This window comes from Quercus robur, chromosome 6 (genome assembly GCF_932294415.1).
Source record: "Quercus robur chromosome 6, dhQueRobu3.1, whole genome shotgun sequence".
Lineage (NCBI taxonomy): Eukaryota > Viridiplantae > Streptophyta > Magnoliopsida > Fagales > Fagaceae > Quercus > Quercus robur.
Genome location: NC_065539.1, coordinates 53,312,723 through 53,367,158, shown reverse-complemented (window position 1 = coordinate 53,367,158; position 54,436 = coordinate 53,312,723). Strand labels below are relative to the sequence as shown.

General features: G+C 37.0%; 1 protein-coding gene and 1 long non-coding RNA gene across 3 annotated transcripts; both read left to right on the top strand.

The window, feature by feature from the left end:
* Positions 1-2,910: 2,910 nt before the first annotated feature.
* LOC126689490 (TMV resistance protein N-like) lies at positions 2,911-52,020 on the top strand. Of its 2 annotated transcripts, XM_050384702.1 has the most exons (16): positions 2,911-3,163; positions 3,255-3,275; positions 35,012-35,517; positions 41,619-42,738; positions 42,909-43,181; positions 43,293-44,051; positions 44,151-45,329; positions 45,739-45,882; positions 45,972-46,446; positions 46,582-46,791; positions 47,915-48,077; positions 48,173-48,250; positions 48,330-48,402; positions 49,394-49,428; positions 50,116-50,189; positions 51,623-52,020. In XM_050384702.1, exons 1-7 carry the CDS (start codon positions 2,975-2,977, stop codon positions 45,249-45,251), a joined length of 3,969 nt encoding a protein of 1,322 aa, XP_050240659.1. In that variant the 5' UTR covers positions 2,911-2,974; the 3' UTR covers positions 45,252-45,329; positions 45,739-45,882; positions 45,972-46,446; positions 46,582-46,791; positions 47,915-48,077; positions 48,173-48,250; positions 48,330-48,402; positions 49,394-49,428; positions 50,116-50,189; positions 51,623-52,020. The 2 variants fall into 2 exon arrangements, with proteins under 2 accessions (XP_050240659.1, XP_050240660.1); XM_050384703.1 differs by lacking the exons at positions 2,911-3,163; positions 3,255-3,275 and adding an exon at positions 34,505-34,916.
* LOC126689491 (uncharacterized) lies at positions 17,251-18,283 on the top strand. Its single transcript, XR_007644535.1, has 2 exons — positions 17,251-17,382; positions 17,488-18,283. It is a non-coding gene; the product is annotated as an uncharacterized LOC126689491 (long non-coding RNA).
* Positions 52,021-54,436: the final 2,416 nt, after the last annotated feature.

Sequence of the window (54,436 nt, the reverse complement as noted above, 5' to 3'; positions counted from 1 at the left end):
CTGTGTGCTGGTTTTTCTTAATGATATCGGTTTATCTTGTTAAATTTTTCTTGATAAGTAATTGTCTGATCGATGTGTGATGCTTTTTAAGGTTACTAGTCGCACACTCGTGCATTGCGCGTGATAATTTTTTTTAGGATGGTCTCATTAAATATTTTATTAATACTATAATTTTAGTTATTAACTATTGGTTTTTTATTAGTTTTTAAGTTAACAAAAACCTTAAATATACCTTTTTTTACCTTTACACACACACACACACACACACACACACACACATATATAGTGAATCTTTACACATACCTTTAAGAAAACTCTATATATTCCACTTTTTTAGATGCGTAAAATTATAGACTACTACTTCATAATTATAGTAGCTAATTAATTTTATATATATTTTTTAGTAATCTCATTTGTAACGCTTCTTACCATTATCATATATTTACTAACTGATGATTTGCATAACAAAGACAATAAATGAGAGGTAGTATTGTTCATTAGATTTTCGAAAGTAATGGTGTATGAAAATTATATATATATATAATAAATAAGGTTAAATGAAATGTCAAAAAATGGATTTTTAAATTTTCTAACTTTATTTCTTATATAATTTCTACTACTATCAGAGAACATCTCTTTTTTAGTTATGATTAATATGGTTTCCATAGTTAGAGTTTGATTAGTTTTAAATTTAAATTTAGTACTATGATTGTATTTAATTGTTGATTGTTGATTTAATTTTTTAAGTAAATTTATCAGTTTATGTTACTACACTATAAAGTTTTTAATGTTCTCTACACGGTAATCTCTATTTTATTTTTTACTTCTCCTTACAACCTCTTTGTTTTCCAATCAACGATTACTAATTGACGTTTGATTTTTTATTTTTCTTTATCTACTCTTTATTACTTTTTATTGGTTTTTTTCTATACCATCTCTCTCTCTCTCTCTCTCTCTCTCTCTCTCTCTCTCTCTCTCTCTCTCTCTCTCTCCATTGGCAACTTATCGTTTTCCAAAATTTGATGATGATTCTATGACATTAAATATGCATTATTATTATTATTATTTTTTAATTTAGTGTTTCTAACTTGATTTGTTTTATGTTTCATTCTTCCTTTGATGCATTGGGTGTGAGAATGAGTGTTTCCCTAGCATTACTCCACTTAATGTGGACAATTTTATTTATTTAATTTAGGCAAAATATTATATTTAAAATTTTTTAAAATAGTTTCTCAAAACTTTTTTAGGAAAGTAAAATCAATACATGACTTGTTATGATTGGTGAAACTCCACTTTTTCATTATGCACTTTTAACAAAACTCCACTTTTTTATTATGCACTTTTACAAAAAACTGAACCAAACTAACCCTTTAACTTATTAGAAGGAAAGCTGAAACCGCGTGGGACTATTGTTTGGAAAGATTGCACCACGAAAACTTCAAGGAAGAGGGATTTCTTACTTTTTAGTGCCTTTGTTTTTTTGTTTATTTGGTGGCATATTCAAACTGCTTTCTTTTTCTATGGAATAAAGAGGGTGAGTCTAAAACAAAAAGTCACTGTTTTGCAATTTCTACTTAACTTCTTAGGAAAACTGAAGGTGCGTAGGAATTTTTCTGCTTTAAAGGCTCTTTTTCAAGGCCTTCGTTCCTATTCCCCTTCCTAATGATTCTTCAGCTTTTATTTAGTAGTGGAAATGATTCGAAAATCATATTAGATATAACTTTACATTTTGCTAATCGAAGCTGTAAATGTAGTTTGACATATGGTGCTCAATTTATATCCTCATTGTGATAATGTGCCATAAATGTCAATAGTACACCATGAATATAATGGTGGGGAACTAACTGTGGTAGTTTTAGGAATTTTTTTTAGAGTGGTCACTAATAAATTTAAATTATATAAAATCTAATAAGAAGACAACTTGAATATATCTACGTCATAAAAAAATCACACAAATACATGAAATATTACAATTTTTTTATACTAACAAAGTAAAAGAAAAAAAAATAGACTAATAAAAGAGAAACGGAGCCTAGGGCGCCATTTGGTCACCATGTTTAAACACTAGTGTTCAGTGTTTAAACACTGAACACTAGTGTCCAAAAACAAAAACAAAAATGTGTTTGGTGTACCAGTTCTGTCCCTGTTGTTTGGAAAACATTGTTCAAAAACCAATGTTATAAAACCCAATTTTGAAATCAGCTCCGGATAGTTTTTAAATAATAAACACTAGTGCTTAGTGGCAATTCCGTAATTATCTCAAACAACAAACACTAGTGCTCTGGTCAGCTTTTTCATACTTTCGTTAGTTTTTTTTAAAATGTTTTGGCTCTCTCCTGATTTATGGGCCCACCATGTTCTCTCTCCTTATTTAAATATATTTATTTTGTACTTTGGTCAACTTTTTTTATCATTCAAAACACATATTTTATATTTTTTGAACACTGAAAAATATTGTTTAAACCATGATACTAAACATATTTTTTTTGTTTTATTCACACTAAAAATACGTTTTTCAACAACACTTTTTAAATCACAATTTTCACATTTTTAAACAATAATTTTTGAAAACTATGACCAAAGTACCAAACGGACCGGAGTTTCCTGAAAATTCAAAAAGCGTGGGACTGCTTCGTACATGAAAGGCTTTTTTTTTTCTTTTTTTTTCAAAGCGTTCACTTCCCCTTTCCTAATTGTTAACTTTTTTTTTTTTTACCTCTTCTAATCGATGGTTGAGATTAAAAATTCTTTTTACAATTATCAATCTCGACCACCCTTTGTTTCCTGGAAACTGAAAAAGCGTGAATCATGGAATAAATTCGTATATTGCATTGCGCGTTGTCAGGAAAAAGTAAGAAAACCATCATGTTCTGTCATTTATTTCCACTCTTTAGTTTCCTGGAAATTGCAAAAGCGTGGGACTGCTTACACACATGAAAGGCTCTTTTTTCAAAGCGTTCACACCCTTTCCCAAATGTTCTTGGATGGAAAGCGGAAGACCCGTGATACTTTTACATTGCTGTTGTCAAAGAAATGCCAAATGCCAACTCACAATTCCTTTACACACACCCACTCTCACTCTAATACTTTCTTCTACTTTACTCCAAATTTCCATTCCGGTTTGATCTCTCTGTCTGATTCAATTCACTCCTTTTATCAATTTAGCAATCAAACGCACTGATTCAGAGCATTTCAATCAAGTCTGAGCCTCACAGCACCGGGGCTCTTCTGGTGCAAGACTCAATCGTCAAAACCGTGATCTTACTGTCAAAAAGGTACAGTTCATTTTTTCCATTCGTTCACTCTCTCCCACTTCTTTTAATTCCCCCACTTTATCAAATCTCTGATCTTCTCAATCTCTGCTTATAGATCCCAATGGTTGTCCTGACCAACGAAGGAGCCTCCTCTTCTTCTTCCACTTGCCGATGGAAGTATGATGTTTTTTTGAGCTTTAGAGGTGATGATACCCGTACAGGTTTTACTACCTATTTATATAAGGCTCTGGAACAAAAAGGCATTAACACCTTTATGGACGATAAGCTTCCGAGGGGAGAAGAAATTTCTGCGGAACTTCTCAAAACAATCGAAGAGTCAATGATTTTAGTTATTGTGTTTTCTAAAAACTATGCAGAGTCCAAATGGTGTTTGGACGAACTTGTTAAGATTGTTGAGTGTTCGGAAAATGACCAAATGGTTCTACTTCAACCGATTTTTTATAATGTAGAACCAAGAGAAGTACGTAATCAATTGGGAAACTTTGGGATAGCGCTAGCTAACCATGAAAAGGAGTTCAAGGATAACATGGGGAAGATGCCGAGATGGAGGGAAGCCCTAAGTAAAGCAGCTAGTGTGTCTGGATGGCATTATGAGGAAGGGTACGTATCTTTTTTTTTTTTTTTTTTTTTTTTTGAAAAGGGTATGTATCTAATTGTTGATATAATGATTCATGCTTTTATACTTCTAATGGTTTACCAAAACTACTGCATGCAAAAGTATGAAAGTATTCTATTTTGATCATATCATTTGGTAGGAAGATAGTTAGACTACAAAGGTCAATCTTTGAAGTTGAAAAATTTTAGAGTCCGTTTGATAACATTGTCAAACATTGTTCTAGTAACGTTGATTATATTTTTTGAAAATACATGTGAATAAAAAAATATATAGAAATACGTGTAATATTGTTTAAACTAGGGGTGTCCACGAGTCGGTCTGAGTCGGGTTTGTATCTAAGCCGAGACCGACTCGATAGAATTGGGTTGAGAAAATCCTGACCTGTCGCCGACCGACGAGGGAGTCGGATCGACGCAGTCGGTTTTGCATCGGAAACACGGTCGGAACCGTTCACGGTGAAAAATCCAACCAAAATAGTTGATTTTAGGAGAAAAAATGCCAAATCCGACGGAGATCTAACCGGATCTGGTGAGATCTCGCTAGATCCGGTGAGATTTCACTAGATTTGGACGAAATATCACTAGATCTACTTGATAAGTCGCCGAAATATGAAAGTTTGTTGTCATAATTTGGAAATTTGAGGCCGGAATCTGGAAAATATCGTCGGATTCTGGAAATTTTTCGATGGAAATCTTAGTACATCGGTCGGATCGGGTTTTTTTCGGTTTTTGGGGAGGAAAATCGAGATCGACCCGCCGGAGTCGGTTTTTGGAACAAATGACCCGCCGCCGACCGGTGACTTGATTGGGTCGACCAGTTTTTGGGTCGGATCCGGTCGGAATCTTCGGGTGGGTCGGGTCTTTGGATTGGATGGACAGCCCTAGTTTAAACACTGAAAATTATTGTTTAAAATACCATGCCAAATAGCTTCTTAACCTTTCTAGTTAAGAGTTTCACCCATGTGTTTATATATATATATATATATATATATTTTTTTTTTCCCAAAATTTTTTTGATTATTTCTTTCCAACATTGGTAGTGGCAACGGTGGCTCTAATTTTTTTTTTTTTTTTAAGAAACTTAAATTATGCAAAATCTAATATAAAAAAAAAGGAACTTGAATATATTATCAAACAAACCAAAAAAGAAAAAAGAAAAAAAAAAACCACTCCAAAACGTGAAATTTTACAATTTTTTTTTTTACAAATTTTTTTATCTTAATAATCATCATTCTTAATACTATTAGCTTCATTATTATTTCTAAGATTAATTATTATTATTGTTAATGAAATAGAATACAATACACTTAGAGCCACGGGAATCCGAGTACACTACCATCAATTTAACAAACAATTAAAAAGCACAATTATGAAATTTATATATAAAATAATATAACATAAAGTTCACAATACTATTTTATAAGCTAGTGCCCATAACTACTACACGTACTGATTTTTTCCGTCATTGAACAACACGTGTGGTGATGGTCACTGATTTTTCAAAAACATCAATTAATAAAATATAATATACACTTACCTTACTTTACTAAACAAGAGTCAAAATCAAACTTTAAGTATGAAACTTACATTGAACACAGGCAGCATTACAGCATTAGTCATGTAAATGGTTATCAAGATCCCGATCCAAATCTTAGTATATTAAAATCCTACATCATTAAGACGTTTTAAATCTCTCTAGGATCTATACTAAAGTGGGATTTGTGTGGGATCCTGGTCCGGATCTTAGATTCTTATAAGATTGCAATCCAATAATAATACCAAAGATCTTGTGCTATTAAGGAAAATTCAAATTTTTTTTCTTGTTTATTTTCGGCCTCCAAATGGAGCCCAAAGGCCCTAAATTGATAAAAAAAAAAAAATAATAATAATAAATAGATCAACCTAGCAGCCCTTGTCTAGATTTATATTTAAAAAAAAAAAAAAAAAAAACACTTTTCACCTTACCCTAACGTAATTGACAAAATCACAAAAGATAGAAGAGTAGAGAAGAGAAGAAAGAGACTAGAGAGTGGAGGGCTAGTGCATGAAGGACTAGAGATTAGTAATGAAATTGAGTTTGATGATGTCAATGAAAGTGAAGTGAATGAACCTCCAAATGCAACATTAAGAGATTTTGATAATTATCCAATGGATGATGCGGGCCATGTGGTTTCTAACATTGTTGAGAATGTTGTTTATGATGATCAATCTTACTTTGAAAAACCCAGTCAAGATAACAAAAACTTTGGTCATGATGTTTGAGTGTGTTTGTGGTGTTGTTTGAATCATTATTATTTAGTTTATGTTATTTATGTGAAACATTATGCGTTGTTATCTGTTTTGTGTGGTTTAAAGTACTTTTGTTCTATGTTTCTATAAAAGTTAATTGTAAATTATAAATATAGGTATTTTTTTAGTTTTTTTAATTAGAAAGTAGGATTTTACGATCCTTGTCCCAATTCTACAATCTGATCCCCAAGCCCTCTCATTGATTTTGTGTGAGATCTCAATCCTAATAACCTTGGTCATATATGATAAACCAAGAATGTATTGACCTCTAGTGATGAATTAACCAATTAATTTAGTCAAGTTAATTATTTAATCCAATTAACATGCAATAGCGCGATAACATAAACAAATCACCAACTAAGTTAATATGCAGCGGAAAATAAAGTTGACACGGTGATTTGTTTACGAATGGGAAAAATCTCCAAGACAAAAACCTCATCGGGTGATTTTAAGGTCACCACTTCCGAGAATCCACTTATACCAACCTACAGTTGAACCTTTACCTCAATACCCAATTGGACTTGTTCTTTAGTGACAATCTCTCTTTTTAAAGCACTGTTCCCAGTACGTGACTAACCAATTCGATGCACGGATTCAAGTACGTGACTAACCACCAACTTAAGAAGAATGTTGGCTGCAAAGTTCTTCAGTTCATCATACGATGAAGATCACGAAACTCTTTGGGTACAAAACCCTGCGGCGTACAAACGCAATGGCTTCTTGAAGAGAAAGATGAACTGGGATACATGTCTCTGGTCACAATATGTTTGTGAAAAACTTTTGCATTGAGTTGCATCAATTGTGATGGCTCTTAAAATAATCCTTATATATGTTTAGGGTTGTGAGAAAAGAAAGCCTAAACATGTATCCACGGATTGGAGTGAAATCAGAAATAAAAAACTAATTTTCATAAATCTCGATAGATAGGTTATCTGTCGAGAGCTGTCGAGCATCGGGTTTAAATAGCCTTTTAAACCTCGATAGATACTAACTGTCGAGCTTTAAAATCTAGCACTTCTTCACTTAATTCTTGGACAGATTTGTATGGTTTTAACACTAGAACTTGAAACCTTATTTCTTGAAATATTAAACACATCTTAGATCTATCGAATTACAAGTGCGTTTTGTCAAAGGATTAGCCAATTTTACATTTACATATGTTCCTAACATGATTCACTTATGTCCTAACAATCTCCCCCTTTGGCAATCTGTGACAAAACCACAACAAACAAATGAACATATGATAGAAGTCATAAATCACTCAACTTATACTCACATATTGAATACAATAAAATTTATCTTAACACAAACTCTTGAAAAACTTTGCAAGAAGAGAGTTCATGGCAAGAAAGGTTTTGACAACCTGTATTTCTAAAACACTTTAAACAAAACTTATCACGGCATCTTAGTGTGAGACAGAAATAAAAGATTGCATACAATAAATAAGAAGCATATGCATAAAGAGAGAAAAGAAACAACACATGAAGAGATAGGTGAAAGAATGTAATAACAACCTCAATATATATATATATATATATATATATTGTACGGAACCGAGACCCCAAAGCCCATACCGGCATTAAGCCCAAGCCCGTACAGGCCCTGGGCCCAGGCCCATACCGGTTTTGGGTGCAGGCCCAGCGGAAAGGTCCAGTTACCTTACGTCCTTCTTGAAACTGCCTTAACGTGAATACAAGTTTTGGGGTCTGAGTTCCAACAGACGATCGGTTTAACTTTCCCGGGCAAGCAAATCGGCCGTGCCCGGGAAAGTCATGATATGCACGGGAAACAGAATTGCCGAACATAACCGGTCAAGCAGGAATCAAGTTCCAAGGTCATAAATGCTGCACCGCCCTCTCACCTAAACATCCACTTTAACCAAATAATATTGGACCTTTAGTAGCACTAACGGTGGCTGTAATCATAATCTCCCCACTAACCTTGGCTATAAATAGAAGAAATTGGGGAGAAGAAGGGGTTCAGAAAAACTGAGAGAAAACAGTCAAGTGAGAAAGAGAAAACTGAGTGTTGCTTTGAGTCTCTCTGCCGAGAACGACCCAAAGTAGGAAATCCTCAAACCCACTACAAATAAATTGTGAGCCCAAGTAATTTAGGGCCCAGTAGTCTCGTACTTGGTTCTTACATATAAATATATATATATATATATATATATCAAAAAGAATACTAGGTTTGCTATCACAACGTAAGAACAATGTATCTCAAAAGTAAAGAAAAGAAAAGATACAAAGAGTCCTCACTACATCCTTCAAAAAGAAAACACTCCCCCTAACAAATATATCTCCTATAACTAACTCTCCCCCTATGTACATGACTACTCTCATACTCAAAACTACTCCCCCTTTTTCTCACGAATGACAAATGGTAAGTCACTAAGAAGCAATCATCTTATCATCACTGGAAGAGCTAGCATCCTTGTCCTTATCAGTAGCACCATCAGAGTCACCATTGTCGTTCTTGTCCTCAGAAGTCTCTGGAGAAGGATAGAGAGACTCTACGAAGCCACCAAGGCGAGCCTGTCATCATTCAATACGACTGACACGAGTGTTTACCTGATACAACTTAGTATTGAGTGTATCAAGGCAAACATCCATGTGCTGAAGTTGCACCATGACCGCCTCGAGGGTCACACCACCCGCAGAAGTAGAAGGAAAGGATGTGGATGGAGTGGAAAAAACCCAGTGGAATCGACGTCTTGGTCTGTGGCCGCTTTGGTAAAAGCTGGGCCTTGCTCCGTCTAATGATAGCAGCATCTATGGCACACATTATTGAAAACAGAGGAGACTCAGGATCAGAGATAGACGAATGACGAAGAATCCTTGTGATAGCAGAAGAAAAAAGGAGCTTATTACGAGTCGCCGTATCCTTATAGACATCTATAAGGGAGAGTATGAAGTGAGAAGGAAAATCTATAGTAAGTCCCTCAATAAGGGATAACATAAATCAAGCACGAGGCTCAGTAATCGAATTATAGTGAGACAAGGGATGTAGAACAAATGTCATCACTATATTCAGGAACCTTGAATCTTTAGCAAAGCCTGAGCAAGGGGTGTTTTGACATTCACCCTAAGATGAATGTCACGAAGCTCCTTGGTTAGAAAACCCTATGGTGTACAAACGTAGCAACTTTTTGAAAAGAAAGATGAACTAGGGCATGTCTTCGGTCACAATATACTTGTGAAAAACTTTTGCATTGAGTTGCATAAACTGTGACGGCCCTTAAAATAATCATTATAAATGTTTAGGATTGTGAGAAAAGAAAGTCTAAACATGTATCCACAGATTGGAGTGAAATCAGATTTGAAAAACTGATTTTCATAAATCTCGATAGATAGGTTATCTGTTGAGAGCTGTCGAGGATCGGGCTTAAACAACCTTTTAAACCTCGATAGATATTAATTGTCGAGCTTTAAAATCCAGTACTTCTTCACTTGATTCTTGGATAGATTTGCATGACTTTAACACTAGAACTTGAAACCTTGTTCCTTGAAGTATTAAACATATCCTAGATCTACTCAATTACAAGTAAAGTGTGTTTTGTCAAAGAATTAGCCAATTCTACATTTACATATGTTCCTAACATGATCTACATATGTCCTAAATCTACTCAATTACAAGTAAAGTGCGTTTTGTCAAAGAATTAGCCAATTCTACATTTACATATGTTCCTAACATGATCTACATATGTCCTAACAATATATACATAGTCATGGAGAGAGAGAGAGAGAGAGAGAGAGAGAGAGAGATACAATTCACAAGTACAGCAGCTATGTGTGGAGGTAGTTGAGCTATAGGTAGAAGTTGTATATCTGATTCTCTTTGTTTAGGGTTTTTATTTTAATTGGCAAATTTTCCTTTAGCTTGTAATTGGTAAGTTTGTTGTTGGGCTTCCCCCCCTCCCCCAAAAAAGATTTAAGATCAGCAATTTTTAAATTTTGTTGTTGGCTTTGCTTTAAAAAAAATTAGATCAATAAATTTTATTGTTGGACTTTTTCTTTTTGTTTAAAAGGGAAAGAATACAATTAAGAGAGGCCAAATTTTTTCTCAAAAAAAAGAGAGGCCAAATTTAATTATATTGGGCTTACTTCAATTACGTAAAAAAATTTCGGGTGTTACAATTTTTTTAGGATACAAAATATTTTAAATATGCTACCACTAATAGTGGGTTTCCAATAAATATGATACCTCACAAGAGGTGAGTTTTCATGCAACTACTTGCTAAGATTCCGAAAGTAATCTACAAGGCATATATTTAAAGAGAAAAAAAAAAAGATTATGTTAATATTAAGAGAAATGATATATTTGAAATCTACATGTACTTTATTTAAAAACGTGTTAGTTGTATCTTATGACTCACAAAGCTAGATATCTTAAATTTTGTTCATCTACTAATCTAACTCATTATATGTTATGTTTTCTTGTGCTATGTGATTGGCAGTCGCACTGCATATAAATCTAAACATGACTTTATACAAGGAATTGTTAAAGAAATATCAAGTGCTACATTTAATCGGAGACCATTATATGATGCTGAAGACCTGGTTGGAATAAATTCTCGTGTAAAGGACATAAAGTCACTTTTAAATATTGAGTCAAATGAAGTTCGCATTTTAGGGATTCATGGACTTCCTGGAGTAGGTAAGACTACAATTGCAAACGTTGTTTATTGCATAATTGCTCATCAATTTGAAGGAAGCTGTTTTTTGGAGAAGGTTAGAGAAAACTCAGAAAAGTCTATAAATTGTGGCATGATACAACTACAAGAGAAACTTCTTTCTAAGATCTTACAAGATAACTATTTGAAGGTAGACAGTGAATTTGAAGGAACCAATTTGATAAAGGAGAGAATTTGTTGTAAAAAGGTTCTTTTAGTTCTCGATGATGTGGATAATTCAGAACAAATAAAAAAATTGCTTGGAAAATGTGACTGGTTTGCTTCAGGGAGTATAGTCATTATAACAACAAGAGACAAACATGTGCTAACCACTCTTCCAAAAGGTCATCTAATTTACAAGGTCAAAGAACTGTATCCATGTGAAGCTCGTGATCTTTTTAATATGCATGCCTTCCACACAAATGAGCCCAAGGAAGATTATTCAAAACTTGCAGAGCTGATTATATCTTATGCTAAAGGACTTCCACTAGCTCTAAAAGTAATGGGTTCTGCTTTGTGTGGAAAAAATACGGATGAATGGAGTAATGCATTTGAAATGTATAAGAACATTCAACATGAAAAAATTCAAGAGATACTCAAAATAAGTTTTATTGGATTGGATAAAAATGAAAAACATATTTTTCTTGATATTGCATGTTTCTTTAAGGGATTCAGCAAGGATTATGTTGTAAAGATATTAGATGCTTGCGACTTATATCCAAAATTTGGTATTGGAAAGCTTATTGATAAATGTCTCATAACCGATGAAGATGGCACATTGTGGATGCATGACTTGCTACAACAAATGGGTAGAGAAATAGCTCAAGAAGAATTTGAAAGGCTTGAAAATCACAGCAGAATATGGTGTCATGAGGATGCTTATAAATTATTAACTAGAAATAAGGTATAAGTTCTTTTGCTTAACCTTTTATTTTTCATTTATTTTTTCCTTTTCAATATTGAAGGAAAATAAATATATATATATATATATATATATATTGTTTAAAGTTTCTAAAATAATTATACTTTTGTCGGATTTTGTTATGAACTGCAACTAATTCTTTGTCTTATCTAGGGGTCGGATAAAATTCGAGGCATAATGTGGTGCGAACCTGAACCAATAACAGTATCATTAAAAGCTTCAGCTTTCGAAAAGATGGAAAATCTCAAATTTCTTATTGTTAAGAATGTACAAATTTCCCAAGAACTTGAATATCTTTCCAATGAATTAAGATTGTTTAAATGGTCAGGATATAATTTTTCCTTGCCATCCAAATTTTGTCCTAAAAACCTTGTTGGACTGGAGGTGTCGAATAGTTGCATTGGGTTAGAGAAATTATTCGAGCAGGTATGAGTTTATTATTTGTGAATCTTCATTTCCCTAAATGTTATTTTTAAAATTAGATGAAATGATTTTTTTTTTTTTGGTTTTTTTTTTAATTTTTTTTTTTATTTTTAGGGGTGCCATTACAAATATTTGAAAAGTATCAATTTGGAAAGGTGTCAATCCATCACAAGATTACCTGACTTATGCGCTCCAAACTTAGAGACATTGGAAATTTCTTATTGTGAAAATTTAATTGAGATTCATGACTCTATTGGACTTCTTGATAAGCTTGAACATTGGTTCCTCCGTCACTGCATGAAACTTCAGATTCTTCCGAGCACCCTCAAGTTGAATAAAAGTTTCCTTCTAGAGTGCTGCCCAAGGCTTGAGAAGTTTCCCAATGTTCACCCTGAAACGAAATGTTTAGGAGGTTTCACTCTGAATAATTGTAATATCAGAGAATGGCCTTTATCACTAAGATATCTCACCGAAGGGATTGACACATTACGGGTATGGGGATGTGAAAAACTTGGGAAGTTTTTGGATAGCACCAATAAATTGCAACCGCTTGAGGGAATAGATACCCCTATCAACTTCTTTAAAATTCTTCGTCCGGGATCTAGACCAGATCTGGAACTCCATTGCCATAGAGAAATTTTAATTGATTTAGATTTTTGTGTGAAGAATGATTTCTTCCCGGCATTGGGATATATACATATAGAGAACTCCAATATTGTTAGTATCCCCGAAGGCATTTTTAGATTATCTGGATTAGAAGTGATTGACATACGTTCTTGTTGGGAGCTTCGGGAAATTCAAATTCCAAGGCTTCCACAATCTATTAGACGTGTGATAATACAAGGATGCCCATCGTTGCTTCCACAATCATCAAGTAGATTATTGAATCAGGTGAGGTCTCTCTCTTTGATAATTAATTAGTAAAGATACAATTTTTTTGTTAACTTCTTTCACAAACTTCAATTTCTTGTTTTTGTTTAATGCAAGCAGTTTGGAAAAATTCTAGGGATTCTACCGAATAGAGTCAGTGAAGGTGCAAGAAGCGACATATTAATGGATCTCTTTGACGACTCTGAATCTGAATCTGACCCTGAATCTAAATCTGATTCTGAATTTGTGGATAGGTTTATTTTACTACCAGGAACTGAGATTCCAAAGTCGCTTAAATTCAACCATCAGAGTTTTGGAAATTCCGTATCATTCAAGGTTGGTCGCAAATTTCGAAAATTGGCAGTCTGTGTTGCTTCTCGTTCAGTGGATATACCGAGAGATTTTTATGTTAACGTTACCATCAATGGTTGGAAACATACGTTCAATCATCTATTCCTAGGATGTAGCTGCGAGGAACTGTGGTTATTTTCTAAATCTATAGAGGAGTGGGATGAACATAATCTATCTGAACAGAATCAGGTGGAGGTTGAGGTTTATTGTGCAATTGAGCCTTGTTATAAGGTTAGATGTGGAAATCACACTGATTTTATAAAATGGTTTGGGGTGAATGTAGAATGCATCTGCTGTCCTCAGAAATCAGATATTACTTACTTGCCGCTTCCGAGTGACACTGAGCTCCTTGCATTGTTACCTGGTCCAAATATGGATCATGAGGTTTCCAATACCGTAAATGATTTGGGGCTTTTGAAGGGCATTCATAACGATGGGTGCGATTTGAGTTTGTCACTACATGATTCAAATGAAAGAGAAAGTGAGCCTCCTCTGTTCCCTGATTTGACAAATGGGTTTGACTTCGGCTTTGCCCAGCCAAATTTGGAGTTAGGCTCAGGTGTTAGTAGTGGGTTTCATTTGGGTTCGTCTTCAATGGCCCATGCCAGTGTAAATGATGACTTTGATTTCTATATGGGTTCGTCTTCAATGGCCCATGACTGTGTAAATGATGACTCTGATTTCAATATGGGTCCACCACCAAAGAAAGCGAGGACATCTTGATCAGACTTCAAAGAATTATGCCTCTCTTTGTTTCCCTGATTCCCATCTGCTCCAACGCCAAGTTAGTCCCCTTCACTAGTAAGTATTACAACTCCAAACCCTCTCTCTTTTTGGTTGTTTGAATGGTAATGTTTTTAATATACAACTAGTCGCTAATCCGTGCTATGCACGGAAACCTACCTATTTATGTGGTAAACTAAAATGATCTTATAAAATTTTAAATTGATTAAGAAACTACATTATTGCATGAATTTGATAAAGAAGTCATTGTTTGAACGTGCAATGACTTACGAAAAATATTAAAGAATAGTTCATGACTATAAACCTATAACTATTGAAAAGAATCAAAAGATTAAGAGCTTAAAAATTATAAAAATATATGTGTGTGTGACTACACAACAGATAAATATAAGAGAAAAATTTGTTACACTCAAAATAATAATTCATGGTTATAATCATTGAAATTTTCCTGATAGTTTTAGATATTACAAAAATATAACTCAAAAAGTCAGATGTTAAAACTTCCAAAAGGCCAAAAAATATTAAGGAATCATAAAATTTACATCTTATAAATTATTGAAAGAAAACTATATATCTATATATATGATTTTATAACAGAGAAATATAAAAGAAAAATTGATTACCTTCAAAAGAATAATACATGGTATAGTTGTTGAAACCTGCTAAACATGTTCAAATATTGCAAAAACTAACACAAAAATTCAAATGTGAAAACTTCCAAAATGCCAAAAATATATGACTATTCAAAAGAGAAAAATAAGAAGAAGAAAAAAGTACATGAACCTATAAAGTAATAAGTTTTAAATTTTAATGGGTCTAAACTTTAAACAATGAAAAAAAATCACATGTTAGGTTGTGTTCCAAGCAACCTTGAAAGAAAAAGTAAAGGGGAAAAAAAAACCATGAAATACCATCAAGCAATAAGTTTTAATGGGTTTAAACTACAAACAATGAACAAAAATAATCATAAACAATCATAGGTGCGGGGTTTGGTTACCAAAATCAGATGGTTGTAAAACACAACCTTTCAACATTGATTTAGGGTTATGTAGAAGGCAACATAAATGATAGAAAATTGTTTTTACGTTGTCTGCTATGCCAACCATCTAAATATATTAATTCCAAAAAATATTAAATAAAATAATTCCTAGAATTATATGAGATAATTAAGAAGAACATCAAGCCCTTGCGTGGATGTTATTTGTGAACGACTGTCCATCACTGCAATTCATAGACTTTGTTGTTAATAAGATAATCAAGTTCAAAACTAAAAGCGATTAGGTGGCCTTTGTACTACAGGATTTGTTCTCGTTGAAGAATCAACTTGCTTCCTACCATGGCTTCAATTTGATATGTGTGTTTTTTTTGTGAAAATTTGAGTGAGTATGAAGGATTTCGACCTTGGCAGAAGTTTATATTTGTGAAAATTTTTGTTATAGAATTTTAGTAGAAATAGAATTTTCAAGCTTTTGAAACATATATCTAATAGAGTTTTATTTAAACTATACTATTGTAATACTTGATAAGATATAAAACCAAAAATAAAAAGAATATAAAAGAAAAAGAAAAAGACAAAGAAAGTAGTGATGACGTGGAAAATTGTGGAAGCTCCAAAAGCTTCGGTTTTATATTCACTGCGATTCATAGACAGGATTTGTTCTCGTTGAAGAATCAACTTGCTTCCTACTATGGCTTCAATTTGATATGTGTATTTTCTTTGTGAAAATTTGAGTGAGTATGAAGGATTTCGACCTTGGCAGAAGTTTATATTTGTGAAAATTTTTGTTATAGAATTTTAGTTGAAATAGAATTTTCAAGCTTTTGAAACATATATCTAATAGAGTTTTATTTAAACTATACTATTGTAATACTTGATAAGATATAAAACCAAAAATAAAAAGAATCTAAAAAAAAAAGAAAAAAAAGAAAGAAAGTAGTGATGTCGTGGAAAATTGTGAAAGCTCCAAAGGCTTCGGTTTTATATATATAGAATTTTCAAGCTTTTGAAACATATATCTAATAGAGTTTTATTTAAACTATACTATTGTAATACTTGATAAGATATAAAACCAAAAATAAAAAGAAAAAGAAAAAGAAAGTAGTGATGACGTGGAAAATTGTGAAAGCTCCAAAGACTTCGGTTTTATATATATATATATATATAGATGAGTGCTTGCTTTGTTTGTTGGACATATATACATAAATGAAGTGCTTTTATGGTTTTTTGCTTTTATTCAAGTTTTTGTTGTGTTTTGCATGCTTGAATATTCTATTGAGTAATAGCTTGCGGCCCTTGTAGTCATGTGGTATTTGTTTTCCTTAAAAGTGGTTTATATAGTAAAATGTGTGATTTTGGAGTGAAAGTTGCTACGCTGTTGAGATTGTAGCCTGCTATGTCTGTTTTATTAAGTAATCACAATAGAAAAATTCCAGGAGCGAATTTGCAGTTTAACAAAGAACAATTTGCTTATTCATTGAACTGTTGTGTGACTTAATTAAATTTTGTAGCTTGGAAACAATCAAGCATCAGAATTTCTGAGGACTTCATCAAATGATTGGTCTGCATGACAATGGACTTGCAACTGTAGCAAGTGATTCTATTCAATGCTTCTGGTCATCATTTCATAATTGGCTCGTATAACTACTTTGCTGGTTAGCCTCTACTCAATAATAGTTTGTGATCAACATGTAAATATTTCAAAATTGATTTTGATTTCAGAGTAAACTTGATTATCTTGTACTGCCAGGAACTGAGATTCCAAAGTCGTTCAAATTCAACCATCAGAGTTCTGGAAATTTGATATCATTTAGGTTGGTTGCTATAGATTTTGGAAATTCAACCATCGTAATTGGCCATCTGTATTGCTTTTCATTCAGCTGAAGCACATATGTGCAGAATTTTTCATGTTCACTTTTCCATCAATGGTTGTAAATAAAAAACCAATTATCTGAAGTACAGGAGAAAGCTATGAGGAACTGTGGTTATTTTCTAAATCTCTTGGGCAATTGAATAAACCAAATCTATCTGAACAGAATAAGGTTGAGGTTGAGACTGGGCTGAAGATGAAGCTTCTCTTAACTCTTGCTACCTTCATCATCCTTATTCAATCTCTTCATCTTCATTTTGCAAACAACACATAATTATGATGTAAAAGAATATCCCTAAAGACATAGCGGCACCATTCTCTACCAAGGTGTGCCTCCTTTAGTTACATATTTGGGTGCCTCTCTCTCTCTCTTCATTCATTAGGGAATCATGAATTTTAATGCAATTATAAATTATAAAATAAGTATTTAATTTTTTTTATTCATTTATTGTAATGTAGTTACCTGGCCTTGTTGCTGTGAAGTAATTGGTGGTGCCCAAGATATATTTCCACCTTGCAATTTGGTCTTCTTTTATTATGATATTTGTCTTTTATTGATCATATTTGTCTGCTTCTGGTGCATAATGTTTGCTTAGCTTAACATCAATCAAGTGCCAAGTAAGGTTACCTTCAATGTTTTGGAATGGCTTAAGACCTCTGTTGTTAAATAGTAAGGCCCAATTTCTTTCTGTCTTGATTTTATGTTTGGGTTATGTACCATATCCTTAGATGTTCAATTTTGTTTTTTGTTTTTCATTTCCCTTTTTTTGTTGCTTTGGTGAAGGCATATTAATATTGGAATGTACTAGAATCTATGATGGTTTTTATAACATATATTTGCTATGTATGCTGAATCCGTGTATTATAACTTTTTGACCGAAAAACGAAAATCTTGAGTTCAATTTGAATGAAGATTCAAGATGATATTGAGGTTTCCCTAAATAAATTATTTTTAAAAAAAAGAGATGATATTAAGGTTATATATAAAAGCTGGGTGAGCTGTAAATCAACTTGAAGGAATAGACTTAAATAAGATTCTTATTATTTCCAATCTTTAGGTTTGATATATGAATATGGAGGGAAGGTATAGAGAATCACTGTATTATGTCTGTAAGAACCAAGTACAAGAACTCTGGGCCTTAGATCCCTTGGGCTCACAATTTATTTGTAGTGGGTTTATGGATTTCCTACAATGGGTCGTTCTCGGCAGAGAGACTCAAAGCAACATTCAGTTGAAAAGCTCTCTCCTTGACTATTTTCTCTCCATCTTTCTGAACCCCTTCTTCTCCCAACTTTCCTCTATTTATAGCCAATGTTAGTGGGGAGACCATGATTATGTTCATCGTTAGTGCTATTGAAGGTCCAGTATTATCTGGTTAAAGTGGTTGTTTTAGGTGAGAGGGCGGTGCAGCATTTATGATCTTGGAACTTGGCTCCCTTTTCACCGATTGTGTTCGGCGACTCACGTTCCCGTGCATATCATGACCTTCCCGGGTATTGACTCACGCGCTATACCGGGAAATGTTAACCGGTCAACCCCGAGAGCCTGATAACCAAAACTTGTTTTTTGGCCCTAAGGCAGTTTTAAGAAGGGCATAAGGTAACGGGAACTATCTGCCGGGCCTGCGTCCAAGGCTGGTATGGGCTTGGGCCCGAGGCCTAGATGGGTCTGGGCCCAAGGCCTGTATGGGCTTTGGGAGCTCGGTGCCGTACAATAGCCCCCCCTTGATTCATACTCGGTTGCCGAGGAGAATCAAGGAGCTGCCTGGGCTTCTTGACCTCGGGAATCTTTTAGTCTGGGACTTCTGGCTGTCATTTCTCATTAATAGCCATCTCAAAAGACGCGCCGTTCCGCGGCGCCAGGCGCAGACGTCATTATTGCCTGACGGTTCGTGAACCGAAGCGGTGCGCAAATCAGTTACGCCTGGCATTTGCTGGGTCGCTCGCTTGCTGTGCCCATTTATTGTTTGATCAAGCGTTTCTTCTCTCCTCATTTCTTCTGGCTCTATAAATAGTTCTTCTCCAAACGTCACTCCACTTTTCCTTTGCCTCTGATTTTTAGCGCCTACTCTCTGCCGACCACATTTCTGTGTGCTTGCTTGCTCAACGCTCTTTTCCTCCTTAGAACCCAACGTAAGTCTCTTTTTCCCTTCCTGTTCCTTCAGCTTTGTTTCTTTGATTTTATTCTCGTAGTTTTAGGCTTTGTAAATGGGTTATTCTTACCTTCTAGATACCCCGGTTGCTTTGGCCAACTTTAGGAATAAGTTTAGTATCCCCAGTGACGTGGACGTGGCTTACTGCCATGAGAGTGATATGGAACTCCACCGAGGGCATGGTACGGCCTTCTTCCCTTTGATGTCCATCTTAGAAGGTGGGGTTAGGTTCCCGGTAGATCCCCTCCTGATAAGCACACTTACCTACTATGGGCTGTGCCCCGACCAGCTTCCCCCCAATTTTTACCGGGTAGTTAGTTGTGTCGGCCAGTTGAACCATACCTTTAACTTACAACTAGACCACCATGATATTAACCAAATGTACAGCCTTTGTGGGAGCAAATCCACAAATTACTACTTAAAGACAAGGGATGCTCGGGTACGGCTGATATCGTGCCTACCCGATTCGAACAGGAACTCCGCCGGGGAGTTTGTCAGGGTGCGCGGCAATTGGTTTGCCGGGGAGATCCCTTGCCCCCTCACACGGCGTGAAGTGGGTTCGTACCTTTCCCTTCTTATAGTTGTTTGAGTAAAAGAAAATCTTTTATTGTTAAAAGCTAACGTGTTACTTGTTCTTCTGCAGACGGCAAAGTGTTTACTCAAGACCTCAGAGCCGTCCACGTCAACGACTTAAACTTCGTCCTTCGTTCCGAGATCTACGTGCACTGGGACGGGCAACTCCGGGCCTCACACCTGATCCTCGGCGTGGAACCAGTTTACTCCACTTGGCAATCATTCAAGCAGGCGTTGATAGTTGACAGCCCCCTGCTCTCGTACATAGACGTCCGGTACGTGAACTTCTTGCCGCCGAAGCTTACAACCGGGGAAGCGAGGGAATTTGGTAGGCGGTTCACTGCCGCGGACGAACGAGTTCCCCTTCGAGACGATTCCGCGGAGCAAGTATCCCGGCGCCTTAGAGAGAGAGCCCACGAAGCTATACAACAAGGGGACCAAGCCCAAGAGCAGACCCATCACGAGGATCCACCCGCCGAGCATCAACAGAAAGTGACAGACGCGGCTAACCTGCTAGCTGAAGCGATCCAGCCCGGTGCAAGCATGGTGGCAAGGCGAACAATGACCCTAGACAGGTTCGTGCCTGGTGCCCGGCCGACCAACCAGCCCCCGCCTACCCAGGGTCGGGGTCCAGTTTCTCAACCTCAACCAACCTCGCAGTCCGGACGTGCCCGGAAAAAACAGAAAGTTGCCGAGCCACATTCCACTGCCCCGGGGGACGCCTCTGCCCGGACTCCTCCCCGACCAACAGGGGGGATTGTCATCCGCGAGCCGCAGACCGAAGCCGGCACGGGGGGCGCATCCTCCTCCCAAGTGGCTCCGGCGTGGGAGCCAAAGTTCCTTCTGGATGGCAAACCATTGCCATCAACGGCCTCTGTCCGGATATGGGATAAGGGCGAGGGCGGCCGCATTGCCCAAACCTTGGCCGGAGCTCTCCAACTTCCCGAGGACGTGCACGCCTTTGAGGACGGGTCCGAGGAGTCCGTGGGGCGCCGGTTAGAGTGGCACGCCATTGCGGTAATTCTTTTGTCTATTTACTCCATGTGAATTTCCTTTTGCCACTTTGCTAACCTTCACGCTTGCTAGGCCGCTCAACTAGCTCACATTGTGGCTGCCCGGGCACGGGAGCTTGACGAGGAAAATGAGCGCGAGAAGGCGGCGTGGGAGGCAGCAGTAAAAACGGCAAAGGAAAAGGCCAAGATTGCTGAGTCTGCCGAGAATAAGGCTGCTGCCGCGGAGAAGTTCCGAGCATCTGCCGAAAAGAGGTGTGCTGACCTCCTGGCCAGGCAAAATGAGACTGAACTTAAACTGGCCCAAGCCCTCAGTCTCAACACTTCTCATGCCGTGGAGATAGCTGATCTCAGGTCGGGCTTGGCGGCCGCGGAGCAGAAGTGGTACGACGTGGGCTTCGCCGACGCCGAGAACTCCGCAGAGCCGGTGGTGGCTCGGGCTCGGCATATGGGTTTCGAGGCCGGGTGGTATGCTGCTCTTCAAGCAATGGGAGTTCCTGAAGATTCGCCGCTGAGAGACCCCGGCCAGATTCCATTTCCGAGTCCTGTACCAGCCATCCAGAACGTCCCGGCTGCTCCAGATGAGGAGGAGACGGCCAGTATGAGGGAGTTGGTCGAGCAAATAGACTCTCATGCCGAGCCCGAGGAACTGGAGGCTACGAGCACACCGACCGTGCAGGAACTTCTTGACGAGGCCCAGCCTTTCTCCCTGATCGTCCAACAGGAAGTGCCACCACCGACTCAACCCCCTAGTTGATTTTATTTTTAGCTTATTTTTATTTCGTTTTTATTTGCCTATGTCACCGGGATGTGGTGATTGAACCTTTGTTTTAATTTATTGGTTTTATTTGCCTATGTCACCGGGCTGTGGTGACTGAACAATTTGCTTTTACTCTTTTAATTGGAAGTCCGCTTTCTTTTCCTGTTTCAATTTGGTTGAATGAAATTATATCCGTTTGTGCCCTGTTTGAATCACACCAATGCTATGGCCGCTCAATAGAATGTACCCCCGAGAACCTGTTGTGCGGAGCTGTGAGTAGTTTTGAGAGCGCTATTTGGACTTTGTTTTTGTAAAAAAAGGTCAGGTTTTTATCAGGTTTTGGTTTAACCGAGAATTGAGTTTCCGTCCTTCGAGCATTTGTTTGCAAAGTTTCCGTTTGTCCGGACGTTTGATTTTAACCGAGAATCAATTTTTTTGCCCTCATTGATTTAATTGTAGGGTTCACACATGCTCGGTGATTTTGTCCGAACCGAAAGTCAGGTTTCCCTCCTTATGATTTTGTTTGTAAGGTTTTCACCTGCTCGGTGATATTGATCGAGCCGAGGGTCAGGTTTCTGTCCTTAGGCTTTTGTTTGTAAGGTTTTCACCTGCTCGGCGATATTGATCGAGCCGAGGGTCAGGTTTCTGTCCTTAGGCTTTATTCGTAAGGTTTTCACCTGCTCGGCGATATTGATTGAGCCGAGGGTCAGGTTTCTGTCCTTAGGATTTTGTTTGTAAGGTTTTCACCTGCTCGGCGATATTATCTAGCCGAGGGTCAGGTTTCTGTCCTTAGGATTTATTCGTAAGGTTTTCACCTGCTCGGCGATATTGATCGAGCCGAGGGTCAGGTTTCTGTCCTTAGGCTTTTGTTTGTAAGGTTTTCACCTGCTCGGCGATATTGATCGAGCCGAGGGTCAGGTTTCTGTCCTTAGGCTTTTGTTTGTAAGGTTTGCACCTGCTCGGAGATTCTCTTGGTGTGCGGCTACAGGGTAAAAAGAAAAAGCAGCAAAGACAAAAAAGTTCATCATACTCTTAATCTTCATAGAATACAAGTTTAGGCTTACATCGATGGTTACGCGTAGAACTTCTTCAGGTTGTTGGCGTTCCATGGTCGGGGGAGCGGCCTTTCGTCCAGGTCCTCCAAGTAGTAAGCCCCTGCCCCTGCGACGGCTGTGACTCTGTATGGTCCCTCCCAACTCTGAGCAAGCTTCCCTGCAGTTACGTCCCGCATGTTCCCTACTACCCTTCTTAACACCAATTCCCCGGCACTGAATTCCCTGGTCCTTACGTTTCGGTTGTACCTTTGCGCTAGCTTCTGTTGATACTCGGCAAGACGCACGGTCGCCGCCTCCCTGCATTCTTCTAGCCAATCCAACTGCTCCATCATAAGGTCGGCGTTTTGTACAGGGTCAAACCCAACAACCCGCGCACTGCATAGGCTTACCTCGGTCGGTATCACTGCTTCTGCTCCGTATGCCAGAGAAAATGGGGTTTCCCCCGTGGATCTCCTGGGGGTTGTGCGGTAGGCCCACAAGACGCTGGGTAGTTCTTCTGCCCACCTTCCTTTAGCTCCATCCAACCTTCTCTTGAGCCCATTCAATATAGTCTTGTTTACTGCTTCGGCTTGGCCGTTACTCTGGGGGTACGCCGGGGTTGAATACTTGTTCTTGATGCCGAGCTCGCCGCAAAAGGTCCGAAAAGCGTTGCTGTCGAACTGTAGCCCGTTGTCTGTCACTAGTGAATTCGGCACCCCAAACCTTGTAACTATGTTTTTCCACACAAACTTTTTCACGTCGGTATCCCGGATATTGGCCAAGGCTTCAGCTTCAGCCCACTTTGTGAAGTAATCCACGGCCACCAATACAAAACGGCGGTTCCCCGTTGCTCGGGGGAATGGACCGAGGATGTCAAGCCCCCATTGTGCAAATGGCCACGGGCTGCTGACAGGATTTAGATGTCCGGCAGGCTGATGGATCATCGGGGCGTGCCTTTGACATTGTTTGCAAGTCCGAACGTACTCGGCGGCGTCCTTCTGCATCTGTGGCAACCAAAACCCCTGCGTCATCGCTCTGTGTGCTAGAGATCGTCCCCCGGCATGCCCGCCGCATACTCCTCCATGAAGCTCGGTTAGAAGCTCCTTAACTTTTTCAGGATGCAGGCACAAGAGGTAAGGGCCCGCGAAGGACCTCCTGTACAACTTTCGGTCCGAAGACAACCAGTACCTGGGAGCCATTCGTCGAATCTTATTAGCCTCGGCCTCATCCTCTGGAACTTTATCTTCAGAAAGAAAGTCTATGATCGGGTTCATCCAGCTTGGTCCGGCCACCGCCACCTGCGCCACTTCTACTCCGGCCCGGTTGAGGGCAGTCTGTACAGAGATGCTTGGTTCCCTAACAAGTTCAATCGTGATAAGCCTCGGGGTGTCCTCGGTAGCCGATGAGGCTAACGTAGCAAGAGAGTCTGCATGCTTGTTCTGCGACCGGGACACCTGTGATATCTTTACCTTTTCAAACTGACCGATAATCTGCTTTGACGTACTCAGATAAGCTTTCATTCGAGGATCCCGAGCTTCGAAGTCCCCAGTGATCTGATAAACGACCAGCCGTGAGTCTGAGTAGATTTCTACGTCCCTGGCGCCCAGATGCAATACTGCCCTTAGTCCGGCCAACAGGGCCTCATATTCGGCTTCATTGTTTGAGGCTTTGAACCCCAATCTGAAGGAATGTTCTAGTCGCATACCATCAGGGGTAATTATGACAATACCGGCCCCGGCCCCCATAGCGTTCGATGCGCCGTCCACAAATAACCTCCACGGGCGAATCTCCGCACTGCAGATTATCTGGCCTTCATTCTTAGGTGTGAATTCTGCGATGAAATTAGCGAGAATCTGCCCTTTCACCGAGCTTCTAGGTCGGTATCTTATGTCAAACGATCCCAACCGAGTCCCCCATTTAGCAATCCGTCCTGTGAAGTCGGATCTCTTCAACAGTGATTGTAATGGATACTCGGTGAGGTCGAACACTGTGTGTGCCTGGAAGTAGTGTGGTAACTTCCTCGTGGCGTGTACCAAGGCCAGAACCAGCTTTTCAAGAGGCAGGTACCTTGTCTCGGCATCGACCAAGGTCTTGCTTACGTAATACACTGGTATTTGCACTCCCCGGTCCCTTAGTAATACAGCACTTACGGCATGCTTGGTCACTGCTAGGTACATAAACAGATCCTCCCCGGGTTCCGGGGCCGTCAACCTCGGCGCCTTTGCCAAATACTCCTTTAGTTCTCGAAAAGCTTCATCGCAGCTCTCGTCCCACTGAAACCCCTTCCACTTCTTTAGAAGCTGATAGAATGGCCGGCAGCGATCGGCAAACTTGGAGATGAATCGGTTCAGGGCGGCCAGCATTCCGGTGAGCACCTGCACCTCCTTAGGGTTGCTCGGTGGTTTTAGGCGATTGATTGCCTCTATTTGGTCGGGATTAGCCTCTATTCCCCGAGTGGAGATCAGATAACCCAGGAACTTGCCAGCCCCCACTCCGAAAGCGCACTTTTCGGCATTGAGGCGCAACCTGTGTCGCCGTAGTATCTCGAATACTCCCCGAAGGTCTTCAGTATGCAGCGACTCTTTTCTGCTCTTTACTACCATGTCGTCGATATAAACCTCAACCGTGCAACCAATTTTCTCCCGGAACATCCTTGTCATCATACGCTGGTAGGTAGCCCCGGCATTCTTCAGTCCAAACGGCATGACTTCGTAGTGGTAGTTTGCGTTCGGGGATATAAACGCTGTTTTCTCTCGGTCCTCGGGTGCTAAGGCAATCTGGTGGTAGCCTTGGAAGGCGTCTAGGAAACTCATTCTCGGGTGCCCGTACGTGGCATCCACCAATTGATCAATCTTGGGCATGGGGAACGGATCCTTGGGACACGCTCTGTTTAAATCGGTGAAGTCCACGCAAACTCTCCATTTACCGCTTTTCTTCTTTACTACGACAGTGTTTGCTAGCCATCTCGGGAAGAATATTTCTTTTATGGCCCCGGCTTCCTTCAGCCGCTGGACCTCCAGGTTTACTGCATCGACGTGCTCCTTTGACGCTCTTCTCGGCTTCTGCTTTTTCGGAGGAAATGATGGGTCCACATTGAGTTTGTGAACAATGAACTCGGGGTCTACGCCGGGCACTTCATACGGGTTCCACGCGAAGACATCTATGTTCTGCAATAGGAACAGCAACATCTCTGCCCTTTCCCGGTCATTCATGCTTGTACCTATCTGGAAGTATTTGTCACTATCTGGGAGAATTCTTACCTTCAGTACCTCCTCGGCAACGTCCGCCCCCTTTTCCTGGGGTATCTGTAATTGCTATGCAGTCTCTTTCTCGGCGTGCTCAGCTTGGCCGAGCTGTTCCTTTTCCCACTGGACCGCGGCTACGAGGCATTGCTTCGCCACCTGCTGATTCCCCCTTACCTCTACAACTCCGTACTCAGTAGGAAACTTTACTTTCACGTGAAGGGTGGATGGAACAGCCCCCATGGTGTGAATCCATGGCCTCCCCAGGATTGCAGTGTAAGGTGCGAACGATCGGACTACTATGAACGTAACTGCAACCTCCTTGCCCTCCATGTCCACTGGGAGTGAGATTTGCCCCTCGGGAATCACAATTCTCCCGTCAAACGAGACCAATGGCGTGTTATACTTCGCCAAATCCTGGGTTCTTAACCCGAGCCCTTCGAAGAGGTCCGGGTACATGACGTCAGCCCCACTGCCCTGATCAATCATCACCCTCTTCACCAGGAATCCGCCTATCCGGGCTGTCACCACCAAAGCGTCGTCGTGTGGTTGGATGGTTCCTTCGAAATCATCTTCTCCGAACGAGATGTCTAGCCGTCCAGCCCTCTTCTGCTTCTTGGACGATTCTCCCTCCGTGCAAGCCACTGTCATCACCATCCTAGCCGCCGCTGCCCCTCTCGGTGCGGCATGAATGACGTTGATTACTCCCCGGGGTGGTGGAAGGGGATTCCTTCTCTGTGGGGTGCTTTGCTCGGTCTCCCGGTCAGTGGAATCTGCTACAAACTCTTTCAGGTGCCCTGCCTTCACTAACTGCCCGAGATGATCTTTCAATACCCTACACTGCTCGGTGGTGTGCCCCTTGTCTCTGTGATAAGTGCAGTATAGGCTTTGGTTCCTCCGAGATGGGTCGCCCCCCATCTTGTTCGGCCATCTGAAGAATGGCTCGTTCCTTATCCGTTCCAGTATCTTGTGCACGGGCTCTTTAAACAACACATTAACCCCTTCGAACTGCACCTCGGGTTCCTGCATTCTGAAGTCCCTTTTCGGCTTTAGCGGCAAGATGTTTTGCCGAGATCTCCCCGAAAAAGGGGCTTTCCCCCTGCTTTGCAGCCGGTCATCCTCCAAGCGTTTGTACTCCTCTATGCGTCTCATCAGTTGCCTCATGTTCTCCGGGGGTCTTCTTGTCAACGACTCCCGTAGTTCAGAATCCTCGGGGAGCCCCATCCTGAAGGTGCTAGCCGCAATCTTCTCGTTTCCCCCACCAATCTCATTGTAGAGTTCCCAGTATCGGCTGGCATAACTCCGAAGGGTTTCCCCGACCCTCATTTTCATGGAAAGCAACGCGTCGACCGGTTGCTGCACTCGGCTGCATGTTACGAACCTGCTGCCGAACTCCTGAATCAGTTCGGCGAAGCTGTGTATAGAACCTTTCCGCAACCCATTGAACCACCTCAGTGCGGTAGAGCCGAGACTAGAGGGGAATACTTTACACATCAATGCGTCGTTGTGCGCATGCAACGACATCATGTGGATGTAATGACTGACATGCTCCACGCGGTCTGTCCTCCCCTCATAGGAATTGAATGGTGGGCGCGCGAATCTGCTCGGCATGGGTGCCCGTTCAATCTCATCCGAGAATGGAGACCGGGCCGCCATCCGCAAGGCCCTGCTCATGGCATCCATTGCGGCGTTGTGGTGCTGCTGCTCCTCTGGCGACTCTGACCCTTGGTTATCATACCCATGTGACCGGGAACGGTCCCGTCTACGACGAATATCCCGGGGGTGACGACGTGACTCTTGAGAATGGGATCGGTCTCGGCGTTGTTGCGTGACAGGTCGGCTGGAACCTTCCTCGCCACGGTTCCTCCTGGGTTGGGGGTTGTGGTCCCTTTCGTGGCGCCGACCCCTTGCCTCCAGCTCCAAGTCCATTACCAATCTGCGCAACCGCTCCAGCTCCCGGTCTCTATCATCAGGTTGCCGATGTGCTGAGACGTTTGAAATCGTCCGGTGCGTTTGGTCCGATCCTTCTCCCAGTCCGAACCCTTCCTCTCCTCTTGAATGCTCCCTATCCTCCAGCCGCTTCTGCCTTCTCTCCCTCCACGTCGATCCCCGGGAAGATCCTGCGGAATTGCTCGGAACGTGCCCTCTTGAACGCTCCTCAGACATCTTCTTTGCTTGAGTCTCACTCGAACCACAGCTTCGTAGGATGGCCCCACGGTGGGCGCCAATTGTAAGAACCAAGTACAAGAACTCTGGGCCTTAGATCCCTTGGGCTCACAATTTATTTGTAGTGGGTTTATGGATTTCCTACAATGGGTCGTTCTCGGCAGAGAGACTCAAAGCAACATTCAGTTGAAAAGCTCTCTCCTTGACTATTTTCTCTCCATCTTTCTGAACCCCTTCTTCTCCCAACTTTCCTCTATTTATAGCCAATGTTAGTGGGGAGACCATGATTATGTTCATCGTTAGTGCTATTGAAGGTCCAGTATTATCTGGTTAAAGTGGCTGTTTTAGGTGAGAGGGCGGTGCGGCATTTATGATCTTGGAACTTGGCTCCCTTTTCACCGATTGTGTTCGGCGACTCACGTTCCCGTGCATATCATGACCTTCCCGGGTATTGACTCACGCGCTATACCGGGAAATGTTAACCGGTCAACCCCGAGAGCCTGATAACCAAAACTTGTTTTTTGGCCCTAAGGCAGTTTTAAGAAGGGCATAAGGTAACGGGAACTATCTGCCGGGCCTGCGTCCAAGGCTGGTATGGGCTTGGGCCCGAGGCCTAGATGGGTCTGGGCCCAAGGCCTGTATGGGCTTTGGGAGCTCGGTGCCGTACAATGTCGTAAAGAAAGCTACCTTGATTTCATTTATTATTTTCTGTACTACTAGCTTCCAAGCCGCGAACTCTAAGTCTTAGATATCCCAGAATATTTTCTCCCTGCTCACTTACAGTTTTTTAACTAAGGGAGATAAATTTGTAAAATAAAAGCCCACAATTTAAAACCTCCACTAAACCCACGTTCTCAACAGTTTACAACCTCATCATCTCTTATCCTTTTTGAAATTGAAATAGACGCAGTCTCTTTTCTCTTAGCTCTTATCTTCTTGAAATTTAAACAGATGCAATCCATTATGTGAAACTTTTAAACATCTCATGAATTTTACAAACTCTGGGAGTTTCACAACAGCATGAGAAAATTTTCCACAATTAGTGACTCAGAAGGTATTTATCTTTTTGGGTTTGGGGGGGGGGGGGGGGGGCGGGTTTGGTACTATTGTTTTTGGCTGCTTTCATTTTATACTGGTATAATTTTAATAGTTATTAGCAGCTCAATACTTTTGTTTTTTCTTTTTTCTTTTTTCCCCTTTTGTGCATTAGATAGAAACTTTTTTTGGGTTGAATTTGTTTGATACAATTGCATCAGGTACTACATTCCTTTAACATTTATTAAATTATTGTTCTTTTTTAAATAAATTTATGAAAGTATCATGCAATTTAGAATCAAAAGGAACACTAATGGGGGTGAGAATTTTTAGGTGGTACACAGTTTTTTAGTGTTGCTACTTCAAGAGTAAGGTGAACAAGGATAGGACCTTGCTCCAGATATTTATCAAGAATGTGGGAAATAGTCAAATTTTATAACATCAGCAAACTCAATTCATTACAGATTTTCAGTGCACAATAGTCAATCCAAAGGTATGTTCCTTGCAATTTAAATTCTTAAAACAGAACTTGATTCCATTATGTGAAATTTAAACATCTCACACTTCCTTATTCTTCATATTGAGCAGAGCAATCACCACTGGGAGTTTCAGCAAAAGGTACATTCAACGAAATTTAATGAAAAATACCATGTCATCAGTCAAAAGGTATGTTCTATCAAGTTTTCTTCATTCTCTTACATATTTGATTTATGACTGGATTTAAAAAAAAAAAAAATGCAACAGAGATACAATCGGGTTACATTTTGTCAACAATGGCTCCACTTTCTGCTCTCTACCAGATCCCAACGCCAAGAATGTAATTTTGTCATCTTTTTAGGTTTTCAAATAATGTCATTGATTTAAAATATTTATTTGGTTTTCAGTAGTATCTATAGTTGTGCTAAGGTTTTCGGTAGTATCTCAAATTGGAAAGTATGGAAAATTATGACACTAAATCCAAAAAGAAAAAGCCTAAGAGCATGCGTGAAGTGCATGTGATGTGGCTATTTATTATTATTCTTTTTTAACAGGAGTCAGTAAGTAATTGCTTAATTTCCTTCAATGTTTGATTTCATTTAAGGTGTAGTTGCATTTTCCCTTCTAATTAAAGAATAATAAATAATGAATTGAGCCATGCAATGAGTAGTATGTAATGAGATTAATTCATATTTAGAAGAAAATGCTTAACTTCGCAATTCTGTTGTAAATCAGATTGGCAGTAAATATGAACTAGATTTCCTAACTGTGTAATCTTAATATTTGAACTTTGAATGGTGTGGTAAACTTGTCCTTAATAAGCTGGAACAAGGTCTATAGGTTTCTGGGTTGCTTTGCACTGTTTAATGGAGTAGAAATGTTGGTTTCAAACATTTAGATGTTGAATATGAAGATGTTGGATTAGTGAATGCTTTGGCAAATAGGGAAAATTACTCCGTTGAGACAGGATTAGTTTAGGATGATATTTCCTTTCATGTATTATGAAAAACTTGTAACTATGTAACTCATGAGCTTATAAAATTTTCTTGTCCAAAGGAGGGGCTTGAGTAGAGAATTAGAGGAATGTTCTTTCTTTTAGTTACCCATTGTACAAATTGTATTTCTCAATAAAACAAATCTACTGTTTGCAATAGAAAACAAAAATTCATATCTCAAATCATCCTGGAAGTCTATAATTAGTGTCAACTTGTATATGTGATAAATTAATATGAAAAAGACCAGATTTCATGAATAATCTAAATCTAAAAATGTTTTGCACAAAATAGGGAAGGGAATGAACAAAAATGGCAAGTTACTATAGGAGAGTGAAACTTTGAGCATCCCCAGCCTCAACATTGATTAACTTTTGCTTGTTCACCACATTATAGCAATCTTGTTTTATAAATCCAACATTTTCAAACCCTCCAACTTCCTTAGCTAAATAGGAATGTGCGCTTATTGTTCTTATACTTGCTTCCTTGAAAGTTTTTATTACACCCAACTGAGCATCATTTATTTTTTGATTCAACCTTAGAAATTGTCTTTCTTCTGGTTTTGCAAGCTTATGATGATGATTAGAATTAAAGTGAGTGGTTTCCACTCACCATCTGTCACTGTAAACCGGATACTAGCTTCACAACTAGTCCTAATTTGTAATTTTTTGAACTTCTTATCATCCAAATGGTCACTATCTTAGGGGAATCATTCTTTTGAACACACATACTCTTGTTGTCTTATACCATCTTTTGAATATCTAAGTTTGTTTTTTCAAACACTAAGTCCCATTCATATGGCATAATCATTGTACAATTTATATGCTTCATCCTCATTGTGTACCACCATTCCAAGCAAATTTTCAATATCTTGGAGGTCTTCATCATTGACTCTAATATCTATGATTATAAAACACCACTGTGATTATGAAACACCACAAAATATGTTTCTACGGGAACTCAAATCAAAAGCATATTATAAAACAAGAGTGATGAGAATGGTGTGTAAAAACTATTAACCCATAAGAAATAGTTCATTTTTTTACTATTCACATTTTTGAATTTTATTAAATAGTTAAAGGAAACACCACACACACACACACACACAAGAGAGAGGGAAAGCATTTTAACACAAAGACATATCATAAACTTGAAAAAATTATCCTCTTTACATCTATAAACTAGATAGGAAGAAAACAACACACACACACACACATATTAGTATACTCATATTGGACATTTATGAAATACATAGAAGGCACCAATTAATAAACTAGTTAGAGCAAGAAAAATAAACATTGAAGAGTGAAATGAGTTTTTGTTAAATACCTTGATCAGTCATGATTAGCTGCAATGTTGGAGTTTGGACAACCACCTAAAACAATCCGACAATGCAAAAGTAGGGAGATGATATTTGATGATGATGAATTAGATCTGTGAAACTTAGTTCAAGACTATCAAAATTTAAAAAGTTGACATTGAGAAGGATTTGTATTACAAGAAGACTGAAAATTTTAGTGCCTTTTGAAAAAATAACTTGGATTCAAAAGATAGAATTGTTATTGGCAAAAAACTCAATAAAAGCATCCGCATTCGGAAATTGTATCCTATCTTATTTTACCATCTCAAAAAACTATTTTATCAATTACACCATACCATTTTACAATATTCCTAACATCCCCACTTTTATTTTACAATACAACACATTAAAATAATATTTCTACACAATAAAATAATATATCCCAAAATTATATCTATTCTCTCCTATCTCTCTTCTCTCTTTAATTTTTACTTCTCTTCCAGCTGCAACTTCCACTAAAGCCTTCATTTCCAGCGAGGTGGTGAAATAGTCTGAAGCCATAATCTTATTCAGCCTCTCTCTCAATGCTGAATCTACAACAACACACAAAAAATTAAAATCACACACGCCAATTATTCAAAATTGATTCAAAACAAAGAGAATAATATTCAAATCAAATATTATACAAGTAAGGCCTCACTGCCCACCACCCACCACTACCAAAACAAAACCCATAAATGACCAACAAAAACCCAGCAACACTGGACCCAAACCCAGCAAAATCGGACCCAAACATCGACAATCTCCGATGACCAACAAAACCCAGCAACATCGAACTTGAGAGAGCCATGACCCACGACCCACTTCAACCATACCCACCTCTTCCTTTAAGCACAGGACACAGCAAAAAAAAAAAAAAAACCACAGAACCCAAAACTCCAAACCTGCCAATCCTCAGATCCACTAACCCACGACCCCTACATTGGCGTGGAGGCCCAACCATTAGCACAAAAGAGAGAGAGTGAGAGTTGAGAGCAATTTAGAGAGAGAGAGGGAGACGAAACGAGGAAAAAGAGAGAGTTGAGAAGTCTGACAGAGGAGAGAGAAAGAATAAAAAAGATTAAAAAACAAATACAATAGTCTACAGTGCCATCCTACCTATAGCAGTATTGGAAAAATTTTTACAATTCTTTACTTTTACAATTCCAGATGTTGGAGGTTTTTGAGAGACAAATGATAAATAAAAGCAACATATGACATTTAGCATTCCGAATGTGAATGCAAGGGAGGGAATGAAACTATTCTATTATAATGAAAATGTGTGGGTTTGGTTTGCTTTGGTGGTTTGGGTTAAAGTGGCTGGTGGCTTAACCTTGGTTTTGGTTTTAAGAGGTAAGCTGGTTAGATTAATCCAAATTAGAGTTAAGTTTGTATTTATTGTGTGGTTAAAGTTGACACTTGCTAATTGTCCAAATGGCAGATCACCATTGGTTGGGAGGGCCACATCAGCATATCCACGTGGTCCTTTGCTATGGCTAATAATTTCTTGAGAATGAAGGAAACCAAATCCCTCTGGGCCTACATTTTGTGTCCACCCAATTTGGGTGGAAATGGAGAGAAATCTCCCGTAGCCACAAATGTTGACTTTTCTGAACTCCAAAAATTACTTTTGTGCTAATTTTCCTATTTCATTAGTATATAAATGCAAAAAGGGTTATGCTAATAGGTGCCCTTAGGGCAATAGTTAACAATTCATTTTAGAAAAATTTTGATACCATTTTAATGGGAAATGGAAATAGCTATCGAAAAATTAATTATTTTTTTCTTTTCCTATAAAAACTTTCTTTAAATGAACTATTAATTATTACCTTGAAGACATTTGTTAGTATTTTCTAAAAAAGTAAATATTTTTCTTTTTATTTCTCTTTTATTTGCAACCCAAACAAAAAAAAAAAAAAAAAAAAAAAAAAAAAAAGCTCAGTATATTCCATTCTTTTCTTTTCTCCTTCCCTCCTTGGTACCAAACATGCATGAGAGAAACATTTTCTATCCTTTCTTTTCCCTCCACTTACTTGCAAGTTGCAACCAAACACAGCGGTAGTTTCCTGAAAATTCAAAAAGCGTGGGACTGCTTCATACATGAAAGGTTTTTTTTTTTCAAAAGCGTTCGCAGCCCCTTTCCTAATTGTTAACTTTTTTTTTTTTTCTCAAAAAAAAAATTGTTAACTTTTTTTTTAAAATACTTTTTCTAAACGAAGGTTGAGATTAAAAGTTGTTTTTTCCAACTTTCAATCTCGACCACTCTTTAGCTTCCTGAAAACTGAAAAAGCGTGGATCCTGTAATAAATTTGTATATTGCATTGCGCGTTGTCAGGAAAAAGTAAGAACAGAAAACTATCATGTTCTGTCATTTATTTCCACTCTTTAGTTTCCTGGAAATTGAAAAAGCGTGGGACTGATTTCACACATGAAAGGCTCTTTTTTCAAAGCGTTCACACCCCTTCCCAAATGTTCTTGGATGGAAAACCGAAGACCCGTGATACTTTACATTGCTGTTGTCAAACAAATGCCAAATGCCAACTCACAATTCCTTTACATACACCCACTCTTTAGTTTCCTGAAAACTGAAAAAGCGTGGATCATGGAATAAATTCGTATATTGCATTGTGCGTTGTCAGGAAAAAGTAAGAATAGAAAACTATTATGTTCTGTCATTTATTTCCACTCTAGTTTCCTGGAAATTGAAAAAGCGTGGGACTGCCAAAGCGTTCACACTCTTTATTCCCAAATGTTCTTGGATGGAAAGCTGAAGACCCGTGATACTATACATTGCTGTTGTCAAACAAATGCCAAATGCGATTATCAAAAGCAAATGCCAAATGCCAACTCACAATTCCTTTACACACACCCAATCCTTTACACACACACCCAATCTCACTCTCACTCTCACTCTAAGACTTTCTTCTATTAAACTCCAAATTTCCATTTCGATTTGATCTCTCTGTCTGATTCAATTCACTCCTTTTATCAATTTCGCAATCAAACGCACTGATTCAGAGCATTTCAATCAAGTCTGAGCCTCACAGAACCGGGGCTCTTCTGGTGCAAGACTCAATCGCCAAAACCGTGATCCTACTGTCAAAAAGGTATAGTTCATTTTTTCCATGAGTTCACTTTCTCCCATTTCTTTTAATTCCCCCACTTTATCAAATCTCTGATCTTCTCAATCTTCTGCTTATAGATCCCAATGGTTTTCCTGACCAACGAAGGAGCCTCCTCCTCTTCTTCCACTTGCCGATGGAAGTATGATGTTTTTTTGAGCTTTAGAGGTGAAGATACCCGTACAGGTTTTACTACTTATTTATATAAGGCTTTGGAACAAAAAGGCATTAACACCTTTATGGACGATAAGCTTCCGAGGGGAGAAGAAATTTCTGCGGAACTTCTCAAAACAATCGAAGAGTCAATGATTTTAGTTATTGTGTTTTCTAAAAACTATGCAGAGTCCAAATGGTGTTTGGACGAACTTGTTAAGATTGTTGAGTGTTCGGAAAATGACCAAATGGTTCTACTTCGACCGATTTTTTATAACGTAGAACCAAGAGAAGTACGTAATCAATTGGGAAACTTTGGGATAGCGCTAGCTAACCATGAAAAGGAGTTCAAGGATAACATGGGGAAGATGCCGAGATGGAGGGAAGCCCTAAGTAAAGCAGCTAGTGTGTCTGGATGGCATTATGAGGAAGGGTACGTATCTTTTTTTTTATTTTTTGAAAAGGGTATGTATCTAATTGTTGATATAATGATTCATGCTTTTATACTTCTAATGGTTTACCAAAACCACTGCATGCAAAAGTATGAAAGTATTCTATTTTGATCATATCATTTGGTAGGAAGATAGTTAGCCTACAAAGGTCAATCTTTGAAGTTGAAAAATTTTAGAGTCCGTTTGATAACATTGTCAAACATTGTTCTAGTAACGTTGTTTATATTTTTTGAAAATACGTGTGGATAAAAAAATATATAGAAATACGTGTAATACTGTTTAAACTAGGGGTGTCCACGAGTCGGTCTGAGTCAGGTTTGTATCTAAGCCAAGACTGACCCGATAGAATTGGGTTGAGAAAATCCTGACCTGCCGCTGACCGACGAGGGAGTCGGATCGATGCGGTCGGTTTTGCATCGGAAACACGGTCGAAACCGTTCACGGTGAAAAATCTAGCCAAAATAGTTGATTTTAGGAGAAAAAATGCCAAATCCGACGGAGATCTAACCGGATCTGGTGAGATCTCGCTAGATCCGGTGAGATTTCACTAGATTTGGACGAAATATCATTAGATCTACTTGATAAGTCGCCGAAATATGAAAGTTTGTTGTCAGAATTTGGAAATTTGAGGCCGGAATCTGGAAAATATCGTCGGATTCTGGAAATTTTTTGATGGAAATCTTAGTACATCGGTTGGATCGGGTTTTTTTCGGTTTTTGGGGAGGAAAATCGAGACCGACCCGCCGGAGTCGATTTTTGGAACAAATGACCCGCCGCCGACCGGTGACTTGATCGGGTCGACCGATTTTTGGGTCGGATCCGGTCGGAATCTTCGGGTGGGTCGGGTCTTTGGATTGGATGGACAGCCCTAGTTTAAACACTGAAAATTATTGTTTAAAATACCATGCCAAATAGCTTCTTAACCTTTCTAGTTAAGAGTTTCACCCATGTGTTTATATATATATATATATATATATATATTTTTTTTTTTTCCAAAATTTTTTTGATTATTTCTTTCCAACATTGGTAGTGGCAACGGTGGCTCTAATTTTTTTTTTTTTTAAGAAACTTAAATTATGCAAAATCTAATATAAAAAAAAAAGAACTTGAATATATTATCAAACAAACCAAAAAAGAAAAAAGAAAAAAAAAAACCACTCCAAAACGTGAAATTTTACAATTTTTTTTTTACAAATTTTTATATCTTAATAATCATCATTCTTAATACTATTAGCTTCATTATTATTTCTAAGATTAATTATTATTATTGTTAATGAAATAGAATACAATACACTTAGAGCCACGGGAATCCGAGTACACTACCATCAATTTAACAAACAATTAAAAAGCACAATTATGAAATTTATATATAAAATAATATAACATAAAGTTCACAATACTATTTTATAAGCTAGTGCCCATAACTACTACACGTACTGATTTTTTCCGTCATTGAACAACACGTGTAGTGATGGTCACTGATTTTTCAAAAATATCAATTAATAAAATATAATATACACTTACCTTACTTTACTAAACAAGAGTCAAATCAAACTTTAAGTATGAAACTTACATTGAACACAGGCAGCATTACAGCATTAGTCATGTAAATGGTTATCAAGATCCCGATCCAAATCTTAGTATATTAAAATCCTACATCATTAAGACGTTTTAAATCTCTCTAGGATCTATACTAAAGTGGGATTTGTGTGGGATCCCGGTCCGGATCTTAGATTCATATAAGATTGCAATCCTATAATAATACCAAAGATCTTGTGCTATTAAGGAAAATTCAAATTTTTTTTCTTGTTTATTTTCGGCCTCCAAATGGAGCCCAAAGGCCCTAAATTGATAAAAAAAAAATAATAATAATAATAAATAGATCAACCTAGCAGCCCTTGTCTAGATTTATATATTTTTTTTTAAAAAAAAACACTTTTCACCTTACCCTAACGTAATTGACAAAATCACAAAAGATAGAAGAGAAGAGAAGAGAAGAAAGAGACTAGAGAGTGGAGGGCTAGTGCATGAAGGACTAGAGATTAGTAATGAAATTGAGTTTGATGATGTCAATGAAAGTGAAGTGAATGAACCTCCAAATGCAACATTAAGAGATTTTGATAATTATCCAATGGATGATGCGGGCCATGTGGTTTCTAACATTGTTGAGAATGTTGTTTATGATGATCAACCTTACTTTGAAAAACCCAGTCAAGATAACAAAAACTTTGGTCATGATGTTTGAGTGTGTTTGTGGTGTTGTTTGAATCATTATTATTTAGTTTATGTTATTTATGTGAAACATTATGCGTTGTTATCTGTTTTGTGTGGTTTAAAGTACTTTTGTTCTATGTTTCTATAAAAGTTAATTGTAAATTATAAATATAGGTATTTTTTTAGTTTTTTTAATTAGAAAGTAGGATTTTACGATCCTTGTCCTAATTCTACAATCTGATCCCCAAACCCTCTCATTGATTTTGTGTGAGATCTCAATCCTAATAACCTTGGTCATATATGATAGACCAAGAATGTATTGACCTCTAGTGATGAATTAACCAATTAATTTAGTCAAGTTAATTATTTAATCTAATTAACATGCAATAGCGCGATAACATAAACAAATCACCAATTAAGTTAATATGCAGCGGAAAATAAAGTTGACACGGTGATTTGTTTACGAATGGGAAAAATCTCCAAGACAAAAACCCCATCGGGTGATTTTAAGGTCACCACTTCCGAGAATCTACTTATACCAACCTACAGTTGAACCTTTACCTCAATACCCAATTGGACTTGTTCTGTAGTGACAATCTCTCCTTTTAAAGCACTGTTCCCAGTATGTGACTAACCAATTCAATGCACGGATTCAAGTACGTGACTAACCACCAACTTAAGAAGAATGTTGGCTGCAAAGTTCTTCAGTTCATCATACGATGAAGATCACGAAACTCCTTGGTTACAAAACCCTGCGGCGTACAAACGCAGTGGCTTCTTGAAGAGAAAGATGAACTGGGATACATGTCTCTGGTCACAATATGTTTGTGAAAAACTTTTGCATTGAGTTGCATCAATTGTGATGGCTCTTAAAATAATCCTTATATATGTTTAGGGTTGTGAGAAAAGAAAGCCTAAACATGTATCCACGGATTGGAGTGAAATCAGAAATAAAAACTAATTTTCATAAATCTCGATAGATAAGTTATCTGTCGAGAGCTGTCGAGCATCGGGTTTAAATAGCCTTTTAAACCTCGATAGATACTAACTGTCGAGTTTTAAAATCCAGCACTTCTTCACTTAATTCTTGGACAGATTTGTATGGTTTTAACACTAGAACTTGAAACCTTATTTCTTGAAATATTAAACACATCTTAGATCTATCGAATTACAAGTGCGTTTTGTCAAAGGATTAGCCAATTTTACATTTACATATGTTCCTAACATGATTCACTTATGTCCTAACAATCTCCCCCTTTGGCAATCTGTGACAAAACCACAACAAACAAATGAACATATGATAGAAGTCATAAATCACTCAACTTATACTCACTTATTGAATACAATAAAATTTATCTTAACACAAACTCTTGAAAAACTTTGCAAGAAGAGAGTTCATGGCAAGAAAGGTTTTGACAACCTGTATTTCTAAAACACTTTAAACAAAACTCATCACGGCATCTTAGTGTGAGACAGAAATAAAAGATTGCATACAATAAATAAGAAGCATATGCATAAAGAGAGAAAAGAAACAACACATGAAGAGATAGGTGAAAGAATGTAATAACAACCTCAATATATATATATATATATATATCAAAAAGAATACTAGGTTTGCTATCACAACGTAAGAACAATGTATCTCAAAAGTAAAGAAAAGAAAAGATACAAAGAGTCCTCACTACATCCTTCAAAAAGAAAACACTCCCCCTAACAAATATATCTCCTATAACTAACTCTCCCCCTATGTACATGACTACTCTCATACTCAAAACTATTCCCCCTCTTTCTCACGAATGACAAATGGTAAGTCACTGAGAAGCAATCATCTTATCATCACTGGAAGAGCTAGCATCCTTATCCTTATCAGTAGCACCATCAGAGTCACCATTGTCGTCCTTGTCCTCAGAAGTCTCTGGAGAAGGAGAGAGAGACTCTACGAAGCCACCAAGGCAAGCCTGTCATCATTCAATACGACTGACACGGGTGTTTACCTGATACAACTTAGTATTGAGTGTATCAAGGCAAACATCCATGTGCTGAAGTTGCACCATGACCGCCTCGAGGGTCACACCACCCGTAGAAGTAGAAGGAAAGGATGAGGATGGAGTGGAAAAAACCCAGTGGAATCGACGTCTTGGTCTGTGGCCGCTTTGGTAAAAGCTAGGCCTTGCTCCGTCTAATGATAGCAGCATCTATGGCACACATTATTGAAAACTGAGGAGACTCAAGATAAGAGATAGACGAATGACGAAGAATCCTTGTGATAGCAGAAGAAAAAAGGAGCTTATCACGAGTCGCCGTATCCTTATAGACATCTATAAGGGAGAGTATGAAGTGAGAAGGAAAATCTATAGTAAGTCCCTCAATAAGGGATAACATAAATCAAGCACGAGGCTCAGTAATCGAATTATAGTGAGACAAGGGATGTAGAACAAATGTCATCACTATATTCAGGAACCTCAGACCTTTAGCAAAGCCTGAGCAAGGGGTGTTTTGACATTCACCCTAAGATGAATGTCACGAAACTCCTTGGTTACAAAACCCTATGGTGTACAAACGTAGCAACTTTTTGAAAAGAAAGATGAACTAGGGCATGTCTTCGGTCACAATATGCTTGTGGAAAACTTTTGCATTGAGTTGCATCAACTGTGACGGCCCTTAAAATAATCATTATATATGTTTAGGGTTGTGAGAAAAGAAAGTCTAAACATGTATCCACAGATTGGAGTGAAATCAGATTTGAAAAACTGATTTTCATAAATCTCGATAGATAGGTTATCTGTTGAGAGCTGTCGAGGATCGGGCTTAAACAACCTTTTAAACCTTGATAGATATTAATTGTCAAGCTTTAAAATCCAGTACTTCTTCACTTGATTCTTGGACAGATTTGCATGACTTTAAGACTAGAACTTGAAACCTTGTTCCTTGAAGTATTAAACATATCCTAGATCTACTCAATTACAAGTAAAGTGCGTTTTGTCAAAGAATTAGCCAATTCTACATTTACATATGTTCCTAACATGATCTACATATGTCCTAGATCTACTCAATTACAAGTAAAGTGCATTTTGTCAAAGAATTAGCCAATTCTACATATGTTCCTAACATGATCTACATATGTCCTAACAATATATACATAGTCATGGAGAGAGAGAGAGAGAGAGAGAGAGAGATACAATTCACAAGTACAGCAGCTATGTGTGGAGGTAGTTGAGCTATAGGTAGAAGTTGTCTATCTGATTCTCTTTGTTTAGGGTTTTTATTTTAATTGGCAAATTTTTCTTTAGCTTGTAATTGGTAAGTTTGTTGTTGGGCTTCCCCCCCTCCCCCAAAAAAGATTTAAGATCGGCAATTTTTAAATTTTGTTGTTGGCTTTGCTTTAAAAAAAATTAGATCAATAAATTTTATTGTTGGACTTTTTCTTTTTGTTTAAAAGGGAAAGAATACAATTAAGAGAGGCCAAATTTTTTCTCAAAAAAAAAAGAGGCCAAATTTAATTATATTGGGCTTACTTCAATTACGTAAAAAAATTTCGGGTGTTACAATTTTTTTAGGATACAAAATATTTTAAATATGCTACCACTAATAGTGGGTTTCCAATAAATATGATACCTCACAGGAGGTGAGTTTTCATGCAACTACTTGCTAAGATTCCGAAAGTAATCTACAAGGCATATATTTAAAGAGAAAAAAAAAAAGATTATGTTAATATTAAGAGAAATGATATATTTGAAATCTACATGTACTTTATTTAAAAACGTGTTAGTTGTATCTTATGACTCACAAAGCTAGATATCTTAAATTTTGTTCATCTACTAATCTAACTCATTATATGTTATGTTTTCTTGTGCTATGTGATTGGCAGTCGCACTGCATATAAATCTGAACATGACTTTATACAAGGAATTGTTAAAGAAATATCAAGTGCTACATTTAATCGGAGACCATTATATGATGCTGAAGACCTGGTTGGAATAAATTCTCGTGTAAAGGACATAAAGTCACTTTTAAATATTGAGTCAAATGAAGTTCGCATTTTAGGGATTCATGGACTTCCTGGAGTAGGTAAGACTACAATTGCAAACGTTGTTTATTGCATAATTGCTCATCAATTTGAAGGAAGCTGTTTTTTGGAGAAGGTTAGAGAAAACTCAGAAAAGTCTATAAATTGTGGCATGATACAACTACAAGAGAAACTTCTTTCTAAGATCTTACAAGATAACTATTTGAAGGTAGACAGTGAATTTGAAGGAACCAATTTGATAAAGGAGAGAATTTGTTGTAAAAAGGTTCTTTTAGTTCTCGATGATGTGGATAATTCAGAACAAATAAAAAAATTGCTTGGAAAATGTGACTGGTTTGCTTCAGGGAGTATAGTCATTATAACAACAAGAGACAAACATGTGCTAACCACTCTTCCAAAAGGTCATCTAATTTACAAGGTCAAAGAACTGTGTCCATGTGAAGCTCGTGATCTTTTTAATATACATGCCTTCCACACAAATGAGCCCAAGGAAGATTATTCAAAACTTGCAGAGCTGATTATATCTTATGCTAAAGGACTTCCACTAGCTCTAAAAGTAATGGGTTCTGCTTTGTGTGGAAAAAGTACAGATGAATGGAGTAATGCATTTGAAATGTATAAGAACATTCAACATGAAAAAATTCAAGAGATACTCAAAATAAGTTTTATTGGATTGGATAAAAATGAAAAACATATTTTTCTTGATATTGCATGTTTCTTTAAGGGATTCAGCAAGGATTATGTTGTAAAGATATTAGATGCTTGCGACTTATATCCAAAATTTGGTATTGGAAAGCTTATTGATAAATGTCTCATAACCGATGAAGATGGCACATTGTGGATGCATGACTTGCTACAACAAATGGGTAGAGAAATAGCTCAAGAAGAATTTGAAAGGCTTGAAAATCACAGCAGAATATGGTGTCATGAGGATGCTTATAAATTATTAACTAGAAATAAGGTATAAGTTCTTTTGCTTAACCTTTTATTTTTCATTTATTTTTTCCTTTTCAATATTGAAGAAAAAAAAAAAATATATATATATATATATATATTGTTTAAAGTTTCTAAAATAATTATACTTTTGTCGGATTTTGTTATGAACTGCAACTAATTCTTTGTCTTATCTAGGGGTCGGATAAAATTCGAGGCATAATGTGGTGCGAACCTGAACCAATAACAGTATCATTAAAAGCTTCAGCTTTCGAAAAGATGGAAAATCTCAAATTTCTTATTGTTAAGAATGTACAAATTTCCCAAGAACTTGAATATCTTTCCAATGAATTAAGATTGTTTAAATGGTCAGGATATAATTTTTCCTTGCCATCCAAATTTTGTCCTAAAAACCTTGTTGGACTGGAGGTGTCGAATAGTTGCATTGGGTTAGAGAAATTATTCGAGCAGGTATGAGTTTATTATTTGTGAATCTTCATTTCCCTAAATGTTATTTTTAAAATTAGATGAAATGATTTTTTTTTTTGGTTTTTTTTTTATTATTTTTTTTTTAATTTTTAGGGGTGCCATTACAAATATTTGAAAAGTATCAATTTGGAAAGGTGTCAATCCATCACAAGATTACCTGACTTATGCGCTCCAAACTTAGAGACATTGGACATTTCTTATTGTGAAAATTTAATTGAGATTCATGACTCTATTGGACTTCTTGATAAGCTTGAATATTTGTTCCTCAGTGACTGCATGAAACTTCAGATTCTTCCGAGCACCCTCAAGTTGAATAAACGTTTCGAACTAGATAACTGCCCAAGGCTTGAGAAGTTTCCCAATGTTCACCCTGAAATGAAATGTTTAGAATATTTCAGTGTTAGTTATAGTAATATCAGAGAATGGCCTTTATCACTAAGATATCTCACCGAAGGGATTATCAAATTAGTGATACGGGAATGTGAAAACCTTGGGAAGTTTTTGGATAGCACCAATAAATTTCAACTGCTTGAGGAAATAGATAACGGCTTTGTTATGGATTCTTATAGAAATCCGCTACTCATATGCCATAGAGAAATTTTAATTGATTTAGATTTTTGTATGAAGAATGATTTCTTCCCGGCATTGAGATATATAACTATAGAGGACTCCAATATTGTTAGTATCCCCGAATGCATTTTTAGATTATCTAGATTAGAAGAGATTTACATACATAATTGTGAGGAGCTTCGGGAAATTCAAGTTCCAAGGCTTCCACAATCTATTAGACGTGTGAGAATAGTAGGATGCCCATCGTTGCTTCCACAATCATCAAGTAGATTATTGAATCAGGTGAGGTCTCTCTCTTTGATAATTAAGTAGTAAAGATACAGTTTTTTTGTTAACTTCTTCCACAAACTTCAATTCCTTGTTTTTGTTTAATGCAAGCAGTTTGGAAAAATTCTAGGGATTCTACCGAATAGAGTCCGTGAAGGTGCAAGAAGCGACATATTAATGGATCTCTTTGACGACTCTGAATCTGAATCTGACTCTGAATCTAAATCTGATTCTGAAATTGAGGATAGGTCTATTTTACTACCAGGAACTGAGATTCCAAAGTCACTTAAATTCAATCATCAGAGTTTTGGAAATTCCATATCATTCAAGGTTGGTTGCAAATTTCCAAAATTGGTCGTCTGTGTTGCTTTTCGTTCTGCGGAGGATCGTTTAAGATGTCGACACTCTGAGGTTGACGTTTCCGTCAATGGTTGTAATTGGTATATCACAAATTCATACAGTGAAGAAAGCTGGGAGGAACTGTGGTTATTTTCTAAATCTCTAGGGCAGTTGAGTAAACCATATCTATATTATGAACAGAATCAGGTGGAGGTTGAGGTTTCATGTAAAATCCATGACCACAATTTTGATTTTGTATATAACAATGATTTTGTAAAATGGGTGGGGGTGAATGTAGAATGCATCTGCTGTCCTCAGAAATCAGATATTACTTACTTACTTGCCTCAGAAATCAGATATGGGTCATCCTCAGTTTTGAATGACACTGAGCTCCCGCCTTTTCAACCTGTTTTCCCCACTTCTTATGGTTTTGAACCTGGTTTGAAGGGCTTTCTTGGTGATTTGAATGTGTATTTATCGGCCCCTACTAACTCTGAACTCCTTGCATTGTTACCTGGTCCAAATATGGATCATGAGGTTTCCAATACCGTAAATGATTTGAGGCTTTTGAAGGGCATTCATAACGATGGGTGCGATTTGAGTTTGTCACTAAATGATTCAAATGAAAGAGAAAGTGAGCCTCCTCTGTTCCATGATTTGACAAATGGGTTTGACTTTGGCTTTGCCCAGCCCAATTTGGAGTTAGGCTCAGGTGTTAGTAGTGGGTTTCATTTGGGTTCGTCTTCAATGGCCCATGCCAGTGTAAATGATGACTCTGATTTCTATATGGGTTCGTCTTCAATGGCCCATGACTGTTTAAATGATGACTCTGATTTCAATATGGTTCCACCACCGAAGAAAGCGAGGACATCTTGATCAGACTTCAAGGAATTATGCCTCACTTTGTTTCCCTGATTCCCATCTGCTCCAACGCCAAGTTAGTCCCCTTCACTAGTAAGTATTACAACTCCAAACCCTCTCTTTTTTTGGTTGTTTGAATGGTAATGTTTTTAATATAAAATGAGTGCTTGCTTTGTTTGTTGGACATATATACATAAATGAAGTGCTTTTATGGTCTTTTGCTTTTATTCAAGTTTTTGTTGTGTTTTGCACGCTTGAATATTCTATTGAGTAATAGCTTACGGCCCTTGTAGTCATGTGGTATTTGTTTTCCTTAAAAGCGGTTTATAAAGTAAAAGGTGTGATTTTGGAGTGAAAGTTGCTACGTTATTGAGATTGTAGCATGCTATGTCTGTTTTATTAAGTAATCGCAATAGAAAAATTCCAAGAGCGAATTTGCAGTTTAACAAAGAACAATTTGCTTATTCATTGAACTGTTGTGTGACATAATTAAATTCTGCAGCTTGGAAACAATTAAGCATCGGAATTTCTGAGGACTTCATCAAATGATTGGTCTGCATGACAATGGACTTGCAGCTGTAGCAAGTGATTCTATTCAATGCTTCTGGTCATCATTTCATAATTGGCCCGTATAACTTCTTTGCTGGTTAGCCTCTACTCAATAATAGTTTGTGATCAACATGTAAATATTTCAAAATTGATTTTGATTTCAGAGTAAACCTGTTTTGATTTCAGAGTAAACCTGATTATCTTGTACTGCCAGGAGCTGAGATTCCAAAGTTGTTCAAATTCAACCATCAGAGTTCTGGAAATTCCATATCATTTGGGTTGGTTGCTATAGATTTTGGAAATTCAACCATCGTAATTGGCCATCTGTATTGCTTTTCATTCAGCTGAAGCACATATGTGCAGAATTTTTCATGTTCACTTTTCCATCAATGGTTGTAAATAAAAAACCAATTATCTAAAGTACAGGAGAAAGCTTTGAGGAACTGTGGTTATTTTCTAAATCTCTTGGGCAATTGAATAAACCAAATCTATCTGAACAGAATAAGGTTGAGGTTGAGACTCGGCTAAAGATGAAGCTTCTCTTAACTCTTGCTACCTTCATCATCCTTCTTCAATCTCTTCATCTTCATTTTGCAAACAACACATAATTATGATGTAAAAGAATATCCCTAAAGACATAGTGGCACCATTCTCTACCAAGGTGTGCCTCCTTTTTGTTACATATTTGGGTGCCTCTCTCTCTCTCTCTTCATTCATTAGGGAATCATGAATTTTAATGCAATTATAAATTATAAAATAAGTATTTAATTTCTTTTATTCATTTATTGTAATGCAGTTACCTGGCCTTGTTGCTGTGAAGTAATTGGTGGCGCCCAAGATATCTTTCCACCTTGCAATTTGGTTTTCTTTTATTATGATATTTGTCATTTATTGATCATATTTGTCTGCTTCTGGTGCATAATGTTTGCTTAGCTTAACATCAATCAAGTGCCAAGTAAGGTTACCTTCAATGTTTTGGAATGGCTCAAGACCTCTGTTGTTAACAGTAAGGCCCAATTTCTTCCTTTCTTGATTTTATGCTTGGGTTATGTACCATATCCTTAGATATTCAATTTGGTTTTTTGTTTTTCATGTCCATTTTTTTGTTGCTTTGGTGAAGGCATATTAATATTGGGATATACTAGAATCTATGATGGTTTTTATAACATATATTTGCTATTAATGCTGAATCCGTGTATTATTACTTTTAGACCGAAAAACGAAAATCTTGAGTTCAATTTGAATGAAGATTCAAGATGATATTGAGGTTTCCATAAATAAATTGTTTTTTTAAAAAAAGAGATGATATTAAGGTTATATATAGAAGCTGGGTGACCTGTAAATCAACTTGAAGGAATAGACTTAAATAAGATTCTTATTATTTCCAATCTTCAGGTTTTGATATATGAATGTGGAGTGAAGGTATAGAGAATCACTGTATTATGTCATAAAGAAAGCTACCCTGACTTCATTTATTATTTTCAATACTACTAGCTTCCAAGCCGCGAACTCTAAGTCTTAGATATCCCGGAATATTTCCTCCCTGCTTACTTACAGTTTTTCAACTAAGGGAGATAAATTTGTAAAATAAAAGCCCACAATTTAAAACCTCCACTAAACCCACGTTCTCAGTAATTTACAACCTCATCATCTCTTATCCTTTTTGAAATTGAAATAGACGCACTCTCTTTTCTCTCAGCTCTTATCTTCTTGAAATTGAAACAGATGCAATCCATTAGGTGGAACTTTTAAACATCTCATGAATTTTACAATCTCTGGGAGTTTCACAACAGCATGAGAAAATTTTCCACAATCAATGACTCAGAAGGTATTTATTTTTTTGGAGGGGGGGGGGGGGGGGGGGTGGGGGGTTGGTTTGATACTATTGTTTTTGGCTGCTTTCATTTTATACTGGTATTATTTTAACAGTTATTAGCAGCTCAATACTTTTTTTCCCCTTTTTTGCATTAGATACAAACTTTTTTTGGGTTGAATTTGTTTGATACAATTGCATCAGGTACTACATTCCTTTAACATTTATTAAATTATTGTTCTTTTTTAAATAAATTTATGAAAGTATCATGCAATTTATAATCAAACGGAACACTAATGGGGGTGAGAATTTTTAGGAGGTGGTACACGGTTTTTTAGTGTTGCTACTTCAAGAGTAAGGTGAACAAGGATAGGACCTTGCTCCAGATATTTATCAAGAATGTGGGAAATAGTCAAACTTTATAACATCAGCAAACTCAATTCACTACAGATTTTCAGTGCACAATAGTCAATCCAAAGGTATGTTCCTTGCAATTTAAATTCTTAATACAGAACCTGATTCCATTATGTGAAATTTAAACATCTCACACTTCCTTATTCTTCATATTGAGCAGAGCAATCACCACTGGGAGTTTCAGCAAAAGGTACATTCAACGAAATTTAATGAAAAATACCATGTCATCAGTCAAAAGGTATGTTCTATCAAGTTTTCTTCATTCTCTTACATATTTGATTTATGACTGGATTTATTTATTTTTTTAAATGCAACAGAGATACAATCGGGTTACATTTTGTCAACAATGGTTCCACTTTCTGCTGTCTGCCAGATCCCAACGCCAAGAACGTAATTTTGTCATCTTTTTAGGTTTTCAAATAATGTCATTGATTTAAAATATTTATTTGGTTTTCAGTTGTATCTATAGTTGTGCTAAGGTTTTCAGTAGTATCTCAAATTGGAAAGTATGGAAAATTATGGCACTAAATGCAAAAAGAAAAAGCCTCAGAGCATACGTGAAGTACATGTGATGTGGCTACTTATTATTATTCTTTTTTAACAGGAGTCAGTAAGTAATTGCTTAATTTCCTTCAATGTTTGATTTCATTTAAGGTGTAGTTGCATTTTCACTTCTAATTAAAGAATAATAAATAATGAATTGGCCATGCAATGAGTAGTATGTAATGAGATTAATTCATATTTAGAAGAAAATGCTAAACTTTGCAGTTCTGTTGTAAATCAGATTGGCAGTAAATATGAACTAGATTTCCTAAAGTGAAGTGGTAGAAATTGATCTTGCATTCATATATTAGGTGTCTCAGGTTCAATTCTTAGACACCAATATATCTTAGATCTATAAAGGCAAGCTGAATCAAGTAATGCATACTGTGATAAATTCTTGAAAGGTCCTATTAGTCTAAAGGATTATTTTTGTTGTTTCTTTTTTTGGTTTTAGTTTGTCATGTTTAAGGGAGTTTAAAACCTCTGAGGCATCACTGTACAAGTTGTTTTGCAGATCCCCTGCTTTAGTGATGTTCTGGTGAATATTCAGGAATGGGAGGATCAGCACATACTCTACTTTGTAAATCTCTTTAACCAATTTTGCCTTCCATTTGATAATCACATAAATATGATATCAAATGATAATCACACAACCATGTGACTGGTTTAAATGACTTAATAGATTATGTGATTAAGAATACATGGATAGTCATCTAAATGGCTAGATAATGGATAGGAGGAGATTCCTCCAAACTGGCTTTGTCCCTTAATAATATAGTGCAATTTTTCGGTTCTCTGTATCTGTTTGTACTAATATGATTTTCTCATGCAATTTCAGACATTACTGCAGGATGGGCGCCACCGCTGAAAAACGTAAGTTTTTGAATCTTTATGGTTTGTGCCATGTAACATGGCACTAATCTCAATTCTTCACTTGTGCACAAAATTTCATGGTCTTCTTGTTGTATGTAATCTATGTGCAAACGAGGTATCTTGGAGCTACCTTTTTCCCAGCACATCTGTCTCATTTACTGTTATGATTGCTTTAGATGAGGAATTTGGGAAATGAAGATTTTTAAGCCTAACCCATGTCAATGGGAGTTAACGGAGAACTCATTCATTTCTGAATGTCCTTCATAGTATACTTGGTGAATTTCATACCTGTCTGGGGGAGAAATGAGTCAAACAATCAAAAAGTGTCAGATTGTCACATCTCATATGGAGGAACTGGGCTCTTAGATACAGTAGATCTCATGATTAAATATATGCATTTGTATACTTTCAGATAAAGACATCAAGTTGTAATTTTATCTCTTCACTCGTATTATGTTATTTATTCTGATAATATGTAGTTTGGCTAGAGGAAGTTTGGATATAACCCAGGGTGTATTGCGATAAAATCAGTTTGATGCACCATATTATCTGTCTGTAATTGACATTTTCATTGATGATTCCTATTAGCCTTTTTACTACTTGTTTACATGGATAATTAGTTTACTCAGTAAATTTACTCCATATCTTCAGTTTGAATGATTTTGGTTCTTGTTAACCATTTTGCAGGGTGCTTCAAGTTGACAACCTCAAATCCAAAAACGGCAAACCAAAATATTCATTTTTATGGGGTTATGCTTTTTGTAAGTAATTGCCCATCTTGTCTTTAGATAAAAGGTTGAACATTAATTTTTTAGATGGTTCAGTGTGACTTCTTGTTTCTTGAAACAAGAATACATACATACTTATTTGGAGAACAATATTTACAATCTCCTGAGTTTTCATTCAGCATTAAGAGTGATCCAAGTATTAACAAATGTATATCTTGTCCTTTAGGGAATTTTATGTGAAAAAATATCTCTCTTTCATCTATTGAGAAAACCCTTAGTTATCTTCATCAAAGATTATTTAGTTGGAATGCTTTTCAACCAATTCATTTGAAGATGTGTTTAAAACTATTTGCTTACCAGTGATTGACAAAATAATATTTTCTTGAATAATCTTGTTCTAATCAAAATTTAGGGGGCAACTTGGCAAGGGATGGGGCTGTAGTTTAAAGCTTTGTACACCCCATTATTCTCTTGGTTGTATAAAAAGCTCAATTAATCCCCAAATGAGTGTTTGTTTGCTCGTCACTTGTTAAATGACTGGCTTAGGTGTTATGGCATAGGACAAAACCAAAACTTGATACCACAAAAATTGAAAAATGGAAACAATAAAGATCACCTAGGAGTCAGCGCCTAGTATTGTTTGGAGTCAACACCGAGCGAGATAGAAGACCTAGGAGTTAGCATCTAAGCATTGGTGGGAGTCAACACTAAACCATTGAAAAATTCCCAAGAGAAATTGTTATTAATCAAGCAAATTGTAAATTGTCTCCAAAGGCGTAAAATATAGATTACTATGACAAAAAAATTAATTCTATTAGACTTATGAAACCTGATTCTAGTTGATTTGGGAAATCCCAATGATTGATTCATAAAAATAACCTTGACTCTAGGAAATAAATAAAATAACCCAATTAACTTCTAAGACTTAAAATAAAATACAATTGACTTCCAAAAATAAATAAAAATAAATATTTCTTTGTGCTTTATGCACTATGATCTTTCGTCTTTACCTCAGATTTGGTGCAAGTTATTGTTACCAGTACATATGCATTTATGACTGCTTTGAAAGCCAATGAAAAGTAAATTCATTCACTTGGAATTAGCATTGACTTTGCAATAGAATTTGTAACCAGCACATGGTTTATAATTTGGATTTCTGCTTATTGTTTTTTTCATTGCATCTGAACAGCTTGCAACTTTTTCTTATAGCTTGTTTATATGTTGGAGAATGTAATTGATCCTTGTAAATGACCAAATTTAAAATCATTTTATCATATAATCATATGCTAAATTGTCTTTTCAAGTGCTATTACTATGGGTCATTTATCGCTTTTTGATCCTCTATGCATTAACTATTATTTTGAGGGAATATCACACACATTACAATAATTTAATGGGATCAAGGTGGCTCTCTTTAATTGAGGGCATCTATGTGTAAATTTGATTTTAATGTTTGAATCTTTCAGGTACCAAGAGAGTGCAATTAAAGGAGCCAATTGTAGCAGTTCAAAGAGTTTCTTTGCTGATTTTTAGATGGATGGTGGTGTAGGTCTTTTAGCAGTTCAAAGAATTTCTTTGTTGATTAGTTTCATCACAACTTTTCACTTTAGATTTCTTTGGTAATCCTATCCATGACCTTCATTTGGCATCCTGACAAGAGAGTATTGTTTACCATGTCATTTACATGGTGGTGTTGGTTGATATTTTTTGAGAGGATTATGATGTATTTATTTTTGGTGGATCATGTTTCTTCCTTCATTTAAGTTTTTCTTTGTAATGTGTTATGTCTCTCTCTTTTTGTATTTAATCTTTTTTTTCCCTAGGAGGACTTGGTGAGGATCATAAAGCATTTAATTTTGGTGTATCATGTTTTTACTTATAATTTCTTTTCTTCAGTTTTTGGACTTCTCCCTCCCATTTGTATGAAACAAAGTAAGTTGAAGACTATTTGCTCAAGCTGGGAGAAAATTTAATGAGATAATTCCTGATTATGCAAAATTTGCATTGTTTATTCTTTAAGTTGAAGAGTAAAGCAGATATCATCTTTATCCCATAATATCCTATCCTTTAAAAAGGTTATTGTTGATGACTTAGTTGGATATTTATCATTATCATTATGATTGATGGACAAGCATATCAGATAGAAGGGAATGAGTGATTAAACCAATCACAAGGGGTACTTTTACAGCTTCATACTGCCATTCATAGGCAAAAAAATTTATTCCCATGTCTAAATATAGCTAACCCTGATATGGATTGCAATGCCTTTCTTCCATGTAGATTTTGAATTTCTATCCAAAACAAAGGTAAGGGAATCTTGATGTTCAATGTTTAGTGCCAATACTGGCCGATTGACATTCTTTATCATACGTTCCCCTATAGGAGAAGGCTATAGGGGATTAGGGCACCGGTCAAATTTACCATCAAAATATATAGTTGCTAGTAGGGTATTGGCAATATTGCCCTTAAGGCCTCTGTCCCTGTCTGTCTTTTGTTGATTACTGGATTTTACGTATTCTTTGATTTTTTTCCCGCATAGCTTAGCAGTGCCTTGTGGTGGGCGGTAAAAAAAATTTGAAATGGCAGTGACTTGTGGGATGGAGGCTGTGTTTGATGTTTTTAGCTCAGAATGGGACAGAGGGTATACATCGATTTGATGTGGTGAGTGGTGACATGCACTCACTTCTCTATACTTCATCTTCATGTGCTAATTGAAGTCATTGGTTTTGTATGGGGCGCAATGAAAGGCATTGGTTTTCCATTACCTACATTATCTTCATGTGCTAATATAAGTCATAGGAAAAAGTTCCCTCTTTTTCTTGATATAAAAATTGGAATAACTATCAAATTTTTGGCACCAACTTTAGTTTAAATTTAATTGTTGGGATAAGCGAAATAAGGAATTAGAGCTCCGGGGCAAAACGTAAAGTACTTTGGTGGGAATAGGTACTTCTAGATCTGGCAAGAAAGCTAATGTGGTTTATGATATACTGTTCATGATTTTTCTGGTACACTATGACACTAGATTTTGGGTTGTAGTCTTCTAGAAGCCAAAAGATTATATATATTTCTTTAATCATTGTATTAAAAATTTAAATTTCTTACTAAATGGTTCATGCATTACATTTACAGTACAAACGTGGACAACAAAGAAACACTCGTTTAAGAAATTTAGGTTTGTTTTCATATATGTGTTAAAAGCAAATTGATTGATCTTGAATGTATGATTTGTTAAGCATCACCAGGGTGAGATCGGAGAAAGATGTATTACGTGGTTACTTGGTCATGTGTACCAAAAAAAAAAAAAAATTATTCTACTGGTATTGATTGATTTGGTTGATGAGTGTTAGAAAAAGGTGAATGCTAGGGAAAAAGTGCATTGTGAAATATGCTGAAAAGATTTGGTGTCTTATGATTTGGACAAAAACTTTTGCGCTACATTCATTTGAACCGGCTTAATAGTTAGTAGGTTACTATAAAAAAAAAAAATAAAAAAAAAATAAAAAAGGTTAGTAGGTTTCATAGTCTTGGTAATTGGGATAAGGCTTTGTCCAGGTTTTGGTGTCTTCGTGCCTGTGTGCTGGTTTTTCTTAATGATATCGGTTTATCTTGTTAAATTTTTCTTGATAAGTAATTGTCTGATCGATGTGTGATGCTTTTTAAGGTTACTAGTCGCACACTCGTGCATTGCGCGTGATAATTTTTTTTAGGATGGTCTCATTAAATATTTTATTAATACTATAATTTTAGTTATTAACTATTGGTTTTTTATTAGTTTTTAAGTTACCAAAAACCTTAAATATACCTTTTTTTACCTTTACACACACACACACACACACATATATAGTGAATCTTTACTATTTCATAATTATAGTAGCTAATTAATTATATATATATATTTTTTAGTGATCTCATTTGTAACGCTTCTTACCATTATCATATATTTACTAACTGATGATTTGCATAACAAAGACAATAAATGAGAAGTAGTATTGTTCATTAGATTTTCGAAAGTAATGGTGTATGAAAATTATATATATATATATAAAATAAATAAGGTTAAATGAAATGTCAAAAAATGGATTTTTAAATTTTCTAACTTTATTTCTTATATAATTTCTACTACTATCAGAGAACATCTCTTTTTTAGTTATGATTAATATGGTTTCCATAGTTAGAGTTTGATTAGTTTTAAATTTAAATTTAGTACTATGATTGTATTTAATTGTTGATTGTTGATTTAATTTTTTAAGTAAATTTATCAGTTTATGTTACTACAC

What these genes read in the sequence shown, in the direction of transcription:
- LOC126689490 (XM_050384702.1), top strand. Translation starts at nt 2,975, where the DNA reads ATGTTCTTGGATGGAAAGCGGAAGACCCGTGATACTTTTACATTGCTG. An exon ending in TAGAGAAATTATTCGAGCAG is followed by an intron (nt 43,182 to 43,292) that starts GTATGAGTTTAT and finishes TTTAATTTTTAG; the next exon opens with GGGTGCCATTACAAATATTT. An exon ending in CAAGTAGATTATTGAATCAG is followed by an intron (nt 44,052 to 44,150) that starts GTGAGGTCTCTC and finishes TAATGCAAGCAG; the next exon opens with TTTGGAAAAATTCTAGGGAT.